Source organism: Hemicordylus capensis, chromosome 2 (assembly GCF_027244095.1).
Source record: "Hemicordylus capensis ecotype Gifberg chromosome 2, rHemCap1.1.pri, whole genome shotgun sequence".
Taxonomy (NCBI): domain Eukaryota; kingdom Metazoa; phylum Chordata; class Lepidosauria; order Squamata; family Cordylidae; genus Hemicordylus; species Hemicordylus capensis.
In genome coordinates, this window is record NC_069658.1 from 36629629 (window position 1) to 36701717 (window position 72089).

The 72089-nt window shown below is 45.2% G+C and overlaps 1 long non-coding RNA gene across 1 annotated transcript; it reads right to left on the minus strand.

The window, feature by feature from the left end:
- Positions 1–4443: 4443 nt before the first annotated feature.
- LOC128348133 (uncharacterized) lies at positions 4444–40169 on the minus strand. The gene is made up of 4 exons (XR_008317945.1): positions 39986–40169; positions 38023–38145; positions 7065–7174; positions 4444–5039 (listed from the first exon to the last, which is right to left on the minus strand). It is a non-coding gene; the product is annotated as an uncharacterized LOC128348133 (long non-coding RNA).
- Between the last annotated feature and the right edge of the window lie 31920 nt (positions 40170–72089).

Consider the following 72089-nt stretch of genomic DNA (forward strand, 5'->3'; position numbering starts at 1 on the left):
CAACTCCATAGTAGGTTTTGTTCAGCTGAGCTAATGGTTTATAACAACCTATTTTCGAGACACATCTGGGTCAGAATTAAAATAATTAGATCCACAATTTACTGGCGGCCCTTATAAGTTGGTCAATGCACCAGGTAGATCCTCCAAAACTGTCTAATGAAAAATTTAAAACAATCCGCTGCGGAAAAGATAGCAAAGAAGAAAACTGGCTGCCCCTCCATTCTGACAGTTTCCTAATTAATTTCTGGGCCCACCCCAAAATTTTCCACATTTTAGCTCTTTGGCCTTCTTCCTTCATTGCCATGGCAACTTGACATATCAGGTCTGTTAAAACTCTACTGTCAAGGTTTCTTTGAGTCTGGCACCTTCCTTCTCTTAATTAGGTTACAGCTCTACAGAGGCTGTAAAACAATCCACTGGTGTTTTTTTTTACAAACTGCATCTGTGGGTATGAGGGAATTAAATTCAGCTCTTTGCACCTTTTATCTTCTATGGTAGTTAGGCTGAGAGACAGTGACTTGCCCAGGCCCACCCAATGACATTCCAAGTTGTGAAAGAATTTGAACATGGCTTTCGCCTTTATTGATTACATTTATATCCCATCTTGCTTCCACCAAGAGGGTACAGAGGGTTCCCAGGCATGGACCAGCCACAAGTCCTACTTAGGAACAATAGGAACATAGGAAGCTGCCATATAGTGAGTCAGACCATAGGTCCATCTAGCTCAGTATTGTCTACAAAGATGGGCAGCAGCTTCTCCAAGTTGCAGGCAGGAGTCTCTCTCAGTCCTATCTTAGAGATGTCAGGGAGGGAACTTGGAACCTTCTGCTCTTCCCAGAGCTGCTCCATCCCCTAGGGGGAATATCTTACAGTGTTCACACATCAAGTCTCCCATACATATGCAACCAGGGTGGACCCTTCTTAGCTAAGGGGACAGGCATGCTTGCTACCACAAGACCAGCTCTCCATGCACCCCCATTTTTATACCCCATTTTATACCACCTCCAACTAGGCACCAACTATATCCAGACCTCTTCAACTTCATTAAGGTGTCTGTAACTTGTGCCCTCAGACTATGCCCTAGACCTTCCAATCCAGGCCTACACAACTTGTGACCCACCTGGCTGAACACAGACCACAAGACATATATGTTAGCCCACTGAGGGCTTGATGAATCTTCTGGTTCTGCTACCACCAGGAATTGCAAAAACAAGAAGGTTGTGAAGTACTTGACAAGTCACAATAAATGGCTGGTAGGCTGGGTTTGGCTTGATAGGTCATGGGTTGCCCAGGCTTGCTGTAGTTCCTACACAATTCCAGTTTTTGAAAAGCATACTGGCTACTCTGTGGGATGTGTGCACCAGGTGATGCAGCAGGCTTGAAAAGGACTGGAGCCAATCCAGGGAATGTCCTTGAGAATGCTGATAAAAGCTGATAGGCCATGCAGCAAGGCTGGGAGGTGGCCAAGCCCACCCCTTGGGGTAGCATTGTGGTCCTACTTACATGCAAACCTCAACTGGCTATGCCATCTTATAGGGTCTTCAAACTATGTCTAGGGTGAAATTGCTCACTTTTCAGGCTGCAAAAGTGAAGGGTCATTTTGAAGGTCCTTTAGGGCAGGGTTTCTTAACCTTGGGCCCCCAGATGTTGTTGGACTACAACTCCCAGAATCCTCAGCTACAATGGCTTTTGCTTAGGGATTATGGGAGTTGTAGTCCAACAACATCTGGGGGCCCAAGGTTAAGAAACCCTGCTTTAGGGGATGGGAAAAAATGGGGCCATGAACCTTGTTTGGGGCTAGTCAAGTTCTCCAGGGTACCATGGCACCCCACCCAGGAACCCTCATTGATGGCTTGTACAGAAAGGAAGGCAAAAATGGCAACATGATGAAGGGATTAAAGAAGGGAAAGGAAAGGAAGGAAGGAAAGAAAGGAGAGGATTTGAAAGGAGGAAGGAATTGGGGTTCTGATTTTAACAGGCAAAAAGTAAGGGAGGGGTGACATTTTGTGCCTGGCTTCAGGCAACAAAGTCTCATTGGTCAACACTAATAGTGGCAGTGCTCTTCCCAATGGCTAATAGCTACCATTTTGTTACCCAGATGCCCTCAGAGTGATGCTATATCATTACATAGTGCTGCCTGGGCACTTTCCAGATTACACTCTGCAACGGGGTCACAACGAATCTCTGAAGTGTGCTTCCACACTTCCTGTGTTGTGACACCACAGTCCCTATGCTGACAGTAGGGTGCTGTACATATTTCCAGTGCCTTGTTGCGAATTTAATCGCTGCGATATAGTGCTATGATGTCGTATATCCGGCATTAAAAAGTTGCTGTTTTTTCGGGTTGTTAGTTTTCATGAAACTGCCCCCCCTGCTGTTTATGTTTTGAAAGCAATTTGCCCGAATGGAAGCATTTTGCTGCTGTTGAGCGGCTAAGCTGGAAAGCACTATGGAGGGGACTGTAGGTCAAAAAATTGTGGCCACCAGCTGGGAACCATCCAGAGGAACATGGCTGCCACCACTGCTGCAAAACTGGTAGCAACAATGGCAAAAGGGATGAAGAGGTAAACCCAGTTTCATCCTCTTATTTCACTTGAAATAAATTCGAGTGAGCTCAGCACTCTTTGCCCTGTTAGATGTACTACCCATCATCTCTGCAATATCAATAATAAGAATGGTTACAATGGTGTGGCATATAGCACAACTGCTCAAACTCACAGAAAGAAGGGAAAGAAAAAAATAGAAACCATTGCAAAAACTTGGTGTCGTTTTCTGAAAGATGGGTAAACTGTGGGTAAACGTTTTTCCATTCTGCAGTATTATAACTGCCTTTCTTGTGCCTTATTTTTGGAACAAAAGTGAGTTTTTCTTTGTCATGTATGCTACTTTTAAATGTTGTCCGCATGGCCTGGGGAGAGTAGATGGTGAGGGGGGAGGCAGGAGACCACTTACCTTCTGCGGGGCTGCGGCGGAACAGTTTATTTGCCTCTGCAGCCCCACGCGGCCATTTGAAGAGCAAGTGGAAAAAGCAGCGAGGTGGGGATAAGCAGGTAAGGAGCTCCTTACCTGCTTTTAAAGGGAACCGCTCCCTTCCCCGCCGAGTTTTTTTGAATGGCGGCACTTTTCATGTCGAGCTGATTTGAATGCCAGTGTCCAAGCCGGTTCGGCTCTCCCCAGAGGAGGCTCCAAACTGGCTTGTGCACATGCCTAGTATACATGCACAGGTCCCCTTTCACACAAATGCTGAATGTGAAGCTGCACTAGCAGGTGCAGCCCCAATTTTGTCTTGCATATCCACTGAATACACAAGGAGAAATGCCTGTAAAGTGTTATAGCGAGTTTACTGATTGGGCTGCGGTCATATGCACTTTGGAATAAATAAATAAAGTGGAACACAATTGGCCTTACTTCTGAGTAAACATGTACAGAACTGAATCAGAGCTTTAATCTGATTATAGCTTTCAGCCCTAAACAAAAACAAAGCAAGCATTCGAAAGTCAGTGGCTGCCATTCCAAGGAAAATTACTCAAGTAGTCTCATTGAAATGGACAATCTTAATTTGTCCTTTTAATTTCAGTGGGACTATTTGGAGTAATTTTCCTCAATATTTCAGCCAATATTAGCATCACCTCGGAATACCAGATGCAAAGGAGGACAGGGTTTCCATGACAAATAAGAATACGGTGAATATTCATCATCATCGTCATCATCATCATCATCATCATCAACATCATCATCATCATCATCATCAACAACAACAACTTTATTTGTTAGCTGCCCCATAGTAAATTGTTCTCTGGGTGGCTCACAGCACAGTGTTGAAACATCAAGTAAAAACACATAACACATGAAATCCCAAATCATTTATATACCACTTTTCAACAGAAGTTCCCCAAACGGTTTACATAGATATAAATAAATAAATAAAATGGTTCCCTGTCCCCAAAGGGCTCATAATCTAAAAAAGAAATGTAAGATAGACACCGGCAACAGCCACTGGAGGGATACTGTGCTGGGGATGGATTCTATAAGTATATAATTATAAATTATAGATTGTAAACTATAATAATTAGATTCTATAAATCTAAGTTATAGCACAGAAGAGGAATTTTCAGGAAGTACAGTTTTTCTCACCCGTGTGTTACAAGCTGCACTCACCAAAATTCCCTCTTCTGCACACAGAAGCTCTGAACTTCATTGTATCTGGAAACCTGACTTGTGAAACCTACCGGAGCCTGGTCTTGTGTACTCAACGGGCACTACAAAACAATCATATTGCATGTATCCTGTGTAAACCTCCGTGCTCCTTTAACTTCTAAACTGCACTTATATATAAAGCCAGGAACGGAAGCCCTCCTGTTATGTGCTTGTGAATAGACACGCCACATTGCCTCTTGCAACAACAGCCACATTATGCTTCCTTGCACAAAACCAGCTGTCAGTTTAGATTTCCTTAATCCTGTCAGGTTCCAACTTGGCCAACCAACAATCATTATCTGTGGGGAAACCATTTGTGAAACAAAGCAATGTCCGTAGTGAAATGACATGTCATAAAAAAGTCAGTTGGGGCATGATAATAGATGGGATATTTAGCTTGAAGTCTGTACATTACAGATTCCCAGCATTTCCCTGAGCAAAATTAACACAGAGATCTGATTCCTGACTGCTGTGTTCATGCTTCATAATGTATCCCTATTTTAAACCTTGCATAGGCACGCACATGCATGTATCAAGTCATCCATCCATAACATGTATTTTGAATGCCCATATAAATTATCAGTGTACTTTAAGGAAATGGACTGATGCATGAAATATCCTTAATGTGGTATTAGGTCAGGCTTACAAGCACAGCCACTCAGCTGTGAATTGTGGCCTTCCTGGTGCTTGCCAACCCTCCTGTTTTTGCAGTTGCAGGCAGGTGGCAAAATCTGGATGTTTCCTGGACCCTTCATGAGCTGCCATATATAACAGCTGGTGGCTCAAATTCAGCAGGGTGCTCCAAAGTTGTGGATGACTATGCATGATTCTCAAAGCCATGGCTGAAAGAGACAGTCATTACAACCATCAGGGGTGCAGATCCACCAAGTGTCTGAGGAGTTTCCCCCACATAACATAACAGCAAGGCATCTGAGGGTTTCCTCTCTTTTTTGTTTCCTCAATGTTTGAAGGGCCTTTCAAGATGGCATTACAGTGTGGGCTTTATAAAGCTTCCTCACTAATTTCTCACACCCTCTTACTCACACTCCCCATAGGTTCCCATGCTCTATCATAGTATGTTGACTCTCTGGCCAAGCATGGATCTTGCACGATTTTCACAGTGCCACCTGCTGGCCAGTGCTTACGAACCTGTCCTTTTTCATTACTACTTTTAAGGAAGCCTACATATGCATCTGGACTGTGAATGAGATGGCATGAGAAACTAGTGTGGAAGCTTTAAAAAACATTATTACTGTCTGGAAAGCCTCGCATGGCAGGTTACTGAATCGTGGATAGCCAAAATACTAACTGTGGGGAACTGGCTCACCATCCTAATTTGTTGAAAGGTCCTTGTGGCAACTGTGGTCAGCTGAGAATCAAGTAGCAAAGCAGGGCAAAGAATCACTCCCAGACTACTACAGAGGAGTATCTAGGGAAAATAGCGCCTAGGGCAAGCACTGAAATTGCACCCCCCTACAAACATCTGACACCCATCTTTCATATAACTTTACTATAATATCAGCTGAAAAATATAAGTCAAGCTCGTTAATCTTTTAAAATTTCAAAAACTATTTAGCAGTGGATGTAACCAGACCAAAAAATGCTGGAAAACTACAAATTTCAGTATACTGGGGCTCATGAAATACTCAAATACTATCTGGAGGTATACTTGGAAAACTAAACAGAAGTGCCTGTCTAATTCTCTACTATGCATTGTAGCATCACTATTACATAAGTTTTAAAAACAAATGGAGAATTTGGCTTTTCCCAGATACTCTGAAAATAATTAAAGTATATGCACAGTAAACTGTGTCACTGCTTGGAATATATTCTAGTATTTCAGAAAGACAGTTAAAATGAGAGAAAGAGAGCAAGAAACTCCCAGTGGCCTTAATACTAAGGATTTCACACTGATTCAAAGACAAACTCACCATTAATAGCCATATTATTAAGACACCACATTTAACTCACTTATCATAAGAAGCAAAGTAAGAGCAAATGAATACAATCCTAGCTCATAAGCTTCAGCTTAGTATTCACAAGCCCTGATTCTCTGTACATAGTGCCAAACTGAATATGTGTACAGTGACTTATATTATATTAAATTATTATTATTTACCTGTAGCCCCTTCAGGGTGCTTCCTATAGGCCATGGGGGGTCTTCAAAGGTTACCCCTCCCACTACTGGCCTCTAGGGCCTTGCAGAGACCATTTGAGCATGTGCAGTGGCCATTTTTAAAAATAATTGTGTGTTTTTTTTAAATGGCCACTGAAAACAAAATGGCCACCGCGCATGCTCAAATGGCCTCTGCAAGACCTGGCATGGCCTAGGGCCTTACAGAGGCCATTTGAACATGTGCAGTGGCCATTTTGTTTTTGGCGGCCTTTTTTTTTTAAAAAATTAATTTTAAGAATTTGCGCCCCCTTCAAGTGGCGCCCAGGGCATGTGCCCTGCCTGCCCTACCCTAGAAACACCCCTGGACTACTATCATGGGGAGTATAACTCCCTCAAGGACAGGTAAAACAACTACTCTAACAGTTTCAGACTGACCCACCCTCAGTACTTCTATCTTGTCTGGACTAAGCTTCAGTTTGTTAGCCCTCTTCTATCCTGTTACTGCATCCAGGCATATAATGCTATCTACTGGCTACATTCAGCACTCAATATTTTTATACTGGTTGCTCTGTGAAGGGGGAAATGTTGTTTGCTTTTTCTGAAAGTGGGTTAAAAGCTTGACTTTTACAAATAGACTTTTCTAAGTGAAAATATCTCATCTTTGCTGGTGGGTATTTCTAACCTAATTATTTTTGTCCTATCATGTTCAACTGTTATTAGAGCAAATGAAACCGCAGAAGCTTTGCCTTACCCTTCCTATGCCTCTAGGCAGGCAGCTCGGCGGATCTTGGGTCAGGCTGAGTACTTCAAAGCAGGAGGGCTGAAGCGGAAATTTACCCGTCACGTTTAATGGCCTGCACACTTTATAGAAAGATGATAAAATGCACAGTCAGTTGAATGCACATGGCATTGGTATTTTACTGTGACAATAGCTCCACTGGGCATTACAAGAAAATGCTAATTGGCATGGCCTTTAATTGTTCTTTTGGAAAAGGAAAAAGATACCTGAGGACATCTTAAAATACATCATTTTGAGGAGAATAAAAATTGAGAGATAGCCATGTTAGAAATGCCCTGGACCTTAGAGCTCAGTCTAAAGCAGGGCATGCTTTTTATGATTTTTCCTTTTTTTCCCCTTTTTGCAAAGGTGCCCCTTTTGGTGAATTTGGGGTTGCTACTGCGCAGGAGATGGCAATGGTAAACCCCTCCTGTATTCTACCAAAGACAACCACAGGGCTCTGTGTTCGCCAGGAGTCAACACCAACTCGATGGCACAACAACAACAGGGGCAGAAGTGCTTGCTCATCCAAGGTGAGAGTCAGCAGACACTGTCCCCAGACTCAATTGCTTCATCACATAGCCAAACATCATCCCATAGCCAAATCCATATGATTATATATTGACACAATGTCATCAGATTTACTGTGGATCCCTGATTGGCTTGCATAGGAAGCTGCTGTATACTGAGTCAGACCGTTGGTCTATCTAGTTCAGTGTTTTCTACACTGACCGGTAGCAACTCTCCAGGGTTTCAGATGGCCATTTCCTAGCATTACCTGGAGACCTTCTGCATACAAAGCTGATGCTCTTCCACAGAGGCAGACTTAGCCACGGACCTTGGGGATTTGGTCCATGACCTCCTGTCTTGGCAGGGGCTCCAAATGTTCTGGGGGGGCCTCCCCAGAGCCCCGCTGCTGCCCCACACATGCCCCACCACTGCCCCACACATGTGGCCCCACTGTGCAAGTTAAATCTCTCTCTTTTTACTTTTTTACTCTGAAGCCCTTCAGGTCTGGCTCCAAAATTACCTAGGTGCACCCCTGCTCTTCCACTGAGCTGTGGTCCTTCCCCTGGGATTACTTTAATAAAGAGGAGGAAGCCCTAACTACACAGTGCTGGGGAGAAGGGGGGAAAGAGCAGTGATCCGGCTTGAAAAATGCTGACCATCAATGGGTGGTTTGGAAAATATTGCGGCCCCCACCAACAAACCAAAGTGTTGTTGGTGCAACAAACTAAAGAGATTAAAATCTGTCACAGTCAAAGATCAGGCTTCTCTTGAAAATGCACGCCTCCGTTCCACCAGTCCAGCCCTAAGAGAGCCTGGCCATAACCAGCTGCTTATGAATTCAGAAACTTGCAAGCAAAGAAGAAGTTAAATGATATGTGAGGATTTCCTGTCCAGGTTTCCGATATCTTTCCCTCATTGCAGCCACATGACAAATGTGCGTGCATGTCTTTGAGAAAGTGGCGTATGCAGAACTGCAGTTTTCCCAGTTCTATTTGTGACCATTGTTTTGCAATCCCAAAGCATTTGGGGAAGCAATGCGAGTAATCACAGCCTGAAGAAAGCTTCTGGGATGTTGTTGCTTAACACATACCAGACTGTTTTGTTGCAAAATCTGTAAAATTAAAATCTAAACAAGAACTGTCCCCTGATTTAATTAACTTTACACAAGTTCAGTTTTCCAATGAAATTGGGAGACACTTGTGTTTTGTGAACTTTGCCTTATCAACACATGGCATAGAGAAAAGATGAGAAACTTCTTTAGTGTTGCTAATGGAGTGGGGAAGAAAGCACTAGGGAATAGGATTCTTTTTCATTTCTGTGACAAGCCAAAGGGTGTCATGATGAGTGAGATGTGTGTGTGGGAAGAGGTTGTGTATTGCAAAACCCTCTGAGGGTCTGCAGTTGCAACTGACCCATTTGCACCCTCTGAAGGATTCTTGCCATTGAAGGTTGGGCCATCCAGTGTCAAAGTGGAGGACAGGTTTTGATCCCTATGGAAATAATCATCCCCAAGTAAAGTGCTGTTGCCTGGTCTGCTGGAGGGAATGAAAATCATGTTCTTGGTCCAAATTTCTTTTTGGATTTGGAGTTACAAATTACCCCGTGAGCTAATTTGTTAATCATACTGATCATAATTCAGTGCTTTCAACCCTAATATGCACATGTGAAATAAAGGCCGATGATTACATTTCTCTGTGTGTGTATCTGTGTAGGCGTTAGGATTAGAAATGTGAAAGTCTGGGGTAAAACTGAAAGGAAAAAACTAGTGCTGCCCTCAACCCCCTCCTTTCCAAAAGACATTTTTTGTGTGTCCCGCCCCCATAGGGAAAAAATTGGATTATGAAATAATTTCTTTTGGAATTATGAATACAATATTTAAGAAAATGTGCTTAGAAATATTCATATATTGAAAGGTGTTCTGGCCTTTACTCTCCCAAGCTTTTTGCTTGCTTCAGATTTCTCCATCTTCAGCAGCATGTGAAAGAAATTGGTCTATGTTTGGAAATACAGGAGACCCTCATTTCCCACAGTTTCGTTTATTCATGGTTGACACACATATGCCAAGTCTCTGATATATACCAGCACGCAGATGCTGCTCCCATTCCAGCCCCATCCCCTAAGGGGAATATCTTACAGTACTCATATGTAGTCTCCCATTCAAATGCAAAACAGGGCATGCCCTGCTTAGCAAAGGGGATAATCCATGCCTGTTATCACAAGACCAGCTCTCCTCCCATAAGAGCACATTTAGTGTGATCAGATACCAAATCCTCAAATGAGAAATGCAGTGGTGCAGCCACTCAAGCAGGGGGTATGTTTTATACAAATTATCACACAAGGGAAATTCAGCCTAGGCTGCCCCCAAACCCACAACTTCAGAGGGCTCAAAGGTTTGTATAAGTGAGCCCTTAAATGAGGCAAAACCGGTTTCAGTCTCCACTCTGGCAGATGGGTGTAACTCATATTTCAGATTCTTGGAGCATCCAGCTGGCCATTATCACCCTTCAACGAACTTGCTATGCCAAGCTTAGGGAGAGAGCTTGCATAAGAAATATATACACAAACTTAGAGAAGGAGCTTGCATGCTCCACTTTGCATCACAAACACCAAAGCTTACAACAAAACTGTTATAACTGCTTTCCTTGGAAACAGAGAGCAATATTATGTTGATTTAACTATGGCCCCATTCGGACATAGTGTGAAACCTCGGGTAGACGAAGCTGCGGTTAATCTGTGAAGCCAAGAATCATGCTGCAGATGATTGACTAGCTGTGGTTTGGCAACCTCCAGCTTCTGGGCAGAGGAACCCCTCCCTCTTCCTAGTCCATCCAGGCTGCATCCCAGCAAGCTCTGTTCCGCTTGCATCGCCAGACTGTTGCTTCACCAGCATGCTAGTGAAGCTGCAACTATTGGCCACAATGTTAGAGGGGGTGTGGTCAGTGCGATTGTGCCTTTTCGGCAGTGTTCGCCCGCTCACAGCAGGGCAAAGACATTTTAACTCTTTACTCACACCACTGTCTTCTGCATTTGGGGAGGAAGGGTTTGGTGGCCCCCCTCTTCCCTCTCCTGGGGAGAGGGGATTGAGCCTCTCTCTTCCCACTTGTACTGGTTAAAGACAGACTGCCCAAGCAACCCCTTTACTTTTGCCCATATGTTCTCAGAATGAGTTTGTTACTGGCAATGGCCATTTGTGGAACAGCCACTCCTGCCTATTCTCCAGCAGATATGCCATGAGATGCATGCCCCCTCACCATTTCTCCAGGGATTTCTATTTTCCCTCCTGCTAGACCCCCATCTCTATCTTGTGCATGAGTTCTTATGTATAGATGGATAGGATGAGACTGCTAGGAATAGGTTGGGATTACTTAAAATTTGCCCCTTCAATTTTTGGCATTATTGCTCTATTTTGTGTACAAGTTGGTAGGGGAAGGAGGGCCCAGCCCCTTCCTCTGGGTCAAGGCATACTTGGTCTTGGCCAAACCTTATGAGAAGAACCAACCATCTAGACTAGGATTAAATCACACATGAGATTATTCTTGAGTGATGAAGATGGATCCTGCTCTGGAGCAGACCACTCTCTCATTAGGGTGCATGGCCATAGACACATGTATGCAACTGGAGGGCTTTTATTGCCCGGCCTGGTTCCCCCAAAGCCCCAGTTCCACCAAAGCCCCAGGAAGGGGCCCTTGTCAACATCCCTCCTGGTCTCAGCGATTGGCAGGAACTGAGAATATAAGCACCCCTTTAAAGAGTCTGGTCTCCCCGCAACACATCTCCATGCTTGGTTTTGCTGCTCACAGTCACCTGGCTAGCCAGGGACTATTCTATTGTGCCCCATGATGGCTGGTTTGCATTCACCACAGTACTGGGCCCAGTTCGTACTGATTAGCCTGAGACGTAGGATTCATCTCTGGTCTCTCATTGTCTGCCCACCCAACCCAGAACTGCTCAAACACCTGAAATGGCTTGGACTACTTTAAGTCTGGAAGGGTTGGGTGCAAGGGAGAAAGTGTGGAGTATGATTTCTATTGTTAACCTGTGGTGCTGGGAGCCCCACAACAGCAGGCCCTCTATAGTTGGAAGGTTTAGCTCATGAGAGATATTACGTCTCTCTCAAACAGAGAGCTGAAACACATTAGGCTACCCCACCCCCAGCTAGCAAGCCGGTATGAGGATGAGAGTGTGTTTTGTCTTTCTCACTGCTTTACCCAGATCTGCAAGCCTGGTGGCACCGTTGGTTACAGTGAACCAAACCCCAGGATCCTTTGCCTGCCTTAGCATACATATCCCCTCCCAGGAAGTCAATAATATCTGTTCCTGGAGTATCAGAAAAGCAGCCACGGCCCTTCCATGGTCCGGCAACTGGTCTCTTCCTCCCCTAGTCTGGTCCTCCCACACACTGCACACATTTGTGTACATTAAGACCAAAGAAACCACACTCCATTGATAAGATCTGAGAGCCCCAGAAATGAAGCTAGATTGGGTGTTAGGCAATGAAAGGGCTCCTTGCACATGTGTCTGTCTTCTTTTATTTAAAGTGTGCTTTCATCAATGCTGTTCCATCCCATTAAATGAAGGAACCGCAGAGATGTGGCATCCCTGTTGCCAAGCAGAAGCAGGAGGAGAAAGGGGATGGCAGAGGGTGGGGCATCCACTCCAAGATGCGACCAGTGAGAAACGTGGCTGCCCTAGAACTGACACATTTATGGGCTCTGAGCTGGCCTCTACTGTGGCAGGAGAAGCTTGGGCTTGAAACCCAGGTTAGAGCGGGCAGCTGAATTCAGATGACACAATGCTGCCTTCTAACCTCAGGTTTCAACAGTGAAACTCACTACAAACTGAGGGTTCAAATTCAGTTTTGGGGATGAAAATGGAGTCACAGCTGGGTGACAAAACTGTGGCTTCACGCTTTTGGACAATCACAAACTCAAACCTCTGGCACGTTTACCTCTGGTTTGGCATTATGTCTGAGCGGGTGTAAGGCTGTATTCAGAAGCAACTCCATCCTACCCCACCCTTCTCTTTTATCTCCTTTTTCTTTCTGACTCCACCCCCCCCCCACACACACATACACACGCACTCAATACAGGATCTCCACTGGGACAAACATCCAAACAACAAAACACAAAACATTACTAGACAGAATGCAACAAATACATGTGAAATAGTATTGTTACATTTTGAAACCACTGGACAGATTTTTAAAAGATTTTCATTCTAGTAAGGAATTCCTGTAGATTTTCAAATGTTCTGCAGTTCTACCACACTTGCTATACAAATCTTTAAGCCCACAGTAGTTGTGGGTTTGGCGGCAACCTGGGCTCCTTTTCATTCTAGCAAGGCGACGCCTGTAGATTTTCAAATGCTACGTGATTCTGCCACACTTGCTTTGCATAGGATGCTGCCTGGTCTGCATAAGATGCTGTCTTATCTATAAACAGCATAAGCCAGTGATCTTCCTTATTTTTCAAGTGTGGGCAAAAGAACCTTTGAGGTGAGAGCCATTTCCCACTGTGCTGACCCCTGTGCAGTACTACTTTTCTCAGTACTGCGAGGGTTTAGACTTCTGTGCAGCATTTTCCAAGATGGTGCAGGGGCTCAAGAGGACTCTGTTTCTCTTAAAGGAACCTCCCCAGCACTGGGTGAAGTGCAGCATTGCATGGTGGGAATGGTCACCTCTGAATGGACCCGGGGGAATGTGCAGAGTATTCAGCTTTCGCTGCAGCTTCACACAGGCCCAGTAAACTATTAGTCAGAAAGCTGCACTTAGGGTTCATGAAAGCTTTCACCGGCTCCTAGGCCTTACAATGTAGAACCCTGTCATAAGCTGTTGTTATACCAGTTTTTCTCAACCACCAGTCCGTGGACCGATGCTGGTCTGCGAGGCATTGGGTACCAGTCCGTGAGGCATCACTAATCAAAATCACCCACCAAAGAAACAATTTTGGGCTGGCGGGGGCCACTGGGAGCTTTTAGGAGCTCTTTTCCAGGCAGCCCTTGCTGCTGGATAACGTTCACAATGCACTTCCTCGAAATGAACATTATCCAGCAGTGAGGGCTGCCTGGAAATGAGCTCCTGAGAGTTGCTCAAAAATTTGGGGTGGGGGGGTGCCTGGGGGTGGGGTTGGGATGAGGGGGGCAACCCCCTTACTAACTGCTGGTCCCGGAAACTGCACATGGATAATGTACCGGTCCATGACTGCAAAAACGTTGAGAAACACTGGCTTATACCATAACAGTGAAAGTCGCAAGCTCAGTTTGGGCTGACTGATAGCAACATACATCATGGCATCATGACTAACAAAACTGTCTCGTCACAACCTCTTTTTTTGAACTGAAAATGTTCAGTGACAAACAGAAAGATAACTGCACACTTTACTTGTTGCGCACACACTGATGTCACACTGGCATTTTCATAGAGGAAACACACAAAATGCACATACCTACATGAATATGTCAACAACCGTGTGCACACAGGTCTTGAACGCCTCCAGAGCCAGGGTACCATGACAATCACTTGGACATTTAAAGATATAAGTGCCATCCACATTTTACATACATATTTTAGGGAACACCAGTGTAACACCAACGCAAGCACATTTGCCATGAAAAGTATGGAGCTCGTATTGCAGAACTGACATGTCAGAAAATTCTGCAACAGTCAGAAATAACTTCTGCTTGTGCCAGAAACCAAGCGGGAGAAAATCCCTCCTCTTCCCCATTGCCTCTCAGAAATTAGTTCCTCTTTATAAACTTTCTTTTATTGCTGATGAGTAAGAAATACAGCTACTGCCAGAATACAATGCAAACTGACATGATGGCATCCCTCACATTTAGCCATTGGTCCATCTAGCTCAGTATTGTCTACACAGACTGAAAATGGCTTCTCCAAGGTTGCAGGCAAGAGTCTTTCTTAGCCCTATCTCGAGATGCCAGGGAGGGAGCACTTTCCTGAAAATTAAAAGGGGAAGTTTAAGAAAAAGGAGAGCAGGTCCTTACCTGCTCTCTGATGCCCCTTCCAGCTTCCTGCTGAGGCAGTGCTGGTCCCAAAATGCCTCATGCGCCATCAGCATGGACATGACATCTGCACATGCGTGGGCACTATTTGTGTGATAAGCAACACCATGCTGACCATGCAAATGGCACTCATGCATGTGCGGATGCCATGTGCATGCTGATGGCACATGGGGCATTTAGGGACCAGCACTGCCCCAGTAGGAAGCTGGAAGGGGCAGTGGAGAGCAGGTAAGCACCTTCTCTCAGAGGTGCTCTTACCCCTGGACCTTGGGGCCCTGGTCCATGGACTCCAGAGACTGGGGGAGCCTCCAAATGTCCTGGGGGGCCCTCCTTCTGCTCCATTGCTGCCCACGCCCACCACTGCTGTGCCGCTCCTTGTCATTTTCGCTGCCGCAATGTGCACAGCCGGGGGTGGGGGTGAGCCGAGCAGGCCTTGGGCCTCCCCAGTAGTGGTGGTGGTGGTGGTCGCAGAGGCTGGTGGGCCCGTCCTTCTGGCACACCCAAGGCCTAGACAGACGGGCCCACCAGCCACTGCACTCACCACTAGACACTACCACCATGAGGGAGGCTGAGCCAGCTTGACTCACCCCCACCCCCTGGGCGCGGACATGGTGGTGGCAAAAATGACAAGGAGTGGCACGGTGAGGCAGCGGCAGGTGCTGGCAGTAGTGGGGCAGCAGGAGGGCCCTCAGGATAGAGGCCCTCCAGGAGGCTCCCCAAGACAGAGGTTTGCTTTAAAAAAATTTATGGGGGGGCATGTGGTGGGTGAGTGGGGGCTCTGAAGCAGGTCTAAGTGCCAAAATTACCTAGGTGCACCTCTGCCTGCTCTCCTTTTTCTTAAAGTCCCCCTTTTAATTTTTGAGAAAGTGCTCGAACCATGCTTCAGACCATGGTTCGGGCACATCCCTAGAAGCATGCAGATGCTCTTCTCAGAGCAACCCCACCCCCTAAAGGAAATAGTTTACAGTGCTCACATCTAGTCTCCCATTCAAATGCAAACCAGGGCACACCCTGCTTAGCAAAGAGGAAAATTCATACTTGCTACCACAAGACTAGCTGTCCTCCCATTCTCCTACACTTAATACTGCAGCATCCTTTCAGATGAAATTCTAGCTGGGTATTATATTGCAGTGAAAGCTATTATAAATCAAGCCAATTAGCAGAAATCTGGTTTTTTGGCCCCCTCCCCCCCACTATCCATGTGACTGGCACCATAAAAATAAAAAGACCTCCCCACACATACTCTAAAAGATTCTTGCTTCAAATGGGGTTTTATGTCAGACATTTGCCAGAGCATGAGACTAAAACACAGGAAGACTAAACAGAGACAGACAGAAATGTAAATTATCACTGTAGTATTTCCCAGATTTTCCAAAAGCACATACTGTATAGTGAAAACATGGGGGTGGAAAGCGAAATTATACTCACTGTCCCCAGCCCCCAACTTCCATAAGTGGAGTGCTTCCATGTACACAGAATTTAGGGCACCTATGAACATAGGCTCTGTATATGCAATCCAGAAACATGCATCATGCAGGGACCCAATCACATGAAGAATGCTTATGTACAAGATGCACATGGATAGCTTCTGTATACACAGCGGGCTGGTTTTAACAATTGCCCACCAATCACCCAAACTGGCTGCACCCACCCTGACATTACTGTAGGATGTCCCATTGTCAAAGGTCACAATGAAGGCTCTGGATACAGTGGTAAGATGTCAGGAGCCAACATTGGGCCTTCCAGATGTGCCTGAGGTCCTGAGAAGCTGCCCAAGGATGCTTACCTCTGATGTCACCCCTGATTTCCACAGCAACTGTTTAAACAGGGTTTTGGAGCACATGTCAAAGGGAAATTTAGAGGAATGCCCTTTTCACAGGATTTAAGGGTGCCCCAATTGCATGTCAGGACGTCCTACAGTTACTTCAGGGTGACTTCACTGAACTGGTCCATATCTACTAAGCAGATTGTGGAGGCTGGAGATTGGGACACTGGGCACAATCTATATATATAATTCGCTAAGACGTACCCGTGACTAATCCTGTGAGTGGCAGCTCTCGTGAGAGTTCACAAGTGAGCTGCAGGGAGCAGGAGAGAAAGCAGCGGTGGCCAGGGGGGAGGGGGAGAGAAAGGGCTGCTGGGGCGGGGAGGAAGGTGGCAGCAGCCGTGGGCAGCGGGGAGAAAGAGGTGGCAACCGGGGGGAGAAAGCGGATGTGGTGGTGGTGGCGGGGGGAGAAAGCAGTGGCCGCCGGTGGGGAGAAAGCAGCGGCGGCTGGAGGAGGGAGAGAAAGCAGCAGCGGCTGGGGGGGGGGACAAGGGGGAGAGAACAAGAGGGAGAAGGAGAGGGAGAAAAAATGCTCTGCGCCCGGGCCAGCTAGTTTTAATGATTTGCTGAGACTGTTCTCACGCACAGACAAAACCAGGCTCAGCCTGGTTTTGTCTGCACATGAGAACTGCCCAGTAGCAGCGCAGCAGCAGCAAACCCACCTCTAAAGCCTGGCTCCAAAATGAAGTTAAGAGAGCAAGTGCTCCCTTAGCCCCATTTTCCTGCTCGTCTTTTCCTGATTGCAGCCGGGGCTGGGAGACTGCGGGGCTTCCAACCGGTGTCAAGGGAATCCCCACAATGCACCATGCTCTCGCATGGTGCATTATAGGAGTTTGGGGGTTGGGGTGAAGCGTCTCAGCCCCCGACCCTCCACGCTGCCGGGTGCAGTTGGCAATTGTCTGGGCGGGCGATCTGCCCACCCAGCAGACAGAGGGATCAACTGCAGGGAGGTACGTGTGAGCAGCCTTCTGCCATGCTGTTCCTCGAGCCCTTTCTCTCTATGTGCCTTATTTGACTATTTGAGCATACCTTTACTTGATGTGGGAATCAGGGGTAGCTGAAAAGCTGGAACAGAAAAGTGCCCTCACCACCCCACAAAAGAATCTCATAAGAACAGCCCTGCCGGATCAGGCCCAAGGCCCATCTAGTCCAGCATCCTGTTTCACACAGTGGCCCACCAGGTGCTGCTGGGAAGCCCACAGGCAGCAGCGGAGGGCATGCCTTCTCTCCTGCTTTCCAGCATGTTTCTGTTATGCCCACTATATCTATTTTTTCGTTAGCAATCAAGCACTCCAGCTCGCCCATCTTGGCTCAGAGGCTTCTGGCATTGGCATATAAGCACCTATATGCTGAATCTCTTATCTGGTGTGTGCTATCTTTCTTTTGGCTCTTTGATCTAGGAGGAGTGCCTGATTATTGGACCTGTTTTGAACTGGTTTCCACTTTCTGCATTTAGGGTTTCAGTTTCAGTTTCAGTTTCAGTTGAGGTTCAAGACATCCAAAAGATGTTAGTATTGGGTTAAATTCTGGTTCACTGAAGAAACTCTCTGGGCTCTTTTGGATGTATTTGGGTTTGGTTCAACTCCCTGCCTGAAATGCATCATAGCAGGTTTGTCTTTCCCCCCCTTCTCAGCCACAGGAGCACTGATCCAGATTGGACCATGGTGCAGAAAAAGGGGGTTTAAGCGTTTTCTTTATGCCACCATCCCAACAAAAAACTGCCACCCCTGAAGCTGCTATTTGCCCTGGGAAGAAAGCTGCGATGGGTGCGGGATAGTTGGTGAAAAACTGGAAACAAGGTCTTCTTTTTCCCAGTTATTGTCACATGTTGTTCTCTTGATATGTGGTCATATTTTTAGTGAAGTTCTTTGGCATGAAATTATTCACCAATCTGCCTCAGGCTGGGTCGATGGGGGTTTGATTTTGAACATACAAATGTACCTTTTAATGCAACATTTCTCCTCAGCAGCCCAATACAAATTGATCAGACTTGGTTATTTTGCTTGGCTACTTCCTTAGAGAGCTGTTCTTTCTCTCTCTTGTCAGAATAAAGCATCCTCTTGAATTTTCTTATTTTCAATCAATCAATCAATGAAAACAAAATCTCTCTTCAGCAAGAATTGAAGTCATTCTTATGGAAAAAACTAGATGTGATATGATGGAGGGCAGTCACATTTGTTGTTCATCTCTCTGCCCCATTCATGTGTAAAGTGGGGATGGGGTCTAGTCTGAACATCAGAAGGGGGTGCATAGATAAAGGGAACTGAGTCCGCCTTCCCAACTTATTTTCACTTAGTCTGTTGCCCCAAGCATTTTTCTTCCAGCTCAATTCTGGGGCAATAGACCTTTTGGAGGTGAGGCAGGAAGTCCTTCATCTCCTCTCACACATTCCCCATTCAATACTAAAATTAGATAGCCTGATATAAAACTAGATCAAGATCTGTTGAATTTCTCTAACTGAATTTAGGCTACACACAGATGTTGATAACTTAATTGGTTTATTAAAGGGGCTTTATGCTGTTCCCCAGCAGGGCACTTAACACAGGCCTGCATCAGGATTTCTCCTAGAGGGAGGGGCAAACTGTTTTAACTATGTTTGCCATTGTAGTGGATAGCCTTTGTCTCAGAGAAAGCTCATGTGAGGGGAAGGAAAAGTGCTGAATCATCCCTGCTGAGCTTTCTGGCAAAGGCTACTCCTAAAACTTTCCTGTATTTCTGGTAGGTTCAAAATTGGCTGCCACCACACCCCTCTCTATTACAGAGTTGAACCTCCCTGGGCTTGGGGTGGAATTCCAAGGGAAAACTTATCTTTTTCTTGCTATTAGAAAAGTACACAAAAATCCTCCATGTACAAGGCTGCACATGGTGAGAAAACTGGTAGTGGCTGAAGTCTGAGGATGTGCTTGCACCAGAATAAGAGCCCCTTCCAGCCCCCACCTTCTCCTGAGTTAAAAACCCTACTCGGAGAGGCTTGTAAAAGAAAAGTACAAAAAAGAAAAACAAGTTTATTCAAATGCTACAGATTACTTCCATCTGAGGCTCTCTCAGCTTAGTTACAGGTAAAAATACTCAGTAGGTGACAAGTATACTTCAAAAAGCACCCCGAATTATGTTGGGGCAGCACGATTTAAAAATAATGGTTACCCAGTTGTAAGGAACAAGGAAAATACAAAAGCACCTTTAAAAGCTTACAGAGTCTTTCTGCAATACCCTGGCTGGATGGGCGAAGGCTAGTGTTTCTTAGTTTAGTTATGTTACAGGTAAACAATCATAGAACAATTTCAGGGATATACAAAGCACTCACACCAAAGAAACAGAAAGTCTAACGCAAAATCTGTCTAAACTAACTTTCCCTTGCCAAAGCCCCTTTTCCTTGAACTCATCCAAACCCTGGTTGAGAATTCAAGCCCCTGCAGTTCTATCTCCCAACAGCTGCAGCCATCTTCTTGCAGCCATCCTCCATGGCCACATGAGTTCTCTCCGCACCCCCATCCTACTTCTTCTCACAAAGAAACTCTCCTTCCTCCCAATGGCTCTCTAGGTCCCACCCCTCTAGTGGGCTGATTGGCTGATCCTTGGACTTCATCAGCCTGCCAGTCAGGACAGGGTTCACTTCCGGTTGACTCTTTAGGGGAGAGATGGCTGATAACTACAGTCATTCACCCAGAAAACAGCTTTAAATATTTGCAAACAGATTACACGTGTGGTCAGAAAAAGGATCACTTTACATACTGCTGAAATCTTGGGCCAAACTAAATGTGATGCTAATCATATGTTCTGACCCTTTTGTAAAAATGTAAACAGCAGCCACATAAATAGTATGCAAAGATGATTTCCCCCTATATTGGTATAGGAAGAACTATCTGGGCCGGGCTTAGAGCATCTGTGCCTCTAGTTCTCTCCCCCATCCCCCCCCCTCTTGGTTTCCCCTCTGTTCTCAGCCCCCCACCACTGTTTTCTCCACCCCACCCCGCCACCATTTTATTCCCCCAACCACCGCTGTTTTCTCCCCCATCTGTCACTGTTTTCTTCCCCCACCCACCTGCTGCTGTTTTATTCCCCCATGCACTGCCATTTTCTCCCCCTGCCACACCATCCACCGTTTTCTTCCCCCCGCCACCTTCTTCCCCTCTGCCTACCACTACCATTTTCTTCCCCCGCTGCCATTTTCTTTCCCATGCCTGCAAGCCTGTCCGACGGCAGCCCTGCTTTCCTCTCCCTCTGCCAACAGCTCCCTCACGAACTCTCACGAGAGCTGCTATGCATGGAATTAGCAACAGTTACGCCTTAGAGAAATAAATAGATAGATAGATAGATAGTTTTAGAATGAATAATTGGATAAAGGTATTGCTGGACTAAAGGAGGGGTTTTTGAGAGGGAGTAATGAGAGCTGTATTAGATCAGTGGTGGATGTACAGTTGGATAAATAAGTATGATTTTATGGTTTTCATGACTGATGTACACTCAACATGGACATGTAAGCAATAGTATTTAAGTATTTTGTATCTTTTTCTGTGTTTATAATAACATTATTAAAAAGAATCCTAATGATTAGATTAGATTAGATTAGATTAGATTAGATTAGATTAGATTAGATTAGATTAACTTTGCAATTGTTAGGATATCAGTTGTTCCATTCATTCTGTTGAATGAAGCATGCATTGTGGGCAATTTTTACATATGGTAGGCTGCATACTACAGATACAGTGACTGGCAAATTATCCCTTCCTTCAAAAGACTCAAACAGACCAAATGAAGAATGGTGACTGATTCAGACCAATGTCACAACAGCACATTTCAGCACTCTGGAATCCTGCTGGACTCTTATTAAGGAATTACTGGATCATGAATGTATAAAAGGACATCTTGACCCAGCTCTTCCCTTCAGTCTTACTTTAATATCAGCAAGATATTTTGTTGTTGTTGTAATGGAGGACACCTGTGCATAGCCATTAACTGAACAATCTTTCTTTTGATGAAGTCTTCAAAGACTACTTTGTAAGGAGCTGTTTTTTCTTTTTAAAAAAATTATGTGAAAAGGGCACATTGGGTTTCTTAATAAAATAAATGACAATTATAAATGCTGTCTTTTAAGCAGGCTCTCCAGTTAACCTGGAGGACCCTGCTGGCTAGGCTGGCTGTCCTTCCCTGTTAGTTGAATTCCACCCTAGATGCAAGGGTGGTACAACTATAATTTCCATGTTTATCTTTATTTATTCCTCTTTAATGCTTTGCCAAGCACAGAGATTGAAAGGGCAACTGTCATGTTGGGATCACTCCTTAGCCAATCATTTTCATTCATCATTACCTCCATGGTTTTTTTAATTTGTAAATTACCAGGAAAGGACAATGCTTCCCAACTGAATCAAAGAGTTCCTTCATTTCATATTATATAATGGATTTCCTGTATGGCTGATTCCTGTTATTATCATGCATGCAAAGACATATTTTTGAAGATACATATATGCTAAACAGGATCTTCCTCCATAGTATATGCAGTCTGGATCCTAATTATGCAAAATCGTGTACAGTTGGACAAAAATAGCCACATAAAGCACAATTGTGCATCAGGGCTAAAGCATGGAAATTTAAACATGGAATCATGATAAAATAGTTTGATCTTACCTCTGATAGCTGTGGGCAGCTTTAGATATAATATGGGTAATAAACGACCTTTTAGTTAAGTCTATTTGTATTTGCTGTAGCATTTGATTAAGGTGTACTGCTATAATTAGGTATAGGTGTCCCATGGTGGGGAGGTGGCATTTGGGAATTTTATCTTGTATCATTAAAACAGCCTATGCTTTGTTATATATTTCAACAAAATTATTTTTAAAAATTAGAATGGGAGGAAAAGTAAGCCTTAGGCAATGCCGTGGCATGTTTGGATTGAATCCTGTGGCTAGATCACAAGTTTACTAGTCAATCTTGCATGCTGGGAATAACTCAAACCAAGAGACTATGAAGATTGGAGACCAACTGATGGAACTTCAGAAAGACAAAATATATTGCTACTTGGGGTGTGCGAGCCAGCTCAGTTTGAGCTGGACTCGACATCAAACTGGCCCAGTTCAACAGGTTTGGGGTTGAGCTAGATTGGCCTCAGCCAGTCCAAGTTCAAACTGAACCAGGCCTGGTTCGAACTGAACCAGCTCAGAGCTCTAGTAGTAAAGGGGAATCCAGTGAGGATCTTCCTTTACTAGTAAAGGGGCAGGGGGGCTTCCCTAAACCTAGAGCGGGCAGGAGGGAAGTAATTTAGGACTTACAAGTACAAGCCGTGGCCACGGGGGGTGGGGGACACAGAGTGGGTGGCCGTAGCTCCCTCCACCCCCACCGGCCTCCCCCAGAATAGCAAGGGCTGGCAGCAGTGTTCCCTCTAATTTTTTTTCATCTGTGCATGAAATGAATTTTGTTCTGTGTGACAGTATCAAGGCAGTGTGTGCGTACGTGCATTAAGAATGGGGCATTCCTGATTCAATCTGAGCAGGATCAAAATTAACTGAGCAGTCATCAAAAGGTTTGTGTGCGTGCACACATGCACATGCCTTAGAGGGAACACTGGCGGGCAGTGGCCTGGTTTGGGCCTATGTGCCTGCGCGGGGGTCAGTTTAGTGACCTCCATGCATAACCATGGGCTGGTTCAGCTAGTGCCCAAACCTGGTCCAGATTCGAACCGAACCAGCCTGGCTGGTTTTGTGAGCATCCCTAATCATGCAAATGGCTTCTGTATGTGCGTGGAGGTCACTGAATTGGCCCCTATGCTTCCACGGAGGCCCGAACAGGGCTGAAGAAGGCAAAACTGGGCTTCTGGAGGTCCTGGCTACTCTGGGGGAGGCTGGTAGGGGTGGGGGTGCCACCGCCCTCCGTGGCCACCACCTCAGATGTGGCTTGCACTTGTAAGTACTTGTAAGAGCCAGTGTGGTGTAGTGGTTAGAGTGCTGGACTAGGACCAGGGAGAGCCGAATTCAAATCCCCATTCAGCCATGATACTTGCTGGGTGACTCTCGGCCAGTCACTTCTCTCTCAGCCTAACCTACTTCACAGGGTTGTTGTGAGGAGAAACTTAAGTATGTAGTATACTGCTCTGGGCTCCTTGGAGGAAGAGTGGGATATAAATGTAAAAATAATAAATAATAATAAATTACTCCTCTCATGCCCCATCTGGGTTTAAAGGAAGCCCCCCTTCCCGTTTACCGATAAAAGGGAATCCTCACCGGATTCCCATTTACCAGTGGAGCTCTGAGCCAGTTCAAACCAGTTTGGTGGTTCACTGGACTGGGTCCAGTTCAACCGGTGCCAAAAATGAGCCAGACCGGGTCAATTTGAACCTGGTCTGGTGCCTTTGTGCACATCCCTAATTTGTGCACATCCCTAATCATGCAAATGGCCTCTGTGCATGTGTGGAGGTCGCTAAAAAGAGCCCCCGTTCATGTGCAGAGGCCCAAACCGGTCCGAAGAAGTCCTGATAACTGGGTCGCCAATGGCCCTGGCTGCTCTACTGATACAGCAGGTCCAAGAATTTTGGTTATGCACAGTGGAAAATAAAGCATGGTGATTACTGGTTGTTGTTGTTTTTAAAAGAAGCAAGCATGGGAACAAAGAGAAACAAAAAAGCATACCGTTGATTGAAGCTTATTTTTGAAATAAACGTAGGTGAGATGTTTTGAGATTTTATTTTTATTATATTTTTATTCTGCTCTTCTTCCAAGGTCATCAAGTAGTGTACATGCTCACCCCCCACCCCCCACCACTCCATGTTATCCTCACACCAAATCTGTATGGGAGGTTAGGCCGAGTAAGAGTGACTAGCCCAGGTCATCCATTGAGTTTCCTGGCTGAATGGGGATTTGAACATGGCTCCCCCAAGTCCTAGTCTGACACTCTAACTGCCACACCATGCTTCTTAAAGCTTCCCTGATCCCAACTGTTACTCATGAAGCTATGGTGTGAAGCACAGGCACAGAAAGCTACCATGTTTACTCAGATATAAGATAATGAATTGTCCTGAACAGACTTTGACTCTGAATTTAAAATATAAAGTAAATATAAATATAAATCCCTTAAAATCTAGAGGGGAAAACCAGGTTTTATCTGGTTTTACCCCAAAGGAAGAGGACTCTGTATTTAAGACAACCATGCAGAGGTGCTCTTATCTCTGGACCTCCAAGCCAAAGTCCAGGCCCTCCACACCCCCTGGGGGCCCCCAAAGCCTTTTTAGTCTGTCCCAGGTGGTGTGGCCATGTGGAGAAGGTGTTGAAAATACTGTGTGTGTGAGAGAGCCTTTAAGCTCCAAAAAGCCTTTAGGTCCTCCAAAAGCCCTTAGGTCCAGGCTCCAAAATTACCTAGGTGCACCTCTGCAACTACCCGATTTCTAACATCAAAGAACTTGGGGAAAAACTAGTCTTGGATTTAGGTAAATACTGTAACAATCTGCATATGTAGTGCATGCAGTCATAATAGGTAGTACAAGCAGCTTAGGCCCAAGGTATTTAAGAGAATGCTTTCTCCATCATGAGCCCCACCACTTCTTGGGATTATTATTAATATTATTTCTTGTTTACACAGTCAGACAGGTGTTATTGACTGGTTTGTCTTATCCAGACATCGAGTCCTTCCCAAGGACCTGGGATGGCTGAATTTTATTGTCAATTGTTATAGATATCGTCGCAGAATATAGGCTGTTCCCAGTAAAGCTGCTTTTTGTAATTGGCTGATGGTGATTTCTGTGGCCCCTATGGTGTTGAGGTGCTCTTCAAGGTCTTTTGGAACTGCACCCAGGGCACCAATTACCACTGGGATTATTTTGGTCTTCTTCTGCCACAGCCTTTCAATTTCAATTTGTAGATCTTTGTATTTGGTGATTTTTTCTATTTCTTTTTCTTCGATTCTGCTATCCCCTGCTATTGCTATGTTGATTATTTTGACTTGTTTTTCTTTCTTCTCGACTACAGTTATATCTGGTGTATTGTGTGGCAGATGTTTGTCTGTTTGTAGTCGGAAGCCCCATAATATTTTTACATCTTCATTTTCTTCAACTTTTTCAATTGTCTTGGAATGTCTTGGAATACATCAAAGATTTAAGTGCATTCGACAGAATTGCTCCCGTATCTTCTGCTCCAGATGTCAAAAACTGGTTTTCAAACTGTGTGATGTGGAACACTGGGTTTCTTATTTGGAAACTTATCAGGAATTACTCAGTGAGGAGATTAGGAATGTCAAACAAGTTTCCTTGTACGACAGCTTGGTCATCATTACTGGTCTTCCTTGGCAATGCACAATCCCAGGGGAACATTGGATGCAATCCAAGGAGCATTGACAATAAACGGAGAGCAATGCTGAGGCCCAGTAGGTCTGGCCTGTGGTGTCTGAGTTGCCTGAACATCCTAGCACTGCCCCAAGATCTCCTGTAATGCAGAGAGAATCTTTGAAGGACACAGGATTGCTCCCCAACAGATAAGTTGCTGTGGAAGGCGTTCTCTGATGGAAGAAGGTTTGAAAACCACAGGTTTTGAAAATCTAAAACTTCCTCATGCTTACAGATGAATCCTTGTCTTCTGTTATGGCTGGCAGGGCCAAAGTCAAGGGTTGACATCATTGGGGATCCATTGAGGCTCCCATGTCAGTGGGGACCCACTGCCAAGCAAAGAGTCACAGCTCTCACTGTCTGTCTGTCTGTCTGTCTGTCTGTTTGTTTGTTTATCAATCATATTTTTATACCGCCTCATATATATACCTGAGTTTGAATCCCCATTCAACCATGAAACTCACTGGGTGACTCTGGGCCAGCCTTGTATCTCTGAGCCTAACCTACCTCACAGGGCTGTTGTGAGGATAAAATTAAGCATGTTCACTGTTCTGAGATCCTCTGAGGAAAAGCGGGTTATAAATGTTTGTGTGTGTGTGTGTGTGTGTGTGTGTGTGTGTACACACACACCCAGGGCCGTTTCGGCTTTTAGAGGTGGCAGGGGTGTTCCCTTAAGAGTGGGGGAGGGTGCACTTACCCCTCCCACCGCCTTTCCCCTGCTGGCGCTCCGTTGTATCAAAGCCTCTCAGGGCGGCTGGAAGTACTGGGCATGCATGCACCTGTCGCGTGCGTGTGCGTGCACAGGAGATGGGCGCATGCGCATGCGATGGGCACACATGCACCCGCCGCTTCCAGAATGGTTCTGGGCACATCCCTACTTTGTATTTCACCCGAAAACATATTGGCAGCCAGTGCAGTTCTTTCAAAAGCGGTGTTATTTGGTCCCTTCGTATTGTTCCAGAGACCAGTCTGGCTGCCACATATTTACCTGACCTCTCCAAGCATACTTCAGTTCACTTTGCCATCTCCCTTTGGGGTGGTGGTGTGGATTGGGCCCAGAGGGAGAGGACAATCAAATGTGCCACAGTGACAGCGGTGAGGTGGGCCAACTCTGGGAGTGGAGATCCACTGAGGGCCCCTCAGAACCTGGAGCTGGCACTGGCCATGAAGAACAAGAACTGAAGATGACAATTAGTGCAGGACAAGTGCTAGAAGGCATAGGTGAGCAGCCAGAAAGGGGCTAAATTCATACCTATGTATATTTATATACAGCAGCAGCTCAAGGCCTCTGTGTTCCTGAGGCAGAGTCCCAAAAGTCATCCCTTGTGAGCACCCTTCTTCCCCTTCTAGGACAGAAGAGAATCTTGCAGCTTCATTGGTGCCTCAATAATCCGCTGCCTGAAGCAACCACCTCACCTAGCCTCATGGAAGGGCTGCTCCTATCTATCTACATACATACCTAACCCTTGCTAACTGGGCAAAGAGGCACCTTTTAATGTGGTGATTCTCTCTTATTTAGCAGGGTGAGAGTAACTGGCCCTATCCACCCCCAGTGCAGTCGTTCTAGTGACTGTTGCTGGTGTCTATCTTATGTTTCTTTTTAGATTGTGAGACCTTTTAATTATCTCTCTGTGTAAACCACCCTGAGCCATTTTTGGAAGGGCAGTATAGAAATCGAATGAATGAATGGATGGATGAATACACACACACACCAGCGCCACACTTATTTATTTATTTATTTATTTATTTATTTATTTATTTATTTATTTATTTGATTGATTGATTGATTGATTGATTTCTATACTGCCCTTCCAAAAATGGCACAGGGTAGTTTGCACAGAGAAATAATAAATAAATAAGATGGATCCCTGTCCCCAAAGGGCTCGCAATCTAAAAAGAAACATAAGCTAGACACCAGCAACAGTCACTGGAGGTCCTGTGCTGGGGGCGGATAGGGCCAGTTACTCTCCCGCTGCTAAATAAAGAGAATCCCCATGTTTAAAAATTTTATAGAAGTAAAGGTAAAATAATGTGGCTGAACTACAGACAGAGTTCTAGGCTGTTCTTACAAGCAGCCAAGCCTAGGCTTAAAGAGCAGCCAAGCCTGGCCTTAGCTGCCCATGAGAATTGGCAGGATCTGCACTCATCCCGGCAGTGCTGCGGCGCTAAACCCAGCACTGAAGCCTGGCTCTTAGCCAAGGTTAAGGGCACAAACATGCCCTTAACCCAGCTCCCAGGACTGTGTGTGTCAGCACGAGTGGCTTGCCTAGCGCGCCCCTCCCCTGGGGGAATCCCACAATGCACTGCAACGAGCCCCTGCCTCTATTTACCCATGCTGCCAGGAGCAATGCAATGCTTGCACACCAGAGGGGCTCAGAGCGGTCATCTGGGGGACGGTAGGTTCCGACTGCATGTGGGTGCAGCCGTGTGAATAGCCCGAGTGTCACAAAACAATCACTCAAGTTATCCAAGTTCAAACAGCAACCATAATATGCACAGCTATTGCATGTACAATAAATGCACTTGCTAATGAGCACAATGGTAACGTTTTTTGCTGCTGCAGCAGCAGCAGCAAAAGATTCAGTTTCAGTTCTTAGATAATACTAAATGGTGGTGACAGGAGAGAAACCTATTTGGTTAAGAAGTGTGGATGTCTTGCAACAACTGGGCAACGACTGGACATTTGTTATGTGATCAACAGCAATTGGGTTTGAGTCGAACAAAAAAGGATTTTCTCATTCTGCAGCATTTGAGCATTTCTGTTAATAATCTTAGGTTGTTTTCAGAATAATTAGTTAAAAACACCAATTGTGGGATTAGTTCTCTTCACTATCTCACTATTGAGGCATTTTGCTGTGTGGTTCAGAACCTTTTCTTTGCATCCATAAGGACTAGAAACTTACATTTTTAAATGAAACTAGAAGTTCTAATAGTTTGCAAGCATGCAAATGCTATGCCTGTCAAGGAAATGTCAAATATTCAGGGGCAGGTGATAAAATAGAGGAGGTTACCAACCAGACACTGAGGTTGCCACACCACTGCTGGGAACGGCCATGGAAATGCCTGTGGAATCTTTCAACACTCTAGTGATGTTTGGTCATTCAAAGAAAATCTAGAAAAACTAGGACAATTGGGTTTTAACAGAGGTTTGTGTGCATTTAAGGCTGTCCAAGGGCAACTTTAATTTATGTGCCAATAAGTTGCACAAATATTTTCTCTACTGTTCAAGTAGTTACCTAGGAAACTGCCACATTGCATGTAACTTATCCTAGCTTTTGGTTCCAGCACAGCACTTACCATAAGAAAGAACCATTCTTACCTATCATGTAAATGTCTAATTTGTACAAGCTATTAAGAGAGAGGGGACAGGGAACAAGGGAGAGAGAAACTGAATCTTCAGTCATTTAACAAGGAATCTTTCTCTGGAAAAGAACTCTGGGTTTTTTAAACGTTGTTTATGTATCTTCCCTGCCTACTCCCTGCCCCCATAATTGGTTGTTGTTTTTTGTTAAACAAGTAATAGGACTAGAAAGTTCTCCACTTCTTTCAGTGTGGAGAATAATATTTATAATTTTATTCGAGATATCAAGACATGGGTTTACTGTGGGGCGGGGGCTAGGGTCATGGATAAAAAGTGCTGGACTCATCCTCTCTTTGTTCTTCCAGTGTTAGTCTCCATTTTGTCTCTCCAGAGATCGCTGTTTGTTTTGATCTCTCTCCCCTTTCAGCCTTAAGCTCGGCTTTCCTATCCTTTTGTAACTTCTAAATAAATCCTTGTTGTTCTTCAAACTTAAAGAACTGTCTCCAGACCTCTTGCTTGGCTGAATTCTCCCCAAACCGGCTTTGCTCTTCTAAATGGAGTTTAACTTCCATTCTTCTCCTACACTAACAATATCAGGGGATGTAAAGTTGGGAACGCCTGCCTTAAGAGTTTTGCAGTTTAGTCAGTCTTGGCTCCCACATATGCCTCTTGACTTAAGATGTTCTGACAATGACAAACAGCATGAAGACATTTGTGAATTGCCACCTTGTTTCAACTTTACAACACTCACTGTGTCAGAGGGTTGGATGCACTAGATGTGTTGGTGTGTGGGCTAATGGAGGTGACAAAGGAGGCTCAGGCTCATGTTGTCATTGAGTTGGACAGTCTTGGTGGGAGCTGACACTGTGTCTGAGGCAGCAGAGGGATTGGCTAAGTTGCCCATCGATTATGTTCCCATTGCCACCACAGCTACTGCTTCAGCTCTATAGCAAAATAAAGCCTTTGTCTCAGAGCAGCTCATGCAAGGGGACAAAAAATGCCTAATCATCCCTGGTGAGCTGCTTGGCTAGGCTTCTCCTAAAACTAATCTATATTTCCAGTAGAATTAAAATGCTGCCGCCACCACCCCTCTTAACGACAGAGCTTGAACCTCCTTGGGCTTGGAGTGGAATCCCAGGGAAAACTCTTTTTATTTTGCTATTGGATGAATGCAAAAACCTTCCCAGTGTAGGCTTACATGTGATGAGAAAACTGATAGCTGCTGAGTGCTTGAGGATGCTTTTGCACCAGAGAAATCCCCTTTCCACCCTCAATTTTTTCTTGAGTTAAAACACTACTCTGAGAGACTTGTAAAAAGAAAAGAACAAGCAGTTTTATTCAATTACTACAGACTGCTTCCATCTTTTAGGTTTCAAATACACTCAAAAATACTTAGTAGGTTACAAAAATAGGTTGTCTTAGGCTTCAGTTTAGGTTGCATGTAGGTACGCTTAGATGTTTATAGAGTATTTTGCAATGCCTGAGGTGGGTTGAGCATAGGCTAGTGTATCTTATTTCAATTACGTTGCAGGTAAACCAGTGGCAGTGCGGGACTGTCGGCGGCCTGTGTGCGGCCACTAAGGTGGCCCCGCTGACCCTGCCCCCACGTCTGATGTCAGACGCTGGCCTAGCCACGCCCTCACATCTGATGTCAGACATGGGGGCATGGTCTGGCTGAACGGAGCCTTGAGGCTCTTTTCGAGACTAGGAGAGTTGCAGTTTAACTCCCGAAGGGGCCATGTGGCCCCTTCGGCAGTGACTAAGGCTGGCGCTGCTTTCGCAGCGCAGCCCAGGAGCAGCTGTTCCCTGCAAAAGGCATGATGTACACGATGTACACAGATGTCTGCACACTCATACAAATGTTTGTGTAAATGACTGTACCTGTGTTTATTTTATCTGTATTTGGCATAACATGTGAATGGCTGTGCCTGTGTACAGATCTGTACCTGTGTACACTGTACACTTGTTGTACAAGTGTTGAACATAACATGTGAATGGGTCTACTGTTTCCTATGCAAAACTAGGTTCAGAGACACCATTTTGAAGAACCAATTGCATCATAAATCTAAGGACTGCATATGTAAATGTGTCCACCACATGTCTCTGGAAATCCCATAAGTAGGCCTCTTGACTCTATGCCTATAGCCTGCTCCTGCTGCTGCTCCCCAACAGCTGCTGTTCAGTGGCATATTGTCTGTGAATCTGGACATTCTATTTCTAGCTTCCTCTGAAGGCTGAAGTTAGAGTCTTGTATGCTGTACCTTCACAACCCTTACCACAGACATAGTTTGAGTGGTTTACAGCCATTGATGAGCAGAGCACCTTTAATTGGCATCAGTCATATAGCTTCACTGGGCAGCTTCACAATCACCTGAAAGTTAGTACAAAATATGTCAGAGGAAACTGCAGGTTCTTGGCGAGCGCATGTTCCTGACGGGCATGTCATCTCATACCCCCGACTGCTGGTTCCTGCATAGTTCCTGAATTTAAGCCAACCCCCTTAAAAATAGAGGTTAAATGCAGCTTATAACTATTTACCCAAATAGAACAGGACTCTGAATTTAAGACAGCCCTCTAATTTCTAATATCAAAGAACTTGGGGGAAAACCTAGTCTTGGATTTAGGTAAATACAGTATGCCCATGGTTAGCAGGACTTGTGGGGACAGAGTGGGCTTGACCTGCTCTCCCCACACAGGAGCACTCTGCCCTCCTTGAGTGGCTGGATCAGCCGCCCACATGATTATCGGCGCCGTCACTGAGCTGGTAGGGGCGGTGGGGATCAGGGGCTGCCCAGCCCCCAGAAGTCCCAGAATTCCCCATGCGGGTGTGTGGGGCATTCTGGGGAGACCCCCGATGCTGGGAGGCTTGTTGCAGCTTCCTGGTCGGGGGTGTCCTCATGAGTCGACATGCTGTGGAGCCATGCTGTGGCATCTCACGATCGAGAAAACGGGGTTAGCAGAGTGTTTGCTCCACTAAAATCATTTTAGAGGAGGGCTACTTTGGTGGGCTAGCTGCCGTTCAACCACCGGGCTTGCCCACAAGCCCGGTAGTTCTCACGATGGGGGGAAACCGGGCTGGGCTCCCTTAGCCTGGTTTTCCCCCATCGTGAGTATAGCCTCTTTAACTTCAGCCTTCAGAGAGCTTAATTTTTTTTCTGTTGGGACCTCATAACCTTTGATTATTTTTAAAAAATGTTTTTCAACTTTTGCACTTTCCCAGAGTTCATTTGTTGTAAGCAGACAGTTCCTGCCACAAACCATGGCCTATTTAAATGTACACTTAATTTTTTTCCTTTACACTGATTCAAGTTAAATACGTGACTTAACGTTCTTGTTCTTCAGGCATTAATTATTCAGCTGTACAATACAAAACATCTTTATTTTCGAGACAGTTTTCTGTGCCAATTGTTTTTTTGATGCAGTTTTTGCGAGCACAGAAATCCCATACACAACCCACAACTTGATATACGAGTTGTAAATGGAAACTTTTTGAACAGGATCCATCAGCTTTACAATGCTCTCATTTATTACATGATTGTCCAGGGGAAAGTTTGCTGTTTTTAGATCTACAGGACATGGGAGTGATGTAGAAAAGGGGAGAAGGCTGGTAAGCAGATATGCAGAAATTCAAATGTGGGCTAGGTCTTCCTTTGCTTTGTTTACAAAGGAGGATGGCCGCTGTTTCATTTGCTCCAAAATCAGGCCAAATTTTACTTTCCTTTATCTTGGTCGATGCCAGTTAATTGAAGTTAGCACTGGTGTAAACTGAGAGCTAAATCTGGCACAACATTTTATGCCCTGACACCTGCCAAATCTAATGATAGGGAATATTTTAAGCTGGATTGTACTGTTTGATTTAGAGAAGGAAGAGTTTGCAATGCATTATGTATCATTCTTTCTTCCTGGTAGAGATGGGCTTGGCTGGCTCAATTCGGGGCATTTTTCTTCTGGGCAGGCAAAAAATTAGTTAAACAAGTATGGACCCACCACAAAATTTTGCACTGTATTCCTGGTGTACATGCATTACCTGAGCCCATGCCTGAGCATGGTGAAAGTTTTAGTTTTCTGCTTCCCTCAGAAGCAGAAGGGATGGTGAGAAATTCAAACTGAGAAATATCTCTCTCTTTTAGTTCTAGCCCTTTTCCCCACTCCTCACCACTGAGTTCTATTAGCTCTGCCCACCTGGTTGTCTGTTAACTGCCATCTGAGTCCATGAACATTCTGCTCCTTTGGGTTACACTGGGGCAGTTTGGGGTGCTTTTTTTGCTCCCTTCGGGTTTTTCTTCAGAAGTTTGTAAAACTGCCTTATCTGCAGGTTGCACTGAGTCTGTCAGTACGCCCCTCTCACCCACAGGTGCTACAGTTATGCATCTACTGTATAAGGATCCTAACATTTCCAGCTCTTTCAGAAATAGATATAAGAACATGTCCTATTATTCTTGTACTTCTACACTCAACTAGGTTTTCTTTCAGACTCTGCCATATCAGGACATGGATGTTTGTCATATTTACTTATGTTTTTACTGGAGTTGTTTGGGGGTTTCTGGAAGGTGCCCAGCAACTAGAAGAGTCAGATAGTTCTGTATCTCTGCTCAGAAATGCAAAGCTAGCAATGTGGAATGAAACCAGTAAAAGCAAGCTGAGCTGGAATTTTTACGAGGATGAAGCATGAACATGTAAGAATGGTTTTGCACCTGCTGTTGACAAAGCCCTTCAGAGCAGCTGAGACAGAAAGAACACAATGACACACATCAAAGCTTATCAGCAATTTCTGCCATACGGGGGACCTGCTGAACTAAGCAGTTGCCTTAGCTTGGCTAGTAGGTGTGGGAGGGCGGTGGGCACTGCTGCCCCAGCTCCCACTGTAGCAAGCACCACCCAGCTGCCTCCTGCTGTGACTCACTGCTGCCGCCTCTCTTCCTTCTCTCTCTTCTGCCCCACCCTGTCCAGGCACACCTCCAAACTCTCTCTCCTCCACCTGACTGCTGGCACCTCCAGCTGGCTCTGTCGCCTTATCCGTTGGTGCACTGGTGGCATAGCATACCAGTTGCCACCACATCTGCTGCTCATCCACCTCCCTGGATTTTGAAAAGGAACATAGGAAGCCGCCATATACGGAGTCAGACCACTGGTCTATCTAGTTCAGTATTGTCTAGACTGGCAGTGGCTTCTCCAAGGCTGCAGGCAGGAATCTCTCTCAGCCCTATCCTGGAGAGGCCAGCCAGGGAGGGAACTCCAAGTTGGAACCTTCTGCTTTTCCCAGAGCAGCTCCATCCCCTAAGGGGAATATCTTACAGTGCTCACACATCAAGTCTCCTATTCATATGCAACCAGGGCAGACCCTGCTTAGCTAAGGGGACAAGTCATGCTTGCTACCACAAGACCAGCTCTCCTCTCCAAAAGGAAGAGGGTGTGGAGGAGAGGAGTGATGGTCTAAAGTGTCTCCGAAGAGATGGAGAAAAATGGTGGGTGGCGATATCCTGGGAAGCAGCAGAGCTAATACTCTTTTCCAGAGTAGGGAGTATGTAGCACTTCATAATAGGAAATACGTGATTTGCTTTTCCTTCTCTTCGTCAGTTTACAATCTTGCCATATGGTACCTGGGTCTTGTGGCATCCTGGGTGCAGATCACCCTCCCCATACATGCTTGCTGGGCATCTTCTGTGGGTATCAAGTGAAAACAGTTCTCCCTCCCCCGCAAAGGGGGATTGCTCTTAGTTTATCTGCTGTGAAGCTATTGCTCTTAGTTTATCTGCTGTGAAGCTATTGCTTGTCTGTTTTGTATTGGTTTGGTGTATATTTTGGCCTTTTAATTAATTTTATGTACATTGCCTTGGCATTAATTTAATGGAAAGGAAGAAATTTTAAATAAAGACACTGTAACTGTGTGGGGTGGTGGTTATCTATGATCACATGATGAAGTCCAACAATGCCACCTGTTGCTTTCCCAGAGTTTCTGAGTAACTGCAGAAGGGCTCCAATGCAGAAGGTCCCAGGTTCAGTCCCTGGCACCTCCAGGTGGGGCTAGGAGAGACTCCTGCCTGAAACTTTGGAAAAGCTATTGCCAGTCAGTATAGACAATACTGAGCTAAGTGGCCCAATGGTCTTATACCAAGGCAACTTCTTATGCTTATATTGGGGATGAGGCCACAGCATCTGCTTTGCATGCAGAAGGTCCCAGATTCAATCCCTGGCATGTCCAGGACTGGGAGAGACTGTTGCCTGAAACTTTGGAGGAGTCACTGCCAGTGTAGACAATACTGAGCTTGATTGGCCAATGGTCTGACTCAGTCTAAAGCAGCTTCTTATGTTCCTCTGCATGGTTAGTAGCTACTCTCAGCTGATTTCCCACACAGTAGCAGGCGATATGTGGTTTCAGTCAGCTGCCATGTAGGTTCATGATCTACTGAACCGTCATCTGTGAGAAGACGTTAGCCAGGAGTACAGTCAGGTCTCCACAATTTGTGATTCTGTGAGGCAAAGGCAGCCTGCTGGCCACACATCAACGACCCACCAAGTGCTCTAAAAGTGTCCTCATTATATGGCCTGCCATGGATTGCAGAAATGGGGTGTACAGTGTGTGTGCTTTTGTGAGGGGAAGCACTTGGAAGGACTGAAAGCTAGGGTACCTTGCATGATGCACTTCAAGGAGTTTGTTAAACTGAAGCAAATGCTCATGTGAACATAGCTGTGACTAATAGTCAGTGAAAGAAGCAGCTCATTACTGATCCAAATCTGGTCAGGTGCAAAAGTAGCTGCTGTCTGCGAACATTTGTGGCCACATATTTTGTTCATATGACTCACTTTTAGGTGCATGATAGCCTCTGTGGTGGGCATCAAAACTTGCAAATAAAACTGTCCTGCACAAAGACAGGCTGAGAAAGGAAACTGGTGACTGTAACTTTTTGAACTTTCTGAGGAAGTCAAGTAATGTTTTTGTTTGTCCCCATGGTAGCCATATGGGAAAAAATTATCTATCTATCTATCTATCTATCTATCTATCTATCTATCTGTCTGTCTGTCTGTCTGTCTGTCCGTCCATCCATCCATCCATCCGTCTATCTATCTATCTATCTATCTATCTATCTATCTATCTATCTATCTATCTATCTATCTATCTATCTATCTACACACATTCAGAAGCTGTTCTCACGTGCAGGCAAAACCGGGCGGAAGGAGCCAATCCCTCCAAAGAGCCCCACCTGTTAGAGTTAAGGGTACAAGCGTGCCCTTAGCCTGGGATAAATGATTGTGTGTTGGTGCCACGCAGCTTCGTATGATGCCGACAAAGCAGCAGCCTCCCTACCAGTGCTGGGGGAATCCCCATAATGCACCACACACTTGCATTATGGGAGTTCCAGGGGCCGAGGCAACACGTCTCGGCCCCCGACCTTCCGCGCTGCCAGAGGAGGCAGCTGCACATCTGGGTGTGTGATCTTCACACCCAGCATAGTCAGAGGGATCGTCTGCGTGGGAGGTCAGTTTTTCAAGGCTTCCTCCTCCCTATACACCCCAAGCCCTTTCTCGCTGATTGTGAGAAAGGGCTCATACTCTTGTAAGCACTCTTTGTGATTGGAATAAGCTCACATGATCAGTTATATGTTGCTCTCATATGTTGTCAACAAAAGACATCTTAGAGCAGCCTGATGTTCTGGAATAATTCCAGTTAAAAAGTAGCCAGATAGAAATTCTCCATAAACACTCCAAATCTGGAGACATTCTTAACATGCAGGATGCAAAAATCTGGAATGAAACAAAACAAAACAAAACAAAACAAAACACCGCTCTATCAACACATGGTCATTTCAGTGGATGAAAGATTTACATATGGAAAATTCCAAGTCACTTCACTTACAAATAAATGACCCTTTGGAAGAACAGGTCACATGTTTACAGCCATTCCCAAATGGCATGCTGACAAAAATCCTTTCTATGGAAACACTCTGGGCCAAATTATCCAGCAGCAGCAAAAGCAGAATATTTTGATTTAGCCGCAGTGAAGATGCAGCTACTTACAGAAAGAGAATACCATGGTTCTGTTACTGTGGGGGCTTACTGGTTCCCTTTAGATGGGTGTTTCCCAGATGGCAATTTATTCCTGCTTCACTACGATTAGGGTTGGGAGATGTTCAAACCAGGGAGGGATTTACAATGCCTTCAATATGGTGGTGTTCATACAGCCAGTGGCATTATTTGGCTCTCCCCCCCCATGACAATTGGCCCTTATTGTGTAATAGAAGCGTCTTTTAAAAGGTGTACTTTGGAAGAGTTTTGAAAATGGTAGTCTGGGATACTCTGGCATTTTTGCAGAGCTGTGCAGAGAGATTCGTGAGATGAAGGGTGAGATGGAGGCGTGGCTACCTGTCTGGGAGTGACTTCGGGGAGTGTCGGCTCTGCCTGTCACCCCTCTCAATTCCATTCCTGGACAGACTTGATGCTTCCTGTGCCCTGCAGTCTAGGTTCAGGCTCCATCTAATACTGACTTACAAAATAAAATAAAATAAAATCCTGATATTCTAGTGCTCTAAAAGCGGTGAACTAGAGCAATGGGATGGTCCAGCGACTGCAAAATCCATAGCAGTTTTCACGCACTGTAGTGGGGGAATGTGGGGGAAAGGGAAAAGTATATGCCCACTACAAAGAAAAAGTGAGTTTGTGGGGGTTAGGATGCCTGTGTTCCCTTCCAGTTGGTTCTCCTAAAATAAAAATAAAAATAAATAAATAAATAAATAAATAAATAAATAAATAAATAAATAAATAAATAAAGATATACCTCCATGGTGTTCTTTTGCAAGAATACACCAGCAATGTTTCCTTTCATAAAGGGAGAAAGAAGGAATAACAATTGTGTGGTGTCTGGGGAGGGGAGAGGGAGCGTGTGTGGTGCCCTGCTGTTTATGGTTTTCTATATCTATACATTTTGGGTGGCATAGATCATTTCTGGGGGGAGCAGAGATTGGAGAAAATAACTCACCCTCTGTACTGCACAGCTAAGAAAGCTCTTCACAGCATAGGCAAAGGTTCCTGGTATGGTGATAGTCCCTTGGGATGTCAGCCACTGGAAAGAGTTCTGGGAGGAGTTTCCTGGAGTTCTGGGCTGAGGAAGTGTTATATAGGGGAAACATGCAAACGTCAGCAAGCAGCAAAATGAAAGCAAACTTGGCAGGGGTGCTCATCTGGACTTTCTCTAAGATGTCAGCAGCAGTCCAGAAGCATCAGGCCATTTATTACTCAGAATATACTTCTGGATAACATTTTTGTAGTCTCAAAGGAAAGGGGGGGGGCGTGAATTTCTTTTATTTGAAAGTGATTTCCCCCCTAAAGGAAATGAAAGGAATCCATTTATCACTGAGGTTAGAGATAGCAATAGCTAACGTATTTAATAGTGAGCTTCAGACTTGAACTGGCAGAGAATATTCTTCTTAGGCTGTATCAGTAATAAATAATGTGCATGTTTCTCCAGCTAAATACTACGGGATTCAACAGTGACTCAAAGGATGAGTCAGAGAGTTACAAGGAAAGCACCAGATTTGGCTCATACCCAGAATATTTTGTAGAGGATTATGTCTCAAGAGTATGATTCGCTACCAGATGTAACAAAGAGGTACAGGGGTATGTTTCTGTTTTGTGACCTCATGATTAACATTGGAACAAGTCAGTTCTCTTTTTAAAAAGTACAAATATCCTTTGAAGAACAAGCCACTTGTATGAAAAGGTTATCAGGCTATGCATTATTTCAGCCAAACTACGAGTTTCAAAATTAGAATTTGTGACACCCTTTACTTAGCTATGGAACCCCCACAATCTGGATTGCGGATGTGGCACAGGAGAATATGAGGCAGCTTTTAGTCACAGAGTAGAAATGTATGGGCACCCCCCCCCCCAAACAAACAACAACAACAACCCTTTCAGTGTCTGATAGCAATTTGGGGAGGCAACAGCAGATTAAAAGCAGATAGTAACATAGCAGACAAAACAGTAAAGAGCAATTTAAACCCTTTTACACTTAAAAGGTTTAGAAGGCCTGGGGAAATAAAAAAGTCTTTGCCAGGGGTGGAAGGACACCAGAAAAGGCACAAAGCAAACATATTTGCGGACAGAGTTCCATACAGGGGCGTAGCAAGGTTGGAGTGGGCCCAGAGACGAGATTTTAAAATGGGGCCCCCCCACTCAAAGTCCAGGGCCTCCGCACACCCCAGGCCCCCAAGGATTTAAGTCTGATATTCCAAAATAAGTATGCTGCCTGGAAATACATTTCACTGAATACACACACGCACACGTCACAATATATGGTGATATACATTGAGTACTATACATTTGTTTTACTTTTAATGCCTAGAACACACTAGAAAAATGAATGATTAAAATGGGCCCCTCGCTGCAGATTAGCAAAGGAGACTTTCAACCATGCAGGGTGAGCCCATGTTTGTTTTCTCAGAATTCTGAACAAATTCAGTTGATTCCAGGAGATTTTTCACAGGAGGCTTTTAAAGCCCTTTAACACACATCTCCTCTGGAATAGAGGTGCTGCATTCACATGTTGGCCAGATTTACCCTGAAGTCCCTGCAAGTTATTGGGGAGCAGTTCACACACAAGAAAAATAAAATAAAATAAAAGCAGAAGACATGCTTCACAGTTCTCACTCAGACCTTCTGGGTTGCAAAACAACTTGAACATAAGTGCATTTATAAATGAATGAATGAATGAATAAAATAAATATAATACTGTTTCTTCCAGAAGTTTTTGTAATTTTCTGCCATGAAACAAGCCACTTATAGGACTTTTTAGATAGTTTTTTTTAAAGCAAATTTTCCAAGCTGTTTAAAAATAAATATTCAGAGACTTCTCAGTCCCACCCAAAGCCCTATGGCAAGCAGATCCCTATATATTTGGGGGCGGGGGGGAAGGTAACCACAAAAAGGAGTTCACACTCTACCTGGCAAAAGCTGAGCTGGGTTGGGCAGGGCAGCAAGGGGTCTTCTGCTGCAGAGACCAGTGGTGGCCACTCTGGCTGCTGCCTCCTCCTTCCTGGCTGGCTTGGGCCCTACTGGAGTTCAGGCTTCACAGAGGCCTACACGAGGCCTCCGTGGAAGCCCCGCCCACCCGCCGATCAGCTGAGAGGCGGGAGAAAAGGAGCTCTTTGCAGCTTGTCTGCTGCTCGATTGCTGACCAGGAGAACAAGCTGGAGAGACGGTGAACAGGGCAAGTGGCTGAGGAGCCTTGGGGCTGGGCAGGGGGCAATGGGGAGTCACGTGAGGTGCCTCTGGGGGGCCCCTCCAGGCAGTGGGGCCCCCAGACAACTGTCTCCCCTTGCCTGTTGTTACGCGCCTGGTTCCATAGATGGGGGACAAAGTTGAAAAAACTCTTTCTCTAATTGCCATCCAGTTTAGCTCAGAAGATGGAATTAATCCATCAGCCTATAAATGGAACGTTTGTGCAGTTGTGCAGGGGTGCTCTTGCACAAGACTGCACAGTTGCGCAGAGTGACACAATAGAGGGCCATTAGCTCAAATGGCCCTTTATCGTGTAACTGCATTGGCGCAATTGTGAGGTCCATGCAAGTGTTCCTACACTGAATGGAGCCTTGTGCAGTATGTCAGCCACTATTAATCTTCATGAGATTAACAGGATTATTACCACCTCTCTCTCTCTCTCTCTCTCTCTCTCTCTCTCTCTCTCTCTCTCCAGAGGGTGAGATTACTTATTGAATTCCAAGCAAGATTGGTTTTTCAATGTGTGACATGATAGTTTAGAAAGCAGATACCTTAAACCATGTATGCAACAACAACATTTTAACTTTATTATAATTCAGAAGGGAAATATTCACATTGCAATGCAGTTTCTAAACTATGAGAGAGGGTTCTTGTTGTCGTTGCAAAGTGTTTAAAATAGCCCATCTGGTGAAAGCTATTAATCTTCAGTGTAATAGCTGTTCTCTCAGCTTAAAAATGCATCTGTGGCTTAGAGTGATAGGGCAGGATTCTGAGGGTCCCCTGTAGTAGCAGAAGATCCTCAGAAGATACACATGGGCAGAGATCCTCAATTTTCCTCTGAGTTCTCCCTCCAGTTTCAGCCTACCATGTTCCATGTCACAAAGGGCCCCTGATTCTCATGAGAAGCTAGGGGGGCAAGGTGAAGCAGGCTGTGGTGGGAAGGAATGTAAGGAAAAGCCCTGTTGTGTACACAGAACACCCCTGCCTGTGTGGTTCTCTGGAGTCTGCCCTTTGTATATAATCTTTAATTCAAGTGACTTCAGGAGAGAGGTTAGCCAAATATTTAGATAACTGAGATAAATATTAACTATATGTAGTATTAAATTGACTATGTGCATAGTCAATTTAACCTTTTGATTATAAATTCATAATTTGAATTGTCAATTTTTTGGGGGGGGGATGAAAAATTAAAAACTATGATGCAAATTAGACCAGAGATTGTCAAACTTGGGTCTCCAGAGGTTGTTTGATCCAAATTGTGGCTAGGGGTGGTGGGAGTTGTAGTCTAACAACATCTGGGGATCCAAGTTTGAGAAGCCCTGGAAATACACATCACAGTAAACAAGTCACTTTCCCCACCAAAACTGACAATTCAAATTATGAATTTCTACTTTTATGGGATAAACCTTGTTTTTCAATGAATTTATTAAAAAAAATTCTATGTCACCTGTGGGGAAAATATTTTTAGGATGTACTTTAATTATTAGGATTTTTTTAAAAAATCTAGATTATTTTGTACCACTCAGAGAAAAAGTGGATTACATAATGCACAGGATTTAGACTGTGGATGCTCTGACACAGTGTACCGAGCCTCCTCCACTACTGGTAGGAGGAGTGTCCATGTACTGGTGAGTCCCATGCAGCCAGTGAGATCCCAGCCCTCTTGGGTATGTGGCTGTGCCACTGTGATAGCTACTAAGAACAGCCCTGCTGAATCAGCCCCAAGACCCATGTAGTCCAGCATCCTGTTTTGCACAGTGGCCCACCAGATGCCGCAGGAAGCCACAGACAGGAGTTTAGGGCGTGCCCTCTCACCTGACATTACTCCTCTGCAACTGGTACTGAGAGGCATCCTGCCTTTGAGGCTGGAGGTGGCCCACAGCCCTCCGACTAGCAGCCATTGATAGACCTCTCCTCCATGAAGTCATCCAAACCCCATCCAAATCCACTGTATTTGCTTTTCTGCATTTCAAGTTTTAAAAATTGTTTATTTTTCTATTTCATTGTTATTGCAAAAATTAATGAAAAATATTAATAAAATGCTTATGAAAATGAACAGGTGTAGTAGTGTTGTTAAAATGACTAGGAGTAAATAAATGATATGTGAAACCTGCAGAAGATATTACACTTTCAGTCCTGTTTTCCCCCAGTCTTGAACATGGGCTTCCTAGATGCTAATTCAAAGTATGACTGGTTCCAGTTGTGCATTACTTGACCCAACATTTTCAATCTTCACTGTAGTCAAAAGTCCCAGATAGGCTTGTACATGTGTGTTCCACTTGCGCTAGCACTTTACCATGGGTTTCATAGTCCTAGGATGACATAAGCAGTCATTCTTATGTGTGTTTGTGGTTAAATATTGTGAGGATGGGTAATGTCACAAAATAATGGTACAATGGCTTAGCACAAACATAGCATGATAAATTAGATTCCATCAGAATCTATCATGCTTATTCATTTAAGTAAATGTTCCAAACAAACAACTTTCCTAGTCTAGGGTGATTATACAGCAGGTTTGTCAAATATATAGTGATTTTGGCATGGTCACTTAAACATCTGGAACAAGATCTTTAACTGATAGAACCAAAATATTCAATATTTTACAGAATACACACTGCAGCTTAAAATCTGTTCTATAATGCATAAGAAAGGATGCTAGCATTAGCATCTCCATTTTTGTTTAGTGCAATTCAAAGAACCAAATCAATATTTTATTAATGAGCATGCAACCTATGATAACATAGTCTTCTAGTTTCTGTTCTGCATAAATATAAATGTATTAATGGGGGGAAACTGTAGCTCAATGGAAGAGTATCTACTCTGCATCCAAAAGGTCCAGGTTTCAATCCCTGACATCTCCAGGAAGTTTTTCACACAGGGTTTTTAATGCCCTTTAATTCTCCTCTGAAATGGAGGGGATGAGTTTACATATCAGCCAGATTTACCCCAAAGTCCCTGCGAGTTATTGGGGAGAAGCTCACACACAATTCAAGTTTTTCGCTGTGCGTTAGAGTGTAGCCTGATTTATATATGGGGTTAAAAAAAATCCACTATTTGCATCATTTTGGGGGGACAACTTTGAATTTGCAGTAAAGCCTCCCAGTAAACTTGCAGTAAAGACTGCTGTGTGTAAAAGTCTCAGGCAGGACTGGGAAATACCCATCTGAAATCCTGAAGAGTTGCTGCCAGTCATTTCAGACAATACTGACCTAGGTGGAACAATGTCTGTCTCAGTATAAGGCAGCTTCCTGTGCAATTGAATGAAAGTAGCCCAGGGCATTTAGTCTCAAGCTAAACATATGTTTGGATGTAGTAGATTATGAGGCGATTCTCATGATCGCCAAAAAGCGGGCTAAGGGAGCCTAGCCTGCTTTTTGGCGATCGTGTGCTGCCATGGGAGCTGCGTGGCTCCCAGCAGCAAACCGCCAAAACTACCCCTCCCCTTAGCCAAGGTTAACGGAGCGAGCGCTCTGCTAACCTCGGCATTCTGCTTTTGTGTCGCCGCAGAGTGCGGCGACACATAAGTAGATACCCAGCCGGGAGGCTGCAAGCAGCCTCCCAGGTTCAGGGGTCTTTCCAGGATGCCCCACGCACTTGTGTGGGGCATCCTAGAACTTCCAGGGGCTACGCGGCCCCCAATCCCTGCAGCTCCCGCCAACTCCGTGACGGAGCCGGCAGTCGTGTAGGCAGCCAATTCGGCCACCCAGGGCTGCAGGCTTGCTCGTCTGCAGGGAGAGCGGGCTAAGCCCGCTCTCTCCACCTAACCCCATCTGGCGAGTCTCACTGATCGTGAAACTCACCTCAGTGTGAGAGGAGGGGAGAGACACATTTTTGCAAGCTGCCTGGTGAGATCTTCGAGCTGGAAAGGCGGAATAGTAAATCTTTTAAATACATGTTTGTGAAGTGAATAAACACATTTTTCCTGTTTAAGTCTGCTACAAAGCTCCAATGGATTTCATTAGGAATGAAATCAGGAATGAAATTAGGTCTTTGATGACCCGGTTTTCACCCTCTCATGCCTTCTTGACTGGTAGTGGAATCCAAAGACTTTAAGTATTACAAGCTAAAGGAATTCAGCACAGATGAAAGCAAAGGGAAACAATGCAAGGTTAGACGAAAGTCTTACTGAAATGTCAATGCCAAAATGAGTGGATATTAAATAAATATGGGCTATTTAACACAGGGCTTTAAAGTGGTTTCTCTCCCATAAAACATGGAATCATTGGAAACCAGGGAGTTTCTTCTGTTAATTGCTTGTTCTGACTAAATCAATCAGCTCTTTCAAAGGATCTGCAATCTCTTAAGCCAAATGGTTGCTTTCCCTGGGTGTAGTAGAGGAAATGAAGGCCATCAATTCATGCAGATCTCAAAATACTCCAGAAAGTGGGACGACTGCATTTAAACTTTCTATCAAAGAGCTGCATTCTTCATAAGTGATTATGAAGATTAAGAATAATTAGCTAATAAACGATGCTTTGGCAAATGTATAACATCTGCAATTTCTTGATCACAGAATTGCATTTGCCACAACAAGCTGGGAGGAAAGAGGCAGCCATTTATGAAAAGAAAACCATCAGTTTTATTAGTGGTCTAAAATGACGCAGTTCTTATTAAGTACTTCCCTCCTCCTTTCAAAGTAGCTTATATAATTGTTCTCCTTAAGCCCAGTAAAGATCCTGGTTTATGTACTAGCTATAGACCTATCTCTTTGCTAAACTTTGACACCAAGATATTGACAGCTAGGGGTGTGCACAAAACTGGAAAACCCAGTTCAGCTCGAATCAAACTGGACTAGAGCCAAACCAGGTCCGGTTTGGTTTTGTGCACACTTAAGCCAGGCCTGGTTCAGTTTGAATTTGAACAGGTTCGGGCTCACTTGAAGGGGTCAGGGGGTGGTAAAATTGTTAAGAAAACTGATGACTTACTGCCATCGAGGGCTGAGGCAGCCTTGGGGGTGGGCGGGTTGGCATGCAGTGGCCATTTTGGGGCTGCTGCACATGCGCACTGGCCATTTGTGTGACTGGGTCATGCACAAATGGTCATTGTGCATGCATGGTGGCCCCAAAATGGCTGCCACATGCACAGAAAGGGCCAAAATGGCCCCCAAATGGGTCAAACTAACCTGGAGAGAAGTCACTTCAGTCTCCCTACCTGAGCTGGCGGGGGTGGTCTCGGAGGTGGCTTTGGGTTCCCCCAGGCTTATTGTTTTGGGGGATTTCAATGTCCACGCCGAGGCCCCCCTAGTGGGTGTGGCTCAGGATTTCATGGCCTCCATGGCAACCATGGGCCTGTCTCAATTGGTATCGGGCCCTACCCACGTGGCGGGACACACTCTGGATCTGCTTTTTGCCGACCGGGAAATAAATGATCTGGAGGTGGGGGAATTTGAGATCACTCCCTTGTCATGGACAGATCATCACCTGGTGGGGTTTAGTTTGACTGCTCCGTCTGCCCTCTGCAGGGGTGGTGGGCCAATTAAGATGGTCTGCCCCCGGAGGCTTATGGATCCGCTTGGATTTCAGACGGCCCTCGGGGAGTTTCCAGTGTCCAGAGCTGGTGACCCTGTCGAGGCCTTGGTTGATCTCTGGAATGGAGAGGTGGCCCGGGCTGTTGACACGGTTGCCCCCAAGCGCCCTCTCCGGCTTGGTGGAGCCCGTTCTGCTCCTTGGTTTTCCTCGGAGCTTAGGGCGATGAAGCAACTCGGACGACGGCTGGAGCGACGCTGGAGGAAGAGTCATCACGAATCTGATCGAACACGGGCTAGAGCCCATTTTAGGGACTACGCCGTGGCGGTGGGGGCGGCAAAGAAACATTTTTTCTCCGCCTCCATTGCATCTGCTCAGTGCAGGCAAACAAAGCTGTTTCATGTGGTGAAAACATTGCTCCACACATCCCCCCAGACAATGGGGGAGGAGTCATCTACGGCTCTTTGAGATCGGTTTGCCTGTCGCTTTGCAGATAAAGTCGCTTGCATCCGTGCTGACCTGGACTCCAGAGTTTTGGCAGTTCCGGCAGACGTGCCTCTGGTACCATCTGATCCCGTTGTTTTGGAGTCTTTTCAGTTGGTGCGGCCTGAGGATGTGGGCAAGATCCTGGGCAGTGTGCGGGCGACTTCGTGCGCTCTTGACCCTTGCCCTTCATTGCTAATAAAAGCTGCCAGGGAGGGGACAGGCAGATGGCTGGAGGTGATCGTTAATGCTTCGTTAAAGGAGGGCAGGATGCCATCGTGCCTTAAGGAGGCGGTGGTAAGACCTCTATTAAAAAAGCCCTCCCTTGATCCCTCCAACCTGGACAATTATAGACCTGTGTCTAACCTTCCCTTCTTGGGCAAGGTGATGGAGCGTGTGGTGGCGTCCCAGCTGCAGAGGATCTTGGATAATACGGATTATCTGGACCCTTTTCAATCTGGCTTCCGCCCTGGGTATGGGACTGAGACTGCCTTGGTCGCTCTAGTGGATGACCTACGCCGGGAACTAGACAGGGGGAGTGTGTCCCTGTTGGTTCTGCTAGACTTCTCGGCGGCGTTTGATACCATCGACCATGGTATCCTTCTGGGCTGCCTCTCGAGTATGGGAATCGGAGGCACTGCGTTGCGGTGGTTCCGGTCCTTTCTTGAGGGGAGGGTCCAGAAGGTGGTGCTGGGGTCCCGCAGGGTTCGGGCCGTTGGCCTGTGGGGTCCTGCAGGGTTCGGTCTTGTCCCCCATGCTGTTTAACATCTACATGAAGCCGCTGGGAGAGGTCATCTGGGGATTTGGACTGAGTTGTCAGCAATATGCGGATGACACTCAGCTCTATCTCTCCTTGTCATCTGATCCTAGGGAGGCGGTGGATGTCCTGAATCGGGGGCTGGAGGCCGTGATGGGTTGGATGTGGGCTAACAAACTGAAATTGAATCCGGATAAGACGGAGGTACTGTTGGTCAGTAGGAGAGCCAATCGGGATGAGGAGATTTTACTGGTTCTGGATGGGGTTGCACTCCCCTTGAAGGAGCAAGTACGCAGCTTGGGGGTACTACTGGACCTGGCTCTGCTTTTGGAGGCTCAAGTGGAGGCGGTGGCCAGGGGTGCCTTTGCACAGCTTCAGCTGGTGCGCCAGTTGCGTCCCTTTCTCGAGAAGGCAGATCTGGCCACGGTTACCCACGCCTTAGTCATGTCGCAGCTGGATTACTGTAACGTGCTCTACGTGGGGCTGCCCTTGAAGAATATCCGGAAACTACAGCTAGTGCAAAACGCGGCAGCGAGGGTTCTATCCGGAGCTGCCCGTTGGGAACATATCACCCCCATTTTGAAAGAGCTGCACTGGCTGCCGGTTTGTTTCCGGGTCCAATTCAAGGTGCTGGTTTTGACCTTTAAAGCCCTAAACGGTTTGGGCCCGGGGTATTTGAGGGACCGCCTGCTCCCAAGGGTTGCTGCCTGCTTGACTAGGACATCTGGGGGGTCCTGCTCCGGGTGCCGACAATGAGGGAGGCCCGGCTGTCGTGCACTCGGGACAGGGCCTTCTCTGTTGCTGCCCCTAGACTCTGGAATGCTCTCCCGGTGGCCATTCATTCCTCAGACTCCATCACAGCTTTTAGAAAGCTTTTAAAGACTTGGCTTTTTACCCAGGCTTTTACATAATCGTCTTTTACTGCTGTTCTTGTGTGTTTTTATCTGCTGTCTTGTTTTTATGCCTGTTTTTAGCTTGATGTTTTTACTGCTTTTAACTGTATGTTTTTAATTTTTGTAAACCGCCTTGGGGTTTTCTTTTAACGAAAGGCAGTATAAAAATGTAAAAATAAATAAAATAAATAAAAAGCATGGAGAGGGGGAACCGCCAGAAATCCCCCGCAGCCACTGCAGCACCCCCCAAGGCTGCCACAGTACTTGGCAGAGGTAAGTAATTCATTTTTTAAAAAATTACCACCCCCCTTGAGCCGGGTCCGAACCGTCCCAGCTTTTGAGGTTGAGCTTGTGTGATATGAGCCAGCTCACACACCCTTATTGACAACCATGCTGGCATGTAAAGTGCAGACTGTGCTCCCTACCATTATTCATCCAGTTCAGAGAGGGATTATATCTGGCCTCCAAGGATTAGATAACGTTAGATTGATGACTTAAGTACTAGCCTTGTCCTTAGAAAACCAAGACCTGACCCTATAATTTCTGTAGACACAGAGATGGCATTGGACATGGTCCATCTGGGGTTCTTGAAACATGTTTTGATTAAATTTGGATTTCAACAAGTTTTTTGAACTGGATTATTACATTAGGTGGGACTGAGCACAAGTTGATTTTTTATGCAGATAACATTTTATCTTTTATTGATAAACCAGAGGTCTCAATTCCTAATCTTATTTCTTAAGTTCAGAAGTTTGGTAATTTATCCAGTTACTCCATAAATTGGGGTAAATTGGATATGATGCCTTTAGGTTCTACAGATTTTCCTGATGAGTGTAGCGTTTGGGGTTTTAGGTGTGTCCAGAGTCTCTTGTGTATTTAGGCATAGTAATTTCTAGGAGACTTTCTCAATTAGTAAATTTAAAATTTTCCAAATTTTTGGTTCAAATGAAAAATGACTTATAACAGTGGGCTATGATTTGTTGAGTATCTGGAGCAAAATAAATGTGATTAAGATAATTAAGATAAAGCTAACGCTGAGGTTCATATATATTTTAAGAGGTCTTCCCATTCTTTTACCTTCATCATATTTTAAGCAAATTGACTATATTTAAGCAAGTTGACTAATTTATGACTATACATTTATTGACTTTTTATGACAAAGATACCCTCCCAGATTTTCACTTTGTAAACATCAATTACCTATTGAAGAGGGTGAATTTAACTTTCCACATTTTCAGGCTTATCATTGGGCATTTATTCTATCTTCAGTCATAGGTTGGAACAATATTTATTTATTTATTTATTTATTCATTCATTCATTCATTCATTCATTCATTCATTAAATTTTATATCCTGCTCTTCCTTCAAGGAGCCCAGAGTGGTGTACTACATACTTAGGTTTCTCCTCACAACAACCCTGTGAAGTAGGTAAGGCTGAGAGAGAAGTGACTGGCCCAGAGTCACCCAGCAAGTATCATGGCTGAATGGGGATTTGAACGTGGGTCTCCTCGGTCCTGGTCCAGCACTCTAACCACTACACTTTTGGTTATGCCCTGGGTACAGCACTAAAGTTATTATTTGACTCCATTGAAATCTTGGCAGGTGCTGGATTCATTATTTGTCTGTCGATCTAAGTCATTATTGATGTATAAATCTGCAAAGCATATATGAGAACTTTGAGTTCTACACATGGTTTTGATCCTTTCCAGCATGAAAAACTTATGTTGAGGGAGAACCCTTGTTTGAAGATTGCTCGTAAATCTTTTTATTGGGCTAAATGGGCCTCCCACAAAGTCATTATACTTTGGATAACTGACGTGTTCCTTGTCAGCATTTAAATTGTTTTTTTTCCCCAACAGAAAGGTAAAGAAGAGGATTTTTCAGCTATTTGGTTGAATTTTAATGCATTTTTTATGCTTTGAAAACTACACACACACACACACACACACACACACACACACACACACACACAGTGTTTTGCCCCCCCCCCATGCCCAACTTTCTTTTTTCCTAGGCAGGTTGTATTATATTATGTTAAAGTTATACTTAAGGCATCTTTTTTTCTTTTCATTTATACTCACATACATAATTGCCATCCTTGATTATGTTATAAGCATTGTTGTGAACCTATTGAAATAAAAATGAAAACAAGAAAAGAAAACCTTATGAAAGCAGCAGCTTCAGGGGCAAACAACACGAAAAGCACAGTGTCTCTTTCTTTTCCCTTCCCCACCTCATGGTCTCAACTGAGGCTAAAAAGTAAGATCTCCTCAATGAACCTGCTAAGCTTTGTTAAGTGGCTCTTCCAACCATGATCACAGAACTGTATTTCTTTTCATCACAACAGCTTTAATTGTTCATTGACATTGAGAGAGTGAGAGAGATGTCAGGAGCAAGGAGAGAGGCCTCTTCTTTGTTTAGTCCATTTGATATGAAATATTGCCCTTTTTTTAAAAAAAAAGCTCACAATGGCCTTTTTATTTGTTTGCTTAATGCTGGACTGTTTAGTCCTTCACACAGCTGAACCCAAAGGAGCTTCAGAGGCTTCTGGTTGGGAATTACGGGGGTGGCACTCCAGAGGGCCAACAACAAAAAAATAAATAAAAAGCTCTCTCTTCTTCACAGGAAAGTCAGCTGATAAACCAATCTTGAGACAACATATCTTCCTTCCTGCAAAATGCAATAACACACTGATCTTGTGACGCTCCACCGTGGCCTTTTCTCTGTGACCGTTATTCCCTCAGAGGGGAGAGCTGATCTGAGTCGAGGAGGCTTTCCTTGGCAAATATATCAGACAACTCTATGAATCATGTGGCTGGCCTTAACAGAGGGAGCCAACAATACCAAAAGAGCTGGGCCACATATCTTTCAGAGCAAACATGCTCACAAAGCACACACCCCTCCCCAACTTGCAAATGAAAGATAAGCAGCAGAGGCCTTTTCATCAAACATCCGCTGTGTATTTCCTGTCAGAGCACTGAGGCTGGCTTTTTTTGTGGCGGGTGGGGGGATTGAGAGAGGAGCAGGAGGAAGAGGAGAAGGAGGCCTAACTGAACACTGAGCACTAGTCAGTCTCATGGACATCCTTTCCCCCTCATTCTGTTATTTAGAAGTCCTTCCGCACAGCTCTTGGCACAGAGGGCAAAGAGAAATACAACTGTTTCTGTCATTCCTGTTAAGTACACATAGCTTTCACATCCCTGTAACATGCTGAGGCCTTTCTTATCCTTTCCTTGGCTTCCCTGCAACAGAGTAAACACCATAAAGAACATTAAAAGGATGCTTCCTGAATTTTCCCTCCACTGCCCTGGCAACAGAAAGCTTTGATAGGTTAGCATTTTGGGAGCCCTCCTCCCACCCACCACCTTTTTGCTCAAGAAAAAGAGAAAAACACCCTCCCTTTTTTTCCAGGGCTGCCAAAAAATCAAGCTTTGTGCTTCTGCAATGCTTTGGGATGCCTAATGGAAACTTAAACTAACAGAAAAGTTGAACAGTGACTGTTCCTCCTATCTTTAAATTATACTATGTACATGACCAGGCTCAAAATATCATACTTTGGATACATTATGTGAAGATCCAGCTCCCTTGAGAAGTCCATAATGTTGGGGAAAGTTGAAGGAAAAGAAGAAGAGGATGACCAGCAGCAAGGTGGATGGATTCGCTCATGACAACAATGAATGCACCACTGAGAGACCTTAAAGACCAAGTTGAAGACAGATCATCCTAGAGAGAATCTATCTATGTGGTCACTAAGAATCGACACCGACTTGACTGCAATCAACCAATCAATCAATCAATCAGTCACATTATCACCAGCCAGGGTGGTTTGCAGTACATGCTAAACCACTCTAATCAACTCTGCAAACTTAACAAAAATTATGAGAAAGCACAATGGAGCTTGTGAATGCTCCAATATCTCTATCTCTGTCTGTATCTTGATCTGTTCCATCTATATCTATATATCTTTGGACATACACCAGTGAATACTGACAGCTCCATTTAGGTGACAGTCAACATTTGGTGATACAGTTTCTGAATTTCAGATATCACAACATTTGTGTGAGATTATCAGTATTCACTCGTGAATGTCAACAGTCAACACATTTCAGATAGTCCCTGTAACACAGGGGTTCTCAGGTTTGAGTCCTCAGATGCATAATTTGTGTATATGTATGCACACTCTGAACACAAACTGGGACTTAAACCTAGCAGTTTTTCACCTTGGAGAAAACAAAATTATTCCCAAATTAAGTGGTAGAATAATCCTCGCCTTGTAAGGTTGCCACCTGTGAATTAGGAGATCATCCTGTCCCTTGAAAAGCAATGAAAAGAAGATGCAATTGTTGCATTTCCAGTCCTGTTTCTCCACCATCCTGAGGTAGAAGGGCTGGAAAGGAGAGTTGCTACTAGTCAGGGTAAATAATAGTGGGCTAAGTGAACCAATGGTTCGACTCAGTAGGCTGCTTCTCTTATATTAAGCCTAGTAATTGCACATCCACAGGGCTGGCCATAAGGTTTTTGGTGCCTGAGGAGAAGTTTGTCTATGGTGCTCCCTCCCAGAGTTCTGCTGAGAAGTGAGGAACCCCAGCTTTAAGTTGAGCCATGCAAGCTGCTAATTCTCTGGACTGAATGACCAAGCCCATGCAGATGACCAGTGAATGACCAGCCTGTGCTAGTTTGAGGGAAAAGACCTAAGGAGCTCAGAACCCACTCAAAGCCTTGCTTCTCAGTAGTGGCTGGTACGGGCACCACCGGGGGCGGTGGTGGTGAGAAGCACCCTTGAGCATAAATTAGGAGGTGCTTACCTCTACTACTGCCACAAATGAAAGCTGCTTTGAGCAGCGGCGTAGTGCCTAGCACCTCCTGTGGCAGCGGATCAGCCTTGCCACTCACCTGGAGGAGGCCATTTGTGTGGCCAGCAAATGGTGAGTGGCAGAGCTGATCCCCAGCCACTTCAAGCACTCACTTTACCAGACTGCAGCCAAGGACATCAGGACGTCAGTAGAGCAGCAACCACTGGCCATGATCTTCAAGGGTGCATGTGCAGTGCAATTGTGTCTTTTCGGCATCCATTCCCCACCTTTGGCAAGAAAAAGGCATTTAAACCCTTTCCTCACCGCACTTGCACCACTGCCCTTGCAAGGGCTCTGTAGCCATGTAGTTTTGCACAAGCAGCATTGGTACCGGGGTATGGAGAGGAGCACTAGTTTTCTGTTACTCTGGGAAGGGCTCATGATGGCTTCCTAGGAGAGAATATGCTTGCTTATTTATTTATTTATCAAATTTGTATAGCGCCCCAAACTTTCGTCTCTGGGCAGTTAACAACAGCGTAAAACAAGTTAAAAACATAGACAAAAAACTTTAAACAATTTAACAATTTAAAAATAAACCAGAAATTAAAACCTAAAAAAAAAAAATTAGGAAGCTGAGAAAGCTTGGGTGAAAAGATGGGTTTTCAGGTGTTTTTTGAAAATTGCCGGAGATGGGGAGGATCGTATCTCAGCAGGGAGCACATTCCACAATATGAGGGCAGGCAAAGGATCCTAGGGTTTGATCCACTCTGACAAAGGATGCTCTTTGACTCGCAGACTTGGCCCAGGCACTCCAGGTAGTCCCCTCACATTCCTACCCCCGTGTCCGCTTGCTGGCCAGGGATTAGCCCTCTCATGAGAAGGCCAGTCCACTGGGGAGAACCAGAAGCACCATGAGCTTTGGATTCCATTGGACTGCACTCTCATGAGGTAGTGTGCATGTGCCTCCTACCTCACTGCCCTGTCATGTGAGTGTTCATGCTGCCAGCAGCCATCCTGGCCATAGAGGCCAGGGGAAGGAGTGGCCTGGCATCTGGGAGATATCCCAGTGCATCATTCTGTTTGCACAGTGCATTCTGGGATATCTGGCAACCCAGCTGTCTTTTCCCCACCTCCCATTTACTGTGCTGCTTGCTCTTGCCTTCGCCCCAGCTTTCCACAGCCCCGACCCCTAAAGTCATGTGAACAACATTCTAGGGTTGTACTAATGCTAACTAGTGGTGATTACAGCTAAATATCGTAGAGTGTTTGTGCTGGCTCGCTTTGACATATTGCCCTTGGCAGTTTTATATGGCAGATATGGTGGGATTTCTTATTCTGAATGCTACTGCCCATGCAATACACAGGCCATAGAGGATGTGGGTTGTGTTTTATTATATTGCAATTTTTATAGGGACTCGCGTGAGTCGTTAATTTTACCTCTGATTAATGACATACCAGGCAGAGGAGATGAAGTATATATTTCATTTATCTTGTCAGACCATCAAGCCAATGTTACTTACAATGTGGCTACGTTCTGTTTAATATAAATGAATATATGACTGCATCTAATGACTAATGTAGTAGAGTGATTTACTGTGTCACTATATATTTGTAAAGTTGTGTTGTTGCTATATTGTTGTATGGGTGTGACACTGTGTTTGTTCATGCTTCTGTACTGTTCAATGACTGTACTAAAGTTTAGGTTAAGAGTTATTCTCTGCTTTGCACTGGGCACGTGGAAAGCATGACTAAGGTGAAATACAGAGTGATAATCACAAAATGCAGTGCGTCTGGTGCAAAATGACCAGCTACCAATGGTGAAAAAATGAATGATAAAAATCCATAAAAATTGTTGTCTGGAAATGCTCTATGGGTTCAGAAACAACCTTGCATTCTATGCCTTCTAAAATAAGACTTAACAGAATGCAAAGCCAAATCGGTTAAAAGAAACATTTCCCTAGACTGTTATGCCATTATGAAAGCTTTCCTGGAATTCCCATAATGTTATGCCAGAACTCGAAACTCAGTAATGAATGTGGATAAAACATTTTGAGGGAAATCCCAGAGTGTGTCACTGATACTCCGTACCTGCCTGTTTCTGTTCACTTTCACCACTGCAGCTAAGATTCACAAGGAGAAAGCTATGAAAAAGCAATTACTGTTGAAAGAACATTATTTTCTTATGGTAGATAAATCATCATGCAAATAAGTATTTCCCTCCAAGTCATGGCTTTGCCCTTCCTTAATATGGACAGTATTTTACAAGTAACATGATTATGGAAACTATACACGTTCTAAATGTCAACTAATCCTTTTAAAATGAAAAGCAGCCTTAGAAGGCTATGATTTTGAGTAAAGGAATAGTAGGGTGCCAAATTTATTTATTTATTTATTCATTCATTCAAATTCTATACTGCCTGATATGTACATCTCTAGGTGGTGTACAAAATTTAAAATATTTAAAAGTTACAAATTAAAATGCATAAAAGACTATAGAATAAAATAGATGTTAGAATGAGTTTCAATGGAGGGGTGTGAGGCGATGAGGGTGCAGGATCCCCCAGGATCAGAAGGTTGATGGGCAGGGTGAGTTCCTTCAGTGGTTGCAAGAGCAGAGGCTCTGTAGGAACAATTTGTTCAGAGGGTTGTGGGTCATGTACTAGAGGTTCCTCAGCTGGACCTTCATCATCTGTGGAAATGCTAGCCTCTTCTGCCTGGGAGTTGCTGGCCTGAAGCCCTGAACCTTGGTGGATCTTTACAGTGGCCACTCTGCTCAAAAACTGCAGCCTCCTATCAAGGCTTTATTATGCACTGTCCTGTATAACATGTAGTTGTAGTTCCAAGTAAATATAGACCGATAACCTGCCTGCCAACCATGTTCAAATTATGTTCAAATTATTAACTGGAATAATTGCAGATGAAGTGATGCAACACTTATTAACTAACAAACAGCTTCCAGCTGAACAGAAAGGAAATTGCCCGAACACCAGAGGCACAAAAGACCAGCTGCTGATTGACAAAATGATTTTAGAAAACTGCAAGAGAAGAAAAACCAATCTAAGTGTTGCATGGATTGACTACAAGAAAGCCTTCGACTCATTGCCTCACACATGGATACTAAAATGTTTAGAAACAACTGGTGTCAGCAAAAACATTCAGATATTTATTTAAAAAGCAATGAGCATGTGGAGTACACAGTTAACAATCAATGGCGAGACACTTGGACAGGTTAGCATGAGAAGAGGTATTTTCCAAGGGGACTCACTATCCCCTCTGTTGTTTGTAATCACCATGACTCCACTTTCACAAATACTAAACAAAACAGGCCTCGGATACCAAACATCTAAAACATCAAGTATAATCAACCATCTGCTATATGTTGTATGGAAAGTCCCAGTCAGAAATCGAATCACTGCTAAACACTGTCCGTATATTCAGTAGCAATATAGCAATGGAGTTTGGACTAGACAAGTGTGCTGCATTAATAATGAATAGAGGAAAAATAACAAAAACAGAAGGAATAGAACTGCCCAATGGAAGCAAGATCAAGAACATTACAAATACTTGGGCATTCTCCAGGCTGATAACATTGCACACACTGAAGTTAAAAGAAAAATGGGAAGTGAATACATCAGGAGAGTTAGAAAAATCCTCAAGTCCAAACTCAATGGCGGGAACACCATACAAGCCATAAACACCTGGGCTATACCTGTTATCAGATACAGTGCAGGAATAATAGACTGGACCCAGACAGAGCTAGAGACTCTAGATCGTAAGACCAGGAAAATCATGACCATCATTCATGCTCTGCACCCCTACAGTGATATAGATAGGCTATACCTCCCTGGCAGCTTAGGTGGAAGAGGAATGCTGCAAGTCCATCAAACAGTAGAGGAGGAGAAAAGAGGCCTTGAAGAATATATCAAGGACAGTGAGGAAGATGCACTTAAAATGGTCAATAATGAGAAACCATTCAACACCAATGAAACAAAGCAGGCCTACAAGAAAGAACAAGTCAAGAACCAAGCAGAAAAATGGAAAAATAAGCCACTGCATGGTCGATATTTGCACAATATAAGTGGAAAATCAGACATCACCAAGACCTGGCAATGGCTTAAGAATGGCAACTTGAAGAAAGAAACTGAGGGTTTAATACCGGCTGCACAAGAACAGGCACTAAGAACAAATGCAATAAGAGCAAAAGTAGAAAAATCCACCACAAACAGCAAGTGCTGCCTTTGTAAAGAAGCAGATGAAACTGTGGACCACCTAATCAGCTGTTGTAAAAAGATCGCACAGACTGACTACAAACAAAGGCATGACAATGTAGCAAGGATGATACACTGGAACATCTGCCAAAAATACAAGCTACCTGTAGCCAAAAATTGGTGGGACCATAAAACTGAAAAAGTGGTAGAAAATGAAGATGCAAAAATATTATGGAACTTATGACTACAAATGGACAAATATCTGCCACACAATACACCAGGTATAACTGTAGTCGAGAAGAAAGAAAAACGTCAGAATAATCGACATAGCAATACCAGGGGATAGCAGAATAGGAGAAAAAGAAATAGAAAAAGTCACAAAGATCTACAAATTGAAATTGAAAGGCTGTGGCAGAAGAAGACCAAAATAATCCCAGTGGTAATTGGCACCCTAGGTGCAGTTCCAAAGGACCTTGAAGAGCACCTCAACACCATAGGGGCCACAGAAATCACCATCAGCCAATTACAAAAAGCAACTTTACTGGGAACAGCCTATATTCTGCGACGATATCTGTAACAACAGCAACAACATTGATAATAAAATTCTGGCATCCCAGGTCCTTGGGAAGGACTCGATGTCTGGATAAAACAAACCAGTCAATAACACCTGTCTTACTGTGCAAATAAATAAATAAATAATAATTAGAAATAATAGCAAACCAATCTTTCTGGTTGCATTTTGCCTTGAAGGGCATGATGTTTTTCTCTTTTGTGTGCTAGCTGAAACCAATAAGGTTTGGGAGCACATCACTTTATTTAAAAGTACTAATCCCTAGGGGCATCTACTCCCCACAAGATAAAAAAAATTCAAACAATTGACACCATGTCCCAGAGTACATAGCTTGGCTGTAATGGGTGAGAAACCATGTGCCATTGCTTGCAACAGAAAATGGGGCATGTCTCAAGTTGCCTCTGTGTTTTGTACAACCTCTTTAGGTTACTAAAGGTGGAGAAATTGTTCCCAATCAACCATCCACAACTTGTCTTGTTCTGATCAGATTGGCACTGTTGAAAAATATATGACGCATTTACTGTTGGGACATGAAATGTACAATCTGATTCAGTGATATTCTCTGGAGTGCTTTTGTTTTGTCGCTTTCTAGTTTCTGCAAAAGGCATTAAAAAGCTGGTTTAAATGTAGCAGTGATGAATTTACCCACCCAGAACTCTTGTCGTGCATCGGAGTTGTGAAGTTTAGAACAAAATCCCTATTATAAGATGAAGATTAGGATATCAGTGAGGCTGTGAATATTTGTTATGCACAAACACGGGGTGGGATGGGGTGGACAGATTTTGATCCTAGCATTCATTTAGCATCCTGAGACCCTCAATTTGTTTCTTTCTTTCTTTTTTTAAAAGCAACTTTGTAGTCCTGATGGTTGCAAAGACAGTTGTGAAAGTGTGGAATCAATACCTGCTGAAATTTCTAAAGCCAAAGAAGGACTCCTGTTGTTAGGGTCTCCAGTGATCCGGGATCTGAGCTTCAGTGCCCTGTGTAGCAATTTGTTCCTCCTATGATAAGCAAAGTAAAGTTGTCCTGCAGCACTTATATCCTAGGTTACAAGGTACACTATGGCTGCATTTGCATGTAATGTAGAACTGGAGTTTTAGGGGACTGGGGTTATCTCACAGTGTTGTCTGAAAGTTGACCCACCTGAGGTTCGGATTTTGAAACTGCATTCTGAACCCTCATGTTGTAGTGAGTTTTGTCGCCCCAACTCAAGGTTCCACACAGCCTGTGTGTCATCTAAATTCAGAACCACAGGCTTTATTCAGTATGACCGGAGTTGAGGGAGGAAACTTTTCCCCCCCTCTGGCCGTGATTGTCTGTGATTGTCATGCCAGAAGGAAACCTGTACCACCAGTTCCCCCTCCTCTCTGAAGTCTTGCTGACTGCAGAGAGAGTGCTTTCTGTGACATTCAGACTTAGACAGGAGTGCTGTGGGAGGGGAAGCAGAACCACAGGTCCCCTGAACCCACAGTTCCACAATACATGCGTTTGTGGCCAGTGTCTCCTCCCATTTCCTGCTGCATTAGCGTCACTCTAAAGAGTCAGATTGCAGGCAATTTTGATGCATAGTGAAGAAACATTTTCTGTCCCCATTAAGTGGGAGGGACATTAGTTCAGTGGTAGAACATATGCTTTGCCTGCCCTATGTTCAGTTCCTGGCATCTCCAGTTAGAGGATCAAGAGGCAGGTGATGAGAAGGCATCCTTCTGAGTCCCATGGTGGACTACTGGTCTGACTCAGAAAAAGGCAGGTTTGGTACAGTTCAAACTGATTTGCTTAAAATCACAAATCACCACAAAACAAATTAAAAGTTGGTACACAACAACCATCCTGGTGGCTGACAAAATATGACAAATTCAAGATCAAGAGAACACAATTACAATAAAAGCAAGGCTAAAATCAATTTATCTCAAATTCAGGGAACTGCATTAGATTGCACTGATTTATGTCTCTGCAAATAAGGAAGTTCTGTAGGTTCTATAAGTGGGATATTTTCCCTGATAGGATAGAAGACAACGCATATTTTCAAATTCTGATAACTCAGAATGACAAAATACCCCTGTATATAGCTGTATATATGCAGCTGTATATTGATTTTTGACCTGGTTATACCACTGAAACTGCCTTGGTCACCCTGATGGATGATCTATGTTGGGAACTAGACAGTCGGAGTGCGTCCCTGTTGGTTCTGATGGATCTTTCAGCAGCTTTCAATACAATCAGCCGTGGTATCCTTCTGATCTGCCTCTCTGAATTGGGGTTGGGTATGTTGAAATGATTCCGGTCCTACTTGGAGAGTCAGGTCCAGAACGTTTATTGGGTGGGGGCGTGTTCAGTCCCATGGCCAGTGGTCTGGGGGGTCCCACAGGGTTTGATTGTTCCCTCTTGTTAACATCTACATGAAACTGTTGGGGAGATCATCTGGAGATTTGGGCTGTAATGTCATCAATATGCACATGATACCCAGCTCTGTGTCACTATATCATCTGATCCCAGGAGGTAGAGGAGGCTCTGAGTTGAGGCTTGGAGTTGTGATGGGCTGGATGTTGGTTTTCAAGATAAAACTTAATCCTGACAAGATGGAGCTGATGGTGGTGAATAGGAGGGCTAACTCGAGTATGGGTTTCAGCCTGTGTTGGATGGGGTTGCACTCCTAGAGAGTCAAGTGACATGGTGGCCAGGAATGTGTTTGCATAGCTTTGGCTGGTGTGCCAGCTGCAACCCTTCCTCAAGAAGGTTTCTGTCATCTATGCTTTAATCACATAACATTAGGTTATTACAATGCACTCTATGTGGGGCTGCCTTTGAAAAGCATTCAGAAACTACAAATGGTGCAGAATGTGGCAGAGTGATTTCTGGAGCTGCCTGCAGTGTTCATATTACACTTATTTTGAAGACACTGCATTGGCTGCCAATCCATTTCTGGGTACAATTCAAAGTGCTGGTTATTACATTTAAAACCCCAAATGACTTGGGCCCCAGGTATCTTAAGGACTGCCTGCTCCCAGCTGAATCTACACACCTGACCAGGCTGGGCAGGAGAGAACTCTTCTGCATGCCAAAACCCGCTGAAGTACATTTATCAAGCATGCTGGATGGGGTCTTTTTAGTGGTTGCCCCCAAACAGGGTCTTTTTGGTGGTTGCCCCAGGCTATGGAACTTGCTGTGAGATCTGCATGGCTCCCTCACTCCCAGTCTTTTGGAGGAGGCTGAAGACTGCCCATTTTATTGAGGCTTTTGGTTAACGAGTAGCTCCCCTCTGTTGGCTGTAGCTGTTTGTTTATTTTTAGTGTATTTTTAATTGGAATTGTATGATTGGTCTATCTGTTGTTTCTAATTTGTTGTTCACTATCCTGGGGCCCTAGGACGAAGGGTGGTGTACTAATATAAATAAATAAGGAAAAGTGCAACATGGGTGTCCTCCACTTCTCCTTGACCATATACACAAAGGGCACTGGCCTAGAGGGGCTTTAGAGGTAAGCTGAAGGCATAAAAGCTATTCACACGTGCAGGCAAAACTGGGCTAAGGAAGCCCGGCCTGGTTTTGCCTGCTTGCAGCCACAGCTGGTAGACTGCAGGGATCCTGGCAAGCTTCTGGGAGGGGAGGGGGATCTCCATAATGCACAGCATACTTTCACAGCACTTTCTTTCTTTCTTTCTTTCTTTCTTTCTTTCTTTCTTTCTTTCTTTCTTTCTTTCTTTCTTTCTTTCTTCGATTTCTATACCGCCCTTCAAAAATGGCTCAGAGCAGTTTACACAGAGAAATAATAAATAAATAAGATGGCTCCCTGTCCCCAAAGGGCTCACAATCTAAAAAGAAACACAAGATAGACACCAGCAACAGTCACTGGAGGTCCTGTGCTGGGGGTGGAGAGGGCCAGTTACTCTCCCCCTGCTAAATAAAGAAAATCACCACGTTAAAAGGTGCCTCTTTGCCAAGTTAGCAGGGGTTAAAGCTCCAGGGAGGGGCAGGGTGATGTGGGGCAACACATCTTGGCACCCCAACCCTCCAAGCTACCAGCAGCAGCCAGTAATCGTCTGGGCGGGTGCTCCGCCCGCTGAAGAGGGAACTCTCGGTCATCTGCAGGGAGGTAAGCTTTTTAAGGCTTCCTCCCTGCTAACCTTTTTGCCCTTTCTTACTGCTCGTGAGACAGGGCTCATCATTTGGCATCTCAGCCTTCTAAAGGCCTTTCATAATGGGTGGAACGTTAAGATAAAAACATTCCTGTTGGGGGAAAAATCTCTTGTGAAATATGAAGGCAGCTCTTTATGTTCCCTTGTGTTTGCGAGATAAACCATGCATACGTGTGTGTGTGTGTGTGTGTGTGTGTGTGTCCTGGTGTTGCTCGATTGTAACCCTTATGAACACAATTCACGTAAATAAACTGAACAGTTAGCCGATGGTTTGCATTTGTTTTGAGGCATGGCTTTCCATGCCAAAGATGTGGCTGCCCCTTGAACTAGAAGCAAGCAACCTGAACAACAGGCTTCCTAAGACTTGAGGTATGAGTCACCAGACAGGGAGCTAGGTAAGGAGCCAGTCAGGTTCAGGATTAAGTCGGTCATGACTATAAAAGGGCAGACCTGGCACCCAGCGGAAGTTAAGCTGTGGCTCTTTTCATTGCTTCCCCATTTTGCAAACACTCTTGGCAACAACTAAATTTAGTTCAAAGGACACACTATGCCATTTTATATGGTAATTCTGCAGCGGTGGTGCTCACTTTGTTAATTCTTTTAAATATTTATGCCAACCAGTTTCAAGTTGTGCTACATGTGGTAATCTCTTCTTTCAGCAATATGCATTCATGAGACAGATTAAAGGAAAAACATTAACTACACAAAGAGCCCACTGAACATACAACTGCTTAGGCTGCCCTGTGAAGACTTAGTGAAGAATTTAGATTCACTAAAAGCCTTTCCTTAGTGAAGCTTGAACTGGGTCTCAGACACGATGGTGTAACGGATAGATGCGGGGATCCTAAGTGCTGCTGATTGAAAATAAGTTCTGCTGACATCATTCTGCTTCCCAACCAATGAGTTTAGGATTGCAGTGTCTGTCATATAAATTGATGGGAGCTCACAAATGCTTACAGAAAATCAAGGGCATATTTACTATTGGACAAGGGGGGGGACAAATGTCCTTGGACCCTTGAGAGAGAGGCCCCCTGCCAGCTGGGTAACAGCTTGCTCTTTGCCCCCCCCCTCGCACATCGCTGAAGAAGGGGGGGCAGGGGCCCATCTTCACTTTTTGTCCTAGGGCTCACTCCACCCTTGCAGAAAGTGAGGTCATTCACACAATTGAAAACTGTGTTCTACCCGGGCTTGGAAGCTGTGTGTGCTCCCAGTTTTTGGTTGTGTGGAAGCAAATTAAGAGGAAAAGCTGGGTAGAAGTGATTGTGTGGAAGCAGAGTAGGAGGAAAACCTAGGTAGCTTTTCCTCCTACCTTCCTTCCACACAGTAAGGCTCTCCACACAAGCAGTGTGAAGAGCCTGAAGGGGCTCCCCACAGACAATCAGGGAGCCCTCCCTTGGTGGCCAGATCAGCTGACCAGACGATTACCAGCTCCTTTCATAGAGCCGTTGGGATGGTGGGGTTTGGGGGCCTCCTGGCACTCGTAAGTCCCAGAATGCCCCGTGAGAGTGCACAGGGCATTCTGGGGAGCCTCCTGAAGCTGGGAGGCTTGTTGTAGCCTCCCCATCAGGGGGTTACGCGTGAGTCACCATGGCAACACACAATCACTTAACCCGCTTGCACCTGAAACCCGGGTTAAGAGGCAAGGTACCTCAAAGGGTCTGCAGCCGCGCTGCCGCTGGGAGCTGCATGTCACCCAGTGGTTCTCATGCACCGAGGAAACTGGGCTAGGCTCCTTTAGCCCTGTTTCCACTGTGCATGAGAATAGCCTTGGCCATTTCTACCCCGGTTTTTCTCTTACCTAACCAAAAATTTGGAGCACACACAGCTCCAAACCCGGGTAGAACACAGATTTTGATTGTGCGAATGACCTCAATGTTTACCTGGATTCATTTATTCAGGCATCAGGCACAGGAAGCTGCCTGATACCAAGTCAGCCAATTGGTCAAGGTAGCTCATTATTGTCTGTGCTAAGTGGAAGCAGCTCTCCAAGGTTTCAGGCAGGAGTCTTTCCCAGCCCAACCTTGAGATTCCAGGGATTGAACCAGGGACTCCTGCATGAAAGAATGTACTTTACTACTGAGGAGGGGATGGGGGATGGTGCTATCCCATTTTATCCTCATAACAACTATATTGTGAGGGAGGTTAGACTGAAATTTTAGTCTAAAAGGTTTCAGTCTAAAGGTTTTTCCAAGACTGAAGTTTCAGACTGTGCCCTCAGATGAAAAACAATCTAAAATTCTCACCAACCCTTGCTTTTATGTTTGTATCTTTGGGGAAACAAGTTTTTTACACTGTATTTTATATTATATTATATATACTGCTTCCAGAGCTATGTTTGGAGGGGCGAGGATATCCTTGACAGTAACTCCAGATAGGATTTTTCTTTTATTCCATGATCTTGATAAATACATTGGCTTGATAAATATACTGGCCAGTCTAAGTTACTCAATATTACTCCTCAAGAGTTACAATGAAGGACTATTTAATTTCATGTAGAATTGCTAGGAGCAATTTAGTCTGGATGTCAGCCGTCATCTGTAGGGTATCGTTGGTTGTCTTGGCAGTGCATGAGATTCAGCTGATAATTGTTGCCTGGCAGGGAAGCCATTGAATATAATGGTTACTTCTGGATTTTACCTAAATTTAGTTTAATCTGAACATGGTCCTGTTGTTAACCACATTGCCCTTTTGACACATCTGTCACATGCATGATGCTTACACAAGGAAATGAATCATCACTGCTGGGTGGGTCATCTGTTGGAGCTGATTTAGGCTGAACTTGGCCACGGCAGTTCTGATATGCAAAAAAACTGCCACTCCCACCATGCTTAGGTGGGCTTCCCATGAGCACCACTGGCTCAAGCAAGGAGGCCGCACAAATAGTCACGTATACTGTAGAAGAACTTGTCTGGTGACCTCCCACACACATATTTACAGTTCATAAACCTTGGCTATACATTTCCCAGTCAATTGCACTATGAGAGAGAGTGAGTGTGGGGGGCAATATGAAATAATTCCACAGTAGGTTCTCATTTCAGTACAAGTTACCTTCCATTGAACACAGATTTTACCAATTAAGTACATTTTATTACCCTATGTCGCTGAGCAAATCTCTGGCTGTTAAAAACCAGAGGATCAGTTAATGTTGCCATGATTCAATTTTGCTCACAGGCATGTTGTGGGTGGATAGTATTTGAGTCTGGGAAGCATTAAAAAAGGTGAGAAACCTGTTCTTTGTTTCTACAAAAACCTGTTCTTTGCTTCCATAGGAATGTTGAGTCAAGTAAGTCATCACGTACTGCAGAGTTCCTAAGACAGAGTTGGCCCCATGTCTGAAGGGGCCTATGCAAGGTGACATCTAGCGGGTCACCCTCTTACCTCAGGGGGTCTATCTCCCCTTACTGTGGTTATGGACACAGTTTTTTTTCCCATTCATGGTGAGCCAGCAGCAGCAACAGTGCTCTAGTTGGTAGTTGTCACCTGAGTTCCCTCTAACAGGGATTTCCAGATGCTGTTGACTACAACTCCCAGAATCCCCAGGTACAATGGCTTTTGCTTGGGGATTATGGGAGTTGTAGTCAACAAAATATGGGAATCCCTGTTAGAGGGAACACTGATTGTCACTTGCAATTTCTCCCCTCACAGTACCCCATGTAGCATCAAAATGCTGTTTGGGGCGCTTTGGAGAAGAAATATGGTGGGCAGCAGCCACCAATTATAATGATAGTGCTGTTGGGTCAGCAAGAATGAAAGAAACGTACATCTGGTAGCACAGTAAGGGGAGAGGGCCCACTCAGCCAGTGACTGCCTGTTGCTGGCTAGACCCAATCCTCCCCAGAGGACCAGTGGGATTGCTGGGGCACTGGGCCTTTAGCAGCTGCCTAAGGATGCCTTGTGCTGACAGTAGCCCTGCTTAAGACTTAACCACTGTTCTGTACAGGTGAAAAGCTCTCTGAGATAGTTGTGTAGAACTGTCATCACCTATGGTACACACATTCATTTTTTAATGGCCTGCCACACACTTGGATTTTCAGGTTTTAATGCTACATGCTGTACTCTGGCAAAGATAAAACATAGTGCCAGAAGCCTGACCAGCACTGCTTCAACAGTTGCGAGTATTTTTTGGTGTAACTGTCACAGACACCTAGTGGTCGTTCTCACAACCGGACAGGTGGGGCAGCGGGCGGGCAGGGGGAAGAAGGCTTGTTTTACTTACCTTCACCCCCAGATGACTGGGTTCTGTTGGGAGCACGAACCACACTCCCAGATGAGCAGTGCTGTGTTCCTGCAGTGCTAAGCTCCAGAGGCTGGGATCCCCCCGGCACTCGGAGATCCCGCAATGTACAGTGCGAGTGCGCAGTGCATTGTGGGGATCCCCCCAGTGATGGGCAGGTGCTTTTCAGTGCTTCAGCGCCAGCTTCAAGCAGCCAGCACTGACACACGGTCGAGTAAACGCAGTTATGGGAGTGCTCAGAGGTGCACCCAGGTAATCTTGGAGCCTGGACCTAAAGGCCTCCCCACCCCCACTGTAAGTTACACATCATTCCCCCCCACCCCACCCACACACACCAGTATTTTTAATATGTGGGTTTTTGAGGGCACAAACAGCAACTGAACTCACAAGAACCTAAGAATATAAAACAGGTATCTTTATGCAAATATGCATTAGCAGAAACATTTCAACACACAACTTAACATTTTCCCACCCCACATTTTCCTTTTCCCACTCCCCCCCTACTCTGTCTCCAAAGCACCCGGCACAGGTCATAATCAAATTTGGCTGCCCAGTGCAGTGTGGGCCAGTGGCAACCATACATACTAAAGAGGATTTGTTGGCCCCCAGGGGGTGTGGAGGCCTTGGACTTCGGCCCCAAAGTCCAGGGCTAAGAGCGCCTCTGGGAGTGCTCGCTCCCTTAACCTTGTTAAAGAGGTGGGCTCCCTAGGCAGGTTTGCTGCCAAGGTGCTTCCAGGAGCCAGTTGGCTTCCATGGGTTCCCACGGGCAGCCAAGCCTGGGCTTTGCTGCCCTGCTCATGAGAAGTGTTTCCTAGTGGATTATGCTCCTACTCCCCATCCGTAACTAAGTTCAATGTTGTCATTACATATATTGTACTTGAACGAATGGTTGCATATACGCTTCTGTGCTCATGTCGCCCTTAGAAAAAAAGAAGTTGCGTTCCCATGCAAGTGATATTGACTAGACTAGAAGATGTTCAAAACCTGGTCAAGTCAATTCCACTGCCACAGTCCTCTTGCAGGAGGCACGTAAAATCCTGATAGTTTGGCTGCCCTTGGCTGAGGAGTTGTAGTTTTTCTTAGCTCTGTGATGAAGCAGACGACATCCCAACTTTTCCAGCTGGTAGCAAGGGGAAGAGGACAAGATGGTCCTGCATCAAGGCTGCTCTTGCTGCTGCCTCTGATGTTGTGTGTCTAACAATCTTCAACCCCCAGATTCCAGTGCAACAGGACTAATTGTGGCAGTCCAGAGTTAATCATTCAGAATTCCCAAGCACCTCTGATTGAACAGAAGGGACTGTTTTGCTGTGAGAATTCAGCTACCTCAAACCACCACCTCATTCATTCATTTATCAAACTTGTATGCCACCCCAAACTTATGTCTCTAGTTACAACAAGTTAAAACCAAAGTTAAAACACATAACACAGTTAAATTAAAAGGCTTGGGTGGGGGAGAAAAGACTTTAGGGACTTTTAAAAAGTTGCCATAGATGGGGAGGCTCTTATCTCAACAGGGAGTGCATTCCAGAGTCTTGGGGCAGCAACAGAAAAGGCCCTTCCCTGTGTGGCCACCAGACAAGTGCAGGCCCATCCTTGCATGGCCACCATTAGATTTAGAATATTAATTCTAATAGTTAGAATATTAAATGCCTTGGATATATGAGAGCTATATTTTTTAAAGTGACTCAGCTGGGATTCCTTGGTCAGGAGGTAGATTTTGCTTTAGTGTGTGGCAGACCCCACACTGACCCCGCATATGCATTAAAACATTTGTAATAAAACACACAGAAGCTCTTCTCACGATCCATGAGAAGAGCTTCTGTTGGGTCTGCGGGCTAAGCTAAGCAGACGATCAAAGTGTAGCCCTGGGTGGCCAGATTGGCCACCCACATGACTGACGGCTCCCTCACAGGCCCGGTGGGGGCTTCAGGGATCAGGGGCCGCGCAGCCCATGGAATTCCCAGGATGCCCTGCACAAGTGACCTGGAGAGACTCCTGAGCCTGGGAGGCTGGCTGCAGCCTCCTGACTGGGGATCTACTCATGTGTCTCTGCATGCCACGGTGGCACACGAGCAAAAAATGAGGTTAACAGAGCACTCGATCTGTTAACCTCATTTAAGGGGAGGGGGAATTAGGCGGGCTAGCCTCCTTGGGAGCACCAAGCTCGCTTGCGAGCCCAGTAGTTCCCACGATCACTGGGAAGTGGGCTAAGCTCCCTTAACCCGCTTTCCAGTGATTGTGGGAATAGCCTCACTAGCTAGTTCCGTCCCCGCCTCCCACAATAGCTTATTGTAGAACCTCAGTGTGAGATGCAGCAATCAGCTCAGCGTCTGGCACATGGGCTCTTGAAGGGCAAACATGAAAGATGGGGCTGGGAAAGACTCCTGGCTGAAACCCTGGAAAACTGCTGCCAGTCCGTGTAAACCAGTGTTCTTTATTGTAAGGCCCAGGGGCCGGTGGCAGACCCCATCAACCCAGACTGCAGCTCCCTGACGAATTGTTTACTGGGCTTGTGTGACACTTCAGCCAAAGTTGAATACTTGGCACAGTCCTCTGGCACCATGCGGAGATGACCACTCTCATCATGCAGTGTTGAGCTTTGCCAAGCACCAAGGGGCTTCTTTAAGGGGAACAGAACCCCCTTAAAGCCCTGTACCAGAGTTCACAGGTGTGCACAGAGTGCTGGGAAGTGTATTTCTTTCCAGAGCTTTCCTCCCAGAGCTCTTTAGAGAGGGCTTTGTCTCTCTTAAAGGGCCTTCCCAACACTGAGAAAAGTGTAGTACTGTGTGGAGGTCAGCACAATGGGAAATGGCTCTCACAGTGAAGGTGGGTTGTTTGGGGTTGTTTTTTTTTGCCAAAGTGACTCCCACTTGAAAAGAACTCTGGTGTAAACAATACTGAGCTAGATGGACTAATGGCCTGACTCAAGACTCATTCAAATCACCCTCAGTTTCCTACAGCTGAACCCAAAACTCTTGTCATTGCACCCTGCTGACTATTGCATACATTCTGATCTCACAGGCATGTTGTGAGGATGAAAAATACATTTTTGGGAGGCTACATAAATATTGAATTATATTTTCCTCCTTGCTGTGTTCTGGGTTTTGTAGCACTTCTCGGATGTTTCAATCTTCTTTCACCTTTTTTTCCTTCTTCTTGGCCAGAAGGCAAATAACCTTGAGAGGCTAATTGCTTGCTCACCTGGATATAGTCCCAAGTGTTTGCAGTCTGAGAGAGGTACCCCATAATTTTTTCTAAAATGTAAACAGAAGATATTGTATATGGTTTTTAAAAATCCTTCGGAAGCTTTTAAGGCAGGTTCAGAAGTCCAAAACGATTTTCTACTTAAACACACGGGAAACATTTCTCAGCTTCATGACTCACAAAGGTGTGTTGTTCTTTATTAGGGCTGCAATGTCTAATTGATGAATCAGATTAATCAACTGGAATTTTTTGATTGACAAAAACTGGCTTGATTTATTGATTTCCAACCCCCACCCCCAAATGATGGGCCAGTTCAGATGAGCACAGCCCTTTACATGCAATAATGTACCCATCACTAATAATAATAATAATGATGATGATGATGATGATGATGATGATGATGATGATGTGCCCAGATGTGACAACACAATTTTGGCATGTCCTTTAATCATGCAAGAACGATGTTTTCTCCATCTATGAGGCTATTCACATGCATGTGCAAAACCTAGCTAAGGGAGCCCAGCCCAGTTTTGCACGCACGTCCATGTGAACCGCCGGGATCATGTCTGATCCTGGTGGCACCATCACACAAACCCGCTTGTGAAGCCTCCCATCAAAACGTTTCTCCGATTGTATGTCAGCCGCAGCTGCTTGCAACCGTGGCCGGCAGACGCAGGGGGTGGGAATGGGATCCCAATAATGCACCACACACTTGTGCAGTGCATTATTGGAGCTCCGGGGGGCTGGATGGCATGTCCTGGCACCCCAACTCTTGGAGCTACTGGCAGCGATCTGCCCACCCAAGGTGGAAGAACTGCTCATCTGAGGGGAAAGTACATCTAATCCGCCTTCCCTGCAGCCCGCTCTGGATCCTTTCTCACTGCTCCTGAGAAGAGGCTCTACATGTGCTCCAAAACCCTGTTAAACCAGGGATTTGGAGCACATGTAGGGGGCAGTTCAGATGAACACCTCCCTCCCACAATTAACGGACATGCCATGTGTGCATCGACATGTTCACCAGTGATGTCAGGGCAGGTGCATTCTCAGTGCAGCCCTAGCAATATCCTCTATAATAAAAGCCTAAGTGTGTGCCCGTGTCAAATGCCTGGCGTGCGTCCGTGTCTCCCTTGGCTGTTCTGGGCATGCGCTCTGCGCATGCCCAGAACATGCTAAGGGAGAAACGACCGCGGCGACCAGGTGGCCATGATGGCTGGGAGAAGAAGTGGCGGCCGAGGAGAAGCGGCCGCCGCGAAGCCGGGCAGGGGGAAGAGGCGGCGGGGGAAGCCGGCCGAGGCGGTGGCGGAGCCGTGACCGAGGCCTGGCTGCAACGCTGAAGACGGCCGGAGGGAAGAGGCAGCGGGGGAAGCCGGCCGAGGTGGCGGCGGAGCCGCGGCTGAGGCCTGGCGGCGCCGCCGAAGCACAGAGGCGGACGGTACAGACAGCGGGGGCGGGCGGCACTCTTGGAGGCGGCAGCGGTGGAACTCTCCCCTATTAGCGCCCGTTATTTAAATGGGCTAAAAAACACTTGTTGCATATAAAGGGCTGTGTTCATCTGAACCAGCCCTATATAGTGGCTGACACCATGACTAAATTACTCAAGTCCCCGGAAGTCCCATTGAAGTTAACAGGAAAAGTTAGTCATGATTAATTTATCCTATTCATTTCAATGGGACTCTTGTCAAGTAATTTAGTCAAGTTGTCAGCCATTATTTTTGATATAAAGATTTATTTAAAAAACTGCTGATGGCAAATACCATCTAAAGAGAGGTAAAGGCTATTCCCACAATCACTGGAAAGCGGGCTAAGGGAGCTTAGCCCGCTTTCCAGGGATCGTGGGAACCACTGGGCTCGCAGGTGAGCCCAGTACTCCCAAGGTGGCTAGCCCGCCCAATCCCCCCTCCCCTTAAATGAGGTTAACGGAGTGAGCGCTCCGTTAACTCATTTGGTTGCTCGTATGTCACTGTGGCGCACGGCGACACATGAGTAAACCCCCAGCTGGGAGGCTGCAAGCAGCTCCCGAGCTCAGGGGTCTTTCCAGGATGCCCCGTGTTCATCCTGGAACTTCCAGGGGCCACACAGCCCCCGATCCCCGCAGCCCCGCCAGCTCCGTGGCAGAGCCAGCCGTCGTGTGAGTGGCTGATCCAGCCACCCAGGGCTGCCTTTTGATTGTCTGCAGGGAGAGTGGGCTAAGCCCGCTTTCCCCGCAGACACAGAAGAAGCTCTTCTCACCAATTGTGAGAAGACCTTTGTAGTCTCCTTCTCCCTTGTACAGAGAGTATACCTCTTCTGGGATGATTCCTGCTATTTCACATCCAGATATCATCTAAAACCAAAGAAGGTGGCTGACATTTAGACTGATGTGCCCATCAAAAATGTTTTACACATAAAACAGGGGAGGGGTGATTTTCACCAATCTCCTCTTGCCTTTGGAGCTCATGATACCTTCTGACAATATGTCCCTAAAGATTCCACAATCCTCACTGTGCTGTCCATAATTTTGGAAGGCACAGTGGGTTGCGGAGGGAAGGGGAGATCAGCAGAAATCACCCCTTCCCTGTGGTATGTTTAAAACATTTTTTGGTGCTTGTAATGTTAGTCTAGATGTCAGTTAGTATGAGTCTGGTTTTTCTTCAGATTGATTGCTTTTATTCATGTGAAAATGTAGTTGATTGATTTCTCAGTTATCAACACTCAGATGGAGAAAGTCAACTTTCTCTAGTTTCCCCAAAAGGTCTAAATTTACTGGATCAGGGTTGAAAAGAGGAAGCTGCTGTGGGACTCAGCATAATCATCTTAGGAACAGACATGATTGCCTGCAGAATGTCCCAGATTCTGTCTCCAGCAATTCAATTACTGGACCTCAAGAAGCTCAAGAGCTTGGAGAGCTATAGGCAAACATGGCAGACAATACTGGGCTAGTCTATACACTTAGCTTGTAGGCATGCAAGAGGTGGATATTTCCTAACTTCTGTTTCTCATATTCAGTCATCTTCTCACCCTATGAAGCCACCTAATAGTACAACGGGGAAATGACTTGACTAGCAAGCCAGAGGTTGCTGGTTCAAATCCCCATTGGTATGTTTCC